This window comes from Pseudonaja textilis, chromosome 1 (assembly GCF_049901715.1).
Source record: "Pseudonaja textilis isolate UNSWEBS1 chromosome 1, rPseTex1.2, whole genome shotgun sequence".
In the NCBI taxonomy this organism is placed as follows: domain Eukaryota; kingdom Metazoa; phylum Chordata; class Lepidosauria; order Squamata; family Elapidae; genus Pseudonaja; species Pseudonaja textilis.
The window spans coordinates 229,893,225-229,951,877 of record NC_141990.1 but is presented as its reverse complement, the minus strand read 5'-3'; the positions used below and the strand labels follow the sequence as shown (position 1 = coordinate 229,951,877).

Genomic DNA, 58,653 nt, shown 5'->3' with positions numbered 1-58,653 from the left:
GTGACTTTTACCCTTCATGACTCACTGCTTGGATGTTTCTGAACAAGAAAAATCTTCATTCTTATCAAGAGGTGTGTATTTCTCTTGTATAGCTACTACAGAGATCATAAGAGTTTTTGTTGTCAAACTTTTCTTCACAATAAATAAAAGTATTATTACTTCACTTTTCCCAATTCTAATTTGCAACACACAACTGCACTTCAGAATTAGAACACTACCATAGCAACATGCTGTCTAATAATTGTTTTGAAAGTAAGTTGGCATTAACTGAACTATTAACTTGCACAAGAAGGTAGGTGAAAGGTATTGAAATTGCCCTATGTACTTCCTTGGCCGCTTACGTTAATAGGTTTATCTGCATGTTTGCTAATATACCAGAGCTGCCCTTTGTCCTTTAATGTGATTAAAAGGTCACACCACAGCTATTGCATGTTGAATCTATCCAGTGGATCAAAGAGTTAAATCAGAATGGCAACACATTCATAGATACTTGGATAAAAATGTTGGACAGGTTAATAATGAAAAAGTTATGCGGATTAATTATTTCAGATGTTTAAAATCTTGCATTTATATAGAGCTGAGGCCATAATTATATTTTGTTAATGTTACATTATGCTTTTCATATAGAATGTCCTTAGTTCTTGGATTAGTGTTTTTTATTTCAAAATTTCTGATAACAAGACTGGAACCAGGAACGGTTCGTTCTGATCAAATCTGGTGGGATAAAACTGTACATGCTCACAGAGATGGCATGTGCTCAAGCTGGGTTTTTGGTGAATGTGTTGGGTGAAATGAAGAACTATATGGGAAGATGCTTTCTGGTAGAAGCCATCACCATTTCATACTCTGAAATTCCTCTGCATCATAGTTCAGCAGTTTTTCCCCCCAGAAAGAAACATTATTATATGATGGCACACAACGATACCCCCTCTTTAGAGTAAAATAAAAAGCTGACATTTCATAAATTCCTGAAATTATGCCATTTTTGCTGAACTTTATTTTTGCACATTTTTATTTAAATAATGTACTCATAAGATTTCGTGTGAAAATAGAAAGTTATCTAAGAGCTACAGAAATTGGGCAATGCTTAATTTGCTAAATCAAACATTCAGTTTTATGAGATTTGGCAGTTTTAGGTTTGGTTATTTACATTTCTTATTTAATCATGGGAATTCAGATGCCACCATGTTCTATATTTTGTGAGATGTACAAGTTCCTGCACTCTTTAAGAAAAGATCTCTAGGAAGCTTAATCCAAGGCTAGACTACTGCTTTATTGCTAATGCCATAGTAGAACCAGGATTGGAGTGGCCATCTTCCAAAAGAAACGATATTGCTTTTTTCAGCAAAATTATTAAGAACAGTGAAGCTGGAGGGAACCAAGATATCACCAAGGAGATTAAAAAAATGGTAAGAAATCACTTCTGCATGAGTTTTCTCCAGGCAGCTATTGGCCCGCCAGTGGCCCACAGAGCTAGTGGCAGACTCGGACAGTGAGGAGAGTGGGGAGGAACATGGGCCAGTCTTGAAGACTGGAGAAAGATCTGATGAATGCTCTGCATCAGAGGCAGAGATAGGACCAGGGCCATCCCAAAGTTACTAGCTGCCTTTGGAGTTGGAGATCAGTGGGGCAGAAGAACAGCTGGAGCCTGTTCCCAATGTGCGCGTGTGCAGAGCTGCCAGGAGAAGGGAACAGTTAAGGAACAAAGGTTGACTCAGGAGTAAAGGCACAGGTGGACAGTGAATGGCCCCTCCCATTGGGAATAAAGAGGAGTGAAAGTGGGGGGATGTTTGGAGGAGGCAATTAGTTTAATTAGTGTGAAGATTTGTTCATGATTCTCAGAGACTCCTTGCCAAGTATTTTCTTGTACAGTGTTGCACTTGGAAGCGATTGGCGTGGCATCTTTCCAAGCCTGATAAGATCTGTGGTTGTAATTCACCCTTGAAAGACTGTTTGCCGGGGCTTTGCTGGATGTGAATGATAGGAATTCACATTAGCCTAATAAAAATGGGTTTTGTCGGGACAATGAGTCTGTTTTGTGATTTTGTGAAGCCTAGGTCAGAACAGCTATACAGGACTGGAAAATGAACATAACTAAAAGATCCTGAATAGATCTGGCAAATACCCTAAAGTACTCAGTATAGATATTTTCCACACTGTGGTCTCTTTGCTACCTAAATTATAGCATTTTCATGATGTTCTCTGCCCCTTTCTAGAACAGGATAGGTCTTCCTCCAGCTGGACAATGCAGGACTGTTAAAAATGGAAGTTAGCAGGCTTCCCATTCTTGTCTTGTTCTTCTTTCATGTTTTCAAGTAAAAAAAAAAGTAAAGAACAAAACTTCTATCCAGCTACACAGGGATAGCAAAACTACGATAGCAAGAAAGCAGGGAATATAGCAAGTCCAACTATGTCTTTGTTTCAAAAAGGGAAATAAAGTCCAAGGCACCAACTGGTGAGATGAGATGAGAGTTCGGGGGTGGGGGGGGGAGAACTTCCCTTAGCAATTAAAGAGGAAAGCCAGCCATTCTCTCTTTCTGGCTCTGGCAGCAGGAGCTGAGCTGATTAAATTTCTGAAGTTAATCAGCTCAGTGTATGAAGACTTAGACCTTCTATGATATCATGAAGAGGTAACAAGGGCAGAGCCAAACTGACCTTGTGTATGAAAGGATATGAACAGCATTGTTGAAAATTTGTAATGGCTGCTATCTAGTTGCAGGGGTGGGATTCTACCAGTTCGCACCTATTCGCTAGAACTGGTTAACATTCTAAGCAGTTCAGAGAACCGGTTGTTAGAAGAAATTACTGGCCTAATCCTGTAAGGAAGGCAGGAAGGAAACATTCTGGTGTTGTTTACAGAAACTGCCTCTCTGTTAAACCTTATTACATTCTTGGCAGGACTATACTTCCTGTCTCAGGAACGTCTCTGGAGTTTTTTTCCCCTCCTTTACTGGTACTTTGCTTGTGTGGAGTGACCATTCAAAGTTACAATGGCACTGAAAAAAGTGGCCTATGACCATTTTTCACACTTAAAACTATTGCAGCATCCCCACAGTCATGAGAGGCCAAGCAAGGAGATGTGTGCCTTGATGTGAGTGATATTGAGTTGGCCACACCCAGCCAATAACATGACCACCAAGCCATGTCCACCTAGTCACATGACCACCAAGCCACGGCTACCACCTAAGCCACGGCCACAGAACCATTTGTTAAAAAATTTGAATCCCACCCCTGTCTAGTTGGTCATGGTTTTCAGCAGCCAAGGAAAGAAAACCAGAACTGGAGAAGTTCCACTATGTTGATTGCTCATTCCTACAGTCAGCTTATTTTAAAGTTTGTCCCAATAAAGGCAGGATACCATATTTTCATCAAGCAGAGGCAAAGGCCATTAATATTTGTCTTTTGCTCAGCTGAAGATTGCAGCATTTATTTCTCAGTTACTTTCTACAGTTATGGTTTGAGTATAGCTAGCCTGAAATGTTCAACTGCAACTTCCAAGTCCCATAGTTTTGCCTGCTTTGCTTCACAAGGAAGCACAGCAAGAATTAGTATCTCAGGAGATGGACTGACATATTGCTTGTATAAAAACACAGTTCCACCATATGGTTCAGGTCATACTCTACATAAAACTAATTTGCTAATGTTTACTTTTTAAAAAGCAACTTCCTTCTCTTCTAGCACTTATCTGCTCTCTTTTCTCTCTCCTGGCAAAAAGGAGGAAGAACCAGGCTTCTATGCAGGCTATTACTTTCTATTTCCCCATCCTTTCATATGTTCAATCAGCCTCAGACTGAGGCCACTAGAATGATATGATAAAGTTAATTTCTGTCCAAGGAAACTATGCTTGTGCCTATGTGCCAGGTTGTTTTTTTTTTTAATAGTGACAGTCTATACCAATATTTGCTAAGTTGAATGTCTAATATTTACTATTTGGGGCCCAATAAATATGGCATATCTAGCAAAAACCAATTCATTTATGCTATTAGTTTCTCAGTCCATGGGCTTCAAGCTCCTTCTCCCTCCCAAATCTCATCCCTCCCATCATAAGTGATGAAACTGTGCTTACAATACAATGTATAATGTCTGAAGCGGGTTCTACTTCTGGCCACAATGGACCTTCCCTAAAGGAGAAGATTGAGTGGTTGAAACCAAGTCCCTTGGAATTGGTATTTAGAAATTTACTTTGCTAGGAATAATTTCAAATGCCACCTTCCAGGAAAGAGAACTTCTCTTCTTAGTGCTTGGAAGTACTGTAGCTTCTTCTTGACAGCTAGAAAAAAGTTGGGGAGTGGTATGTGGATTTAGGTGACAGTTAGGTGACATAATTTAACCGCAGGAGGGAGCCTGGCTCAAGAAAAAAATCTGACACATAAGGCCAATCCTATTACACTGTATTAAACCCAGGCCAGTTTGAACAGAAATAGTTATGTGGAAAATCCAGCTGAGCAATCCATGCCATTATGTGATGCGTGATTTTTTTTTCATGCAAATTATGTATTGGCATTCTTGTTTGCATTGTATGTTAGTATAAGCAGAGAGCTATTAAAATGTAATCTATATAATATACAAATTTCTCCACCCCACAAATTTATGTCACGTGCAACTAGAAATCTATAATGTTGATCCTGTGTGGTATAGGAAGCAGATCTTCATTCTGAGACTGGGATTGTTGACCTCCAGCCAGTGAGCTGCTTATTTAGATATATACTTATCAGCCCTAAGTTTCATATGGAATATTCTGATTGTAAATTGGAGTTCTTCCCCCACCATCATGTTTCAGAAGTCTTTTCATACAATACACTAAACCATAAACCAGCCACCTATATTTTAGCCTAGTATGCTACGTGAACTGTGGTCTTATGTTAAATACAAGGTTTCCTGTGTTTTCCAAATCCAGAAAATCGGGTTATCTGAATAAGTAATATCTTAAAAGTAGAAAAGTATTACAAAAAGGAGCCTTTCTTCAGTTACCTCTTTGCCCATTTGATTTTTCCTGTAGTTAACCTTTTCAAAACTTCCCTGCAAGTGTCAATTTTTTGCATGTTAAACTTGACTTAACCACCTGGACGTGATTACTGAGTAAATATAACATGCTGAAGATGGATCCTGACAAGCATAAAACCTAGCCACTCTAGAGCCAATGTCCACTATATGAAAATATAATTAACTGCTTGTTCAACGTTATTGCTAAGTACCTGGACCAACTGATGTTTCAATATTGCAATTTAAGTGGCAAATAAATTGCATTATGAGAGTCACACACCAATGCACGCTGTGCTTAGGGAACTATGTTAATAGCAGATCAACATCTGTGCACCTAATTGTGTATATTGCTTGGGATATCAGCTGCCTGGTTAGAAATATTGTGAAGAGAAAGAACATGCCTGCTGCCTCCAAAAGGAAAACTCTTTGGTTCTGTTGAAAAAAGTTGGAATCCAAGAATGAGCTCTGTTTGAAGACCAAGGATGGATGCGCAGGGAAACAAGGGGAATGGGAAAGCTTTTTGCTTTACCTCTAGTCTGTGATCTCAGGGCCCATCTTTTATACAAGTTGATCATGTTGGATTGATTCGATTGAATTCAGCGGAGCTTACTGTCAGGTAAAGGAATATAGAATTTTTTCCTATAATATATTTGGCATTTAAATATCCTATGGCAAAAATATTAAGCACCTTTTTTGAACAAAAAAGAATACTGGCAGCTAATTGCTTTGGTTTACTATTTTCCACAGCTGCTGGCTACTTAACAAACACAATACTTGTAGTAAATGGCAAGACATTTCTAAAAAAAAAACCCCAGATTAAATCTATTTCCTTTCTTTCCTCTTCTATTACACAGGGGTAGCTGCTTAGGGACTCAGCACTCTAATCACTCAAGAGATTTGATCAAAGTGGTGACAAGTGAAGTACCCTTCTCACTTGTTCAGGACAGCTGTAGCTAATATTACATCCAAATTCTATCAGCCACTTGTGTTCTTGCCAAGTTTTAACCAGGGAATAAATCCGCTGAGGATTTAATTTGTACACATTCACACAGATGCCTCTGTGCATGCATGTATTATGGGGAGGGAGGGCAAAAAACCCTCACCTTAAGACCACAAATAAAACAGAATAATTGAAACAATAGGAGATACTTTGCTGTTCAAATAATGATCATTATGGTGTTCCCCATTTCCACTGTGAAACTAATTTTACTTTCATACTAGTGACAGTTTGTATTTTATCAGTGTTTTGGGAACAGTGTTCTGTACTTCTATAGTGGGAGATTACTAGGAATTGTGCTCTAAAGCTTCTAGCATCTCAAGAGGTTTCTCACTCTAGCTAATAGTAAAACTCTCCCTGTTTTAACAAATATGCAGTCCAAATCTATGCTTATTTATTTATGTTAATATTTTTGAACTGCTTTTTTATCCAATAGAGTCTTCAAAGCAAAATGTAGTTTTAAAAACAATGAAAATAAGAACAGCACAATATACCTCTGAACTCCAATAGAGAATATTCATAGCTTAGACATGAACTGTAGACATAAAACAGGCTGCACAAAAAACAAAAAGGCTGGAACAGATGGCCTCCAGCAATCACATAAATAGGGATTAACATCAGATAAACAATCAGGCAGAAAACAATACCCTAATCAGGGAACTACCGAAGGAGAAAATCATAGCTCTACCAAAACTCGCCAGGCAAACTATTTCATATTAACCTACACGCACTAATGTTATCTAGTTGGGCAATGAAATGTCTGCAAGCAAACAACCAAGCTCAGGCAACATCAAAACTATCTCTAAAATTTTTGGGAAGATGATGAACCCAAAAATGAATATTAGTAGTCAGCATTCCCAAGGCAGTCTCTTATTATCCCTTCTAAGATTATGTTAAATAGCTCAACCCTTTTCAATCAGCAAATCCAGAAAGCCCCATTTTGTTGTTGTTTCTTCATTTTCACCATATCCATTGAAAGTCTTCAGTCTTTTATTTTAAAAAATTGTTATTTTATCCCTCACCAAGCAGGTCAGTTTTGCCATTTCTGCAAATTTTGTCAACAATACATTTCTCCATTGTAGGTGTTTCATCAACATTGTGCATATAATAGTGTTGCTACACTTACTATATAGAAATCCAGTCTTCTTTGAATCTTTTCTAACTGTTATCCATAAGTTCCAATAACAAAGTTCTGGTTTCATCTGAATATGAATATTGGTTGCCACTTTTTAAATTATTGGTATCATATTTATTTGTATCCAATATCTTTTTGTTTTTCCACAACCCCACCATGCATGGTGAAATGTTCCTTCATGAATTTCACACTTCCACCATTGAGTAGAAGTACCTTTATGCGGTTAGATAATTTTTGCTGGTGTCATGTACCAGCGGTACCTTTCGTTTGAATTACTTCAATGTGCACTACATGGGGCTGCCCTTGAAGAGCATTCAAAAGCTTCAACTGGTGCAGAATTTCCTACACGGATAGTAAGATGTGTTAGATATTCTACCTGTGTAGGAAATGACCCATGTAACACCATGGTTTTGTGAACTGCATTGGTTGCCACTGTGTTTTTGAGTCCAATTCATAGTGCTGGTTACTACCTTTAAAGCCCTTCGTGGCTTGGGGCCAGGTTATCTTAATGGAGCATCATCTCCTAGTCATTTCTACACATCCAATTCAATCAGGCAGGTTGAGCATGTTGTGGCGGGAACCAGGAGACATTCTCTGCTATAGCCCTGCTCACTGGAATATTATTCTTCAGATATCAGGATGACCCTGAACCTGTTGGCCTTTTGCAAGACTGTAAAGACATGGATTTATGCCCAGGCCTGGGGCCCCAAGTGTGCTAAAGGTCCTTTTTTTCTGGATATACTAACATCCATAGAAACAGTTTCACTTGGTGCCATATATATTTATTTTGTACCGTTTTGATTATTTTGTTTTCAGTTGTGTTTTATGATGTGTGCCACCCATGTGTGGGTGGCTATTGAAATCAAATAAATATATTTTTATAAAAGTTGTCTCTTAAATTATAACATAATGTGAATTTCAGTCTTTTTGATCACATTCTTCTCCATTGATCCATCCGTATAGTATAATCAAAATTCTTTTTTTTTTTTGAAAATTTTATTTGGGTTTTCACAAAAACAAAATACAAATAAAACATCTTTTTTTGAAAAAAGCATGGTCCCAGGTTATCACTTCTTCATACAGACACAAAATTCAATTTCATGCTCATTTTTATATTCTATTCCATATCTTATTACCATTTTATATTTTCTACATAGTTTTTCCCTCTTTTAATTTTCTCAACTTTGTTTTAATTATCTCATCTCAATTCAAATCATTATATTTATACTTTTGTCTGTCCTGTTTCAATTTCACATTATCTTTTCTTAGTAACCAAATTTTTCCCTGTAGTTACCAATTAGAGCATGACACCTTTATATCCTTTAATTTTATCCATTCAAATTCTTATTTAAGCTTCAATGTATACCTTTAAGATTATATCATTCAATATAATACATAACTTCAAATCGAGTTCTGCTTGGTACATTCTTAAAATAGAGACTATATTCTTAAAAGAAATTATATATATATATATATATATATATATATATATATATATATATATATATATATATATATATATATATATTCTTAAGTTTTTGGTACTTACATGTATGGCATTCAGCTTTGTTCGGGTATTTTCCCATGTCATTGTAGTTGTGCTTTTAAAGTTGTAGCAACATTTCGGCAGAATCTCATCTGCCATCATCAGGCTTCTACCCTCAAGTCCTTCAAGGGTTACCCAAAAGCATGCTTTTTCTGTGCTGCTATACTCTGACCTGAACCCAGAATGAAGAGGATCCAAATAATCACCCTTTTGAATTCCACTTGAATTGTGTGAAAATTATCTAGCATTTTCAGTACAGAGTGATTTTGCTGGAAAAAAAAAATCTTGTGCACCTGTGGGATTCTCAGTCCTACTTGCTGTCAATGGCTTTTTTTCTTATTTCATGATGAGCATTGATTTTAATGCCCTACTTGCAAATGGCCTTAAAATTCTTAATTGAAACTTCAGCAGTAACAATTTAGTGGATATGTAAACATATTTGCAGAATTTATTTGTTAACTTTTTGCTCCCTTTGCTGCCCTTATTGATAAGTATAGCTTACATAAGTAGAGGTCCTAATCAAAAATGGATGCATGCTTTTTTTCCTGTTTCAAAAGAAAAATCTAGATCCCTTGATTCTTCAGTATGTCTGTAGCTGAAGGATTTAAGTAATTGACGTCTTCAGATTTGAAGCCCTTTCTTGTTATCATAATTGTCTGCCTGTTGAAGTGGACCTGAATTTCCAACCATCTGTCATGTGGGAGAAGCTGGAGACACAGAGCCTCATTTGTATCGGATTTGGTTTGTTTTTTCATCTAGACCAAGGGTGTCTACCTCGATTTCATTGAGTGCCGCCTACGGTTGTGTTTGACCTCAGAGGGCCAGGGTGGGCACGGTCAACTTGATGTCACTCGTGTTGGGGGTGCCTGTGGTGGCCCAAGCGCTCTGCCAGCAAAAACGGGCTCTCAAGCTCAGATGTCAACTCATAAAATATTTCTCTGGTCTTTTGGAGTTGTCAGCAGAAAGGGAGGGGAGAGCAGAGCAGTGCAAAACCGAAACTACATTCCATTCATGTTTTCATAGATAGTTTGTAGGCGACCAAAGTTTCTGCCACACAAAATTCTAACTGGAGAGTATGATTGATGACTCTTGGCTATGGATGTGTCCCATTGGAGAATATGAATTATGATACACCCAGGGGGTGGGGGGAAACCAGGGTCAAGGGTGATAATGAATGATTTGTCTCAGAATCGGCTACACCCAGGCAGTGCTGGCATGTATACTCCTAATAAATCCTCTTTAAGCTTTGAAAATCTAGCTAGAGACTCATGATTTAAATGGGGGTAACTACCGGAGCCATAACATCCAGTTTGGCTGTGATGGCCTCCTGCAACCCTCTGCCAGTTAATATGTAGCTTAGGAGGGTCGTGGGTAGCCCTCCCATGCTCCATTTTCATTGGCAGAGGCACTGCAGGCCAGCCCTTCAATATTTCCAGGGCAGCCATGCAGGCCAGATCTAAGTGCCCTGTGGGCCGGATCTGGCCCCCAGGCCTTTAGTTTGATCTAGACCTCTTGTTAGTTCGTAACTTCATTGAATGTCTTCATTAAAAAGTGGAAATAAATAGATGCCACAAACAAATAATCCGTGAAAATTTGGAAAGTAAAATATCTGGGTGCAATGTACAGAGTTGGGGAGGAATTAGATGAACATATGAGTCATTCTTGAAAAGCTTCCTCTAAAAAGCAGCTCATATAACTTTTACGGAACTGTCCTATATTTAACGCTCTTGAGATGAAGCAGTTAGACGTTTGCTGGAATTCATTGCACAACATGCCTGCTCCCCTCAGCTGAACAGAGGTAGTGGATCACATCTTCAATCTGCCATATTAGAGAAAGATAGATTAGAAAACATTGAGTGAGTTGATTGTCTTGATGGGAGATCCAAATCCAGAAGACCTCAAAACTATTTTCTTGAAAGAAAACAGAATATAAATGTCAAATGTTTTCCAATTACAAATGGATATTTATCAAGTCATTTATACTTCTTATGTCTTTAATTGTGATGCAGATGAACGTTGATAAATACATTCCCTTCAGGCAGTTTACGGTTATATGAAAAAGAGTTTGCAGTATTTCTGGAAAGGATTTTCATTCATGTTTTTTTAAAAAAATCTACTATGAGCTAGCTAATATACAGACAGCATTGCCATCTACTGGACATAGAGTAATAACAGAGTAATATAATGGTTTCCCATAATCACAGCTGGATAGGAAAGTATTTTGAAACTAAAATATAGGATTTCAATTTGTTATTAGTTCCACACTGGTGTAACTATGAACATTCTAATACATTAGAATAACTTTACTATAGAAGCATTAGTTGAATATTACTTCCAAGAAGACAATTGGGATGTGATAAAACTAATATATAATATATAAAGCTATATAATATAGTTATAATATTAAAAATTAAAAGGGAAACCTAACATTTTAGAACACCAATGGCAAGGATTTTAAAAGACCAGTTTCAGTTTAGCAGCTTAAGAAGAAACCATACTTAATGAGAAATAAAACAGGTGACTATTTTTACAGCCTGCTCAATTGAAAGCAAAGTCCATTCATGTGTAAGGGCCTACTTTCATCTAAAGGAGACTTTGTTAATATACAACCTTAAATTGTATCCTTCCCATTTACAATTATCACGAGTTTTGGAGCCAGGAGAATTATTCTAACAAGTCTGAGCAATTTTATCATTTTGCACATTGAGCTTTCCAAGTAATTTTTACAATTCCATCTCCTTGCAGTCAGGAAAACTCTACAGCAAAATCATGGAAAAAGGAATATTATAAGACAGGTAATTAAAATGAAACAACATACAGATAACAGATAACAGTTAATCAGAGTTGGAAGGTACCTTGAAGGTCCCCCCCCCGCCCAAGTGGGAGACCCTACACCAGTTCTGACAAATGGCAGTCCAATCTCTTCTTGAAGGTCTCAAGTGATGGTGCTCCCACAACTTCTGAGGGCAAGCTGTTCCATTGGTTGATTGTTCTCACTGTCAGAAAGTTTCTCCTTATTTCCAGGTTAAGTCTCTCCTTGTTTAGTTTCCATCCATTATTTCTTGTCTGGCCTACAGGCGCTTTAGAAAATAGCTTGACCCCTTCCCATACCATATGGTGTGCTGTATTGTGGAACAATACTATAATACTATATGTAATATGATAATAGGCTTCAATTGTATTTTACCCATTCATGTTGGATAGGTTTTAGCTGTAGTTGTGATCAACATCAAACAGTATCTCATAGGGCAGGTCTGAAAAGTAGATGAGACAGAAGAACAAAAAGAAACCTTTGGATCAGTGAAGCAGCCACACAATTACATTGAGATTCAAGATAGGGATTCCAACAATATAGTGGATCCTAATGAATAGGAAGGTTATCAACCCTTGAAGTAATCCAGAAGAAGCATGAATACTAACTCTGTCTTTGTTGTAAGGTTACATTAACAGAATCTTCCAAATCTGAAAGCATTCCTTCCTTCTTTTACTTTCCAGAAAACTAGGCAGGGTCTCCTCTGAGATGCTTCCCACCTGACTTTTGCTTCTAGGGGCTGAGATATCTTCTGCATTATGGCTGACTAGGCTATGACTTTTCCTCCTGTCTCCCAAGGCGACTCCCAAATACTATTATTACAAAACTGGAGAGTAAAGACCTAAGACTGCCTCATTGTCTCTTCCTAGGCTCACTTGCAAGGCATTTTCTCTTGCCCACCTTCATCCCTTCTGATTTCTACCATTCCCCTCCCTCCCCCCCCTCCCCATTTATTTGTGAATGCTTTTCCCACTGGAAGAGCATCAGATTCAAGCTGAAAGCCTGGCTGTTTCTTCTTCATTCTTGAGATGCTTGGAAGTTTCCAGAGGTATCTCTTGACTACCGATTTAATTTATATCTCTACTATAAATATGTAGAGTCTTTCCTACATTTGAATTTTACCAACAATTCCAGGAAGTAGACCAAGCAAAGTGATCACCAATGGTCCCAAATAGCAGAGAGCTTCATGTTGGCTTTGTGACCAGCTAGGATGCAAAATCAGATGAGCTATTTCTACTTTATTGAAAAACTACATTGACAGAATCGCACCAATATGAAAATAAAATTCTTCCCTAACACCTTTATAGCTTGAGGAACTTAGGAGGTTCTCTTCTGAGCTTCTTGCTCCACCTACTACTCAGCTATAGACTATACTGTCTTTTAGAATTCTTTATTGGCCAAATGTGATTTGGACACACAAGGAATTTGTCTTGGTGCATAAGCTCTCAGTATACATAAAAGAAAAGATATATTTTATTTGACAGAATCTCTTCACTCTACCTTCCAGGGTTTTTCTTAGGTACTATTGCAGATCATGGTTTCACATGTTATGGTCTACTCTGATTCCTAAGAGTTAGAAGCTGACAGACTGGATGCATCAAAACAGTCTCGGAAGCCAGCCAGTAATCTACTAGTTGCGGCTAACTTGGCAGAGAAATAAGCAAGAATATATGAGGGCAGACTTAGTTGATGAAGAATCACATCCTGGCAGGGTACCAAGAAGGTTCAAAGAACAGAGTAAAGGTGATTTGTCCAGCAACTCAAAAAGCAAGCAGGATAATTCCCTTTTCTAAACCTCTTCTACAGTCTACTCCTACTTAGGAGCAGCTGTCAGAACCTTCAATTCATACCTACGGTTATTGCTTTTTAGATTGTTAGCTTTACCTTTGTGTAGGGGACATAGGGAATGGCCTTGAAGGATAGGAGAGGCAAAACTGCTACTAAGGCAAACAATCTATCTTGAAAAAACTTCTCACACAGGCCCCTCCCTAATTTGCATAAAGTGAGGGAGGGGGAAAATCTAGCTGTAGACTAGATTACCTAGTGCTACATCCCAGTTGTTTATTTCCCCTTTATTTCTCCTACTGAATGTGCATGGCTATGCAGCCAGGCAATCTGTTGACCCCTGTAGTTGCTGGAAGTGCTGTGGCATGTTTGCTGAGGACAAATAGGACTTGGAACCTTATTCTTCCCGACCAAAACCACATGGCCATGGCCATACCATAGCCATTTTATAAGATAGCCCTATAGCCACCACCCCTCAGTTTGGTTAGATTAGTATGAGGCCACTTTTATAGATGGTCCTGGGCTATGAGTCCTAATCCATCATTGAAATAGCAGCCAACATTATTTTTTTAAGGTTCCAACATTTATATTTTAAAATAATTTCATTTTTATTTTTTTAAAAATTGTCCACATTACAGCGTATTGTGACATGAAAGGTAAAACCTTTTATTTAAGATTGTTACAGCTTGACCTCAGATTCCATCAGAGTGGCGCACAGACTTCCACTTTTTCTGCTACAGCGAGCATTTCGTGACGGCTGTGAAGTGTTCAATGGACCTTGCTCTTCGGCAAACAAAACTGAATTGGTGGTGACACATTTATCCTTGGTGTAATATGCTTGACTCTTCCACATTTACAGAAGGAACAGTTTTGATCCATGAAAGCTGAAAAGTGTGATGTTGACCAAGATTTAAAAAACAAGCTGGAGTTTTGTACCTGTAAGCTAGAAACATGTTTTGCTAAGATATCCATTCAAAAAGAAGAAATAACTTGTGGTCTTATTTTGAATGAAATCAGATAGACTTCGGGGAAATGTTCAAATTTCCCAATGTGTTTTTAAATGTTGGGAATAGGAACACTGAGTATCACATCACAGCTGCTTACATCAGAAACCATAATTGAGTAAAGATTATTCAAGTGGCAACTAAAATCTCAAGAGAAAAAAAAACTGGTTATCATTTTAAAAAGCTACCAGGATTAGTGGGTAGAATAATTTGTCCAAAATATTAAAAACCTCCAAATATAGCAAAACATAAATTTAATTTTAAATAGATACTGAATTTTATCTTAGAATTCTAGAATAGAATTAATAGATTGATAGATTAATTTAGAATTAATCAAGGACAGTTAATCTTAAATATGTATTATCTTTGTAACATAAAAAAATTCCAAAGATGAACATTATCCTTAACTAGATTATTCAAAAGTAATTAATAAGTGATTTAGAGATCCCACTTCTGCCAGAAGGTTGCTTGTCGAGGTCACAAAAGAGGTCTGTTCCCATAAGACTCCCATAAGGCTCTCAGAATGCCTTCTTCATTCTCCTAGTATTTGTTATGCAAAGTCAAAGAGTATGTAAGAGCCATTACAGAATCCTCGGAAATCAGAAAAAAGGAGAAAGAAACCTAAAGCAATTCTGCCTTAATTTAGTTAAGAGAGCTTTGACATCAGCTTTGGCTAGCTTTTAAGATTTTGTTATAATACCCTAATATGTAATGTATAATATAATACATTACAAAATTCCAAGTTCCTCTTGTCTGCAGAACTTGCCCTTTCTGGAATGTAAGACAGCATTAAGGAAATGGCAAACTTTCATGCCTTGAAACTTTTATTTTTAGTTGAATTGATTTTGATTTAGTGGCATAATTTTTAATTTTTTCTTGGTTTGAATTATCTTTATTTTTTCATTCTAACATTTGTGTTTAAATTGTAAGTTGCATTGAGTAAGGATGTTTATCTAGCCAATTTGGTACTGTTCGTGAGACATTTTTCATTCTCTTCCCAAGTGATGTAATGCATAGCCTTTCAGACAACTTGAACCATATACCATCGATATGACTTCTGTTTGTGGCAAGGGGATGCCTTGGAATGGAAGGCCAGTGCATCATGCAAATTGGAGAAATCACATTTCCATTAGGCAGGAAAAGAGCTTCTTGGAGTTAAGTATGAGATGGTGTGGGGAAAGAATAGGAACTGAAGCTGATCTTCTGTTCTTGAGGTGGAGGAAGAGAAGGACAGGAGGGTGTTCACTATTCTAATTAGAGGGTGTGTGTGTGTGTGTGTGTATTTGCATGCATGCATACTTAGTCACATTACGAATGGGACTTGTGGAAGAGAAGCTGAACTAGTTATTGCAGAGGACTGTTCTCTAATTTAAGTAATATCTTGTGACTTTAAATGTTACATCAGCAGAAAGATGGGATATACTTTCAATAATTAAATAACCTCTGATCCTAACATTCAATGATAAATTGTAAGACCAGTATTCTCTTATCAAATGCAGCACTTTTCTACCATTCCTATCAACAATTCGCTGACAGATTCACCTTAAAACAGCCTGGAGGTTTCTAAGTATAAATATTTACCAATTATTCCAATTGGATATAAGGCATGGGCATGGGGAAAGGTAATCTTACCTAAAAATCAGTTATCTGAATTCATCACTTTTTTTAAAAAAAAGCAAGCTTCTTGGACATTCTAGCAAGAGTAGAAAAAAACAGACCCTTCTGTTGTTATTTCTGCCATCCCACATGATACGGCAAGATGGGCATGGTCCAAGTCCCTTCTATCAAACAGCGTCATCTGCTGAGATCCTGGTAGCATGGCTTCTCTGTCATGGTGCCTGCCCTATGGAACTGCCCACCTCTTTACCTCCTGTTACAAATCTTTGAGCTGGTACACCAATGGATTATAGCTTGACCTTTTTGAACAGAGTCCTGCATATATCCATACAAAAATCTGCTTTATTCTCAAATAGGTCTTTTACCAAAAGCAATCAAAAGAAAAGGCTTCCCATTCCACTTGGTCTTCTTGCATGACAGAGCTTGAGAATTGTTGCTTATTTTGCATATCAGTACAAGCAACTGGGAAACATGCCATTTATATTTATAGGAGGTACACGAAGATTCTGGCAAAAATTCATCCCAGTCTGCAGAGTAAAAGCTTTATTTATTTTGAGAATAGGGTTGTTTAATTTTTGGCTTAACATAATGTCATATAAACTGAAGAGCTGTGCAGTATTGCATATAATTTAATGCTTCTAGGTGAACATTTTGTTAGCAAGCACAATGGAGCGTCAGACTTCTACTGAACTGAGCAGGATTTGACAGAGTTCAGTTCCCACACAAATTATTTTGAGAAACATTCAGGGGCAAGGAAAGGTAAATTAGAGACGATAGGAATCCTTTTGTTCTGCTCAGTTCAGAATAGTTCTGCAAAAACTTCTTTTTTTTACTTATGTCATCCATTAGATACTTTGGAGTCAATGTCAGAATTCAGATTGGAATTCAGTATAAATCAAATGTATAGCTGTTGCTCCATCTCATTGTGCATAAATACATGTCATTCGTGATATATCCTAGGCAGAGTCTTGTCTTGCTATGACAGTTCCTTTGCTTGACCTTCCTCCCCATGTTTGCTTCTGCCTCAGGCATACTATCAGTAGCGCATCTTTGGGGGCCCTCTCACTGATGCTTTGGGTTTTGTCCAGGACGGTGGCTTTAACACTCACCAAATCAGAGGTGGTATTCAACAAGTTCTAGCCAGTTCTGGAGAACCGGTAGCGAAATTTTAAGTAGTTCGGAGAACCAGCAAATACCACTTCTGACTGGCCCCACCCCTATCTATTCTCTACCTCCCGAGTCCCAGCTGATTGGCTGGGTCTTCTTTGGTTGCCCTGTACAGGAGAACTGAGCTGGAAAGCAGGTTAGTGGGGTGGGGAGGGAATGGAGATTTTACAATGTCCTTCCCCTGCCACACTCACCAAACCACACCCACAGAATCAGTAGTAAAATTTTTTGAATCCCACCAGTTAAGCTTCACTTTCTGCAGCCAGCCAAACTCCTGGGTTACAGAACTTAGTAGGGTGGGGAGAGAATGGGATTTTGCAGTAACCTTCCCCCAGGAGTGGGGAGGGAATGGAGATTTTATAATATCCTTCCCCTGCCACACCCACCAAGCCATGCCCACCAAGCCATGCCCAAAGAACTGGTACTACATTTTTTTGAATCCCACCACTGCACCAAACCGCATCTGCCCTCTTTCAAATAGGTCTATAGTCTCTCGGTATTGGCCTCTGAACTCTGAACAGCTACGGCAAGAAGTTGAGAAGAATAACATAATAGGCACTTTTTTCAGATACTGACTTTTCTAAGCTGTTGGCATAAACGTGGGTTATAAATGATTAACTTGGAACAAATGCTCACCAAAAGAAGAAGAAAAATATTTCACTATTTTAAAGTATTGAAATAAGATATAGTCTGTTTGCAAGAAACACATATTTGGGGAAGGTATATAAAGTATTTGATTTGCAAAAATGTAAGTAATTAATTTATTTCAGCAGGAATAAAAAAGAGAAATTGAGTTGTTTTGCATAGAAACACCCAATTATATTCAGAACTAATACTGAATGATGATTATAGTAAATATGTGGGAGTGGAAGCTACTTTGCATGGGGCCTAGTATAATTATTTGATATGACATCCTGTCACAAATTAGGCAGTCATGCAAAGTATGGTATGTAATTAGATGCTGCAGTGGAATTACTGAAATGTACAAATGAGTATAGAGATCAAAGGTTCCTTTAATAACAGCAAAAGTTTAAAAGATGATCCAAAATATAAATTTCACGTTTCTAAGTTCCTTAATGATGTGATGAATGAAACAATTGTGCAATTAAAGGAGTTTAGGAGCAGATATGGAATTATATTTGATATCAATTCATTAACAAACAAGAAAAATAATGCAAAATTGTGTCTTCACACCATAAGACAGAATTGATTCTGTCAGACTGATGACTGTAATACAGTTTCTTTAAAATATATATATATAGCTTCAGAATATCTTCAATATATGTCTGTCTGTCATCTATCATCTATCTGTCTGTCTGTCTAGTAGTTTGCATTCTTCTTATTGTGCAGTAACAATTGTGTCTGATGGAGGTCATTTTCAAAATTGAAAATGTAATTTGTGCTAAATAGCTGACTACATAATGATCCCAAGTGAAAACACAGCTGGAAAAAAATAGATTAGATTTTACTGAGGATTTCTCATATAAAAAGGAAAAGTTTCATTTCAGTAAACTATAGTCATAATGTTCGCTTACGAAATCAAATAAATCCAGGCATTTTTCATCCTTCACTATAACTCTAACTACACTTTCTATGCTCTAAACTCCTGGGATTTTGTCTTCAGGAAACCCACTTTGGACTTCATTGCATAGGAAATAAGTATCTGCAATGGAATTGAAAATTCTGCACATCTTCAGTTTACTTACAAGATATGACTAAAATAATAGAAGAAATCCAGAAAGGGTAACTAAATAAGGGCTGTTTTAAAAGTCCTTCTCCACTTGATGTCACTACAATCCAGCATTCAATTGCAAGACAACCAGCATCATGGGAAGAAATAAAGTTTGATGAAGGATAACTTGAAAAAGACATAATGTCCCAGTTGAAACCACAAAACCTCTCAAACCAAACTTTTTGCAGTTAAATGGTGGTAGAACTGTTACTCTGACTAAATTAAATTTTGTGCACAGTGAGCTGTCTTTTATTTTTATATATATATATATCTTCATATTCTTAAGTTTTCGCGGGTACTTACATGTATGGCATTCGGCTTTGTTCGGATATTTTCCCATGTCATAGTAGTTGTGCTTTTAAAGTTGTAGCAACGTTTCAGCAGAATTTCATCTGCCATCATCAGGCTTCTGTATTGTGTTCGTCGACATGGGAAAATACCTGAACAAAGCTGAATACTACATATATATATTTATTTATGGATTACATTATGGAATAACAGAATTGGAAGAGACATTGGAGGTCCTCTAGTCCAACCCCCTGCTGAACTAGTAAATCCTCTACCATTCCAGACAAATGGCTGTCCAGTTTCTTCTTAAAGGACTCCAATGATGGAGCATTCACAGCTTCTGGAAACGAGTCATTCCACTGATTAATTGTTCTAATTGTCAGGAAATTTCTCTTTAGTTCTAGGTTGCTACTCTCCTTGATTAATTTCCATCCATTGTTTCTTGTCTTGCCCTCAGGTGCTTTGGAGAATAATTTGAGTCTCTCTTCTTTGTAGCTGTGATGACCCAGGGTGGGATACAAAACAAACACAATCACAGAAAATAAGTGATGCCCCTTTTATTCCTTCATTTTGCTTCCAAGCTCTGAATATCTTTGACAGAAGACAAAAAAATTCCCGCACAGTTACATGAAGAAGGAAGAAAACAACACAACCCAGGCAAGATAAGGGCTGGAGGATGTCCACAGATAACACATACTTGTAAGGACGCCAAACTCAGAGAGGAACTATAAATTAGAGATATTTACACGCTTTGTTTCCAGTATTCGCCAGTACACACGTCCATACTCTTATTCAGTTGTTACAGCTGCAGCCCATGAAAAGGATCAAGGCTCTCTCCTCCCAAGTAGACCACATCTCTCCCTTATCCTCTTCTCCCTGCGTGCCTAGGATGGGCCTGGGTCCTCCTCTGACTGCCCAGCTGGCCTCTGCCCTTCCCCAGCCTCCTCCACAACCTCCGGAGCCACACTTCCACTCCCTGTCGGCTGTTCCTCCTTTCCCTCAGAGTCAGTCTCCACCAGGGGCATGACAGTGGCAACCTGTGAGATAGCGGAACACTGCCATCGCCCCTAGTCCTTCTTTTCACTAAACTAGACATACCCAGTTCCAGCAACCGTTCTTTATATGTTTTAGCCTCCAGTCCCCTAATCATCTTTGTTGCTCTTCTCTGCATGCTTTCTAGAGTCTCAACAACATTTTTATATTGTGGCAACCAAAACTGGATGCAGTATTCCAAGTGTGGTCTTACCAAGGCATTATAAAGTAGCATTAACACTTCACATGATCTTGATTCTATCCCTCTGTTAATGCAGCCTAGATCTGTGTTTGATTTTTTTGGTAGCTGCACTATACCACTGGCTCATATTTAAGCGATTGTCCACTAGGCCTCCAAGATCCCTCTCACAGTTACTACTATTAACTTTTATTTTATTTTTATTTGTCAATTGCTTACAAGATAATAGGTATAAGTAAAAACATAGTTATGAATACATGGATACATATAAGAAAAATAAAAAATATATAAAAGAAACAATAGGACAGGGACGGTAGGCATGTTGGTGCGCTTATGCACGTCCCCTACAGACCTTCTAGGAAAGGGGTGAGGTCAATAGAAGACAGTCTAAGGTTAAAGTTTTTGGGGTTTGGGGAAAAAAACACAGTCAGGTAGAGTATTCCAGACATTGACCACTCTGTTGCTGAAGTCGTATTTCCTGTAATCAACTGACTTATATGTTGACCCCATTGGCTTTAAATTAGTCATGGAGGCAAATAGGAAGGCAACGTAGAGGTCTAAGGGAATGGCCTTGAGGGAAAGGAGGAAGTGCTTCTACCAAGACAACGATCAGATGAAAGGGGCCCAAGTCCAGGGCAAGAACGAGTAAATGTTTCAGACCAGCCCCTCCCTATTTCACATGAAGATTAAGGAAGAGGGAGAAACACATTCGGACTTGCAAGATTCTATTATTATAGTTTTACAATAAAAGTAGTATTGTCCTCTGTGGCTTTGGTTTCCTAACCCTAACCCTAGTCTGATCTACCTTGATGGCTGACAATGCTGAAGACAAAATGAGAACATTTCCCACAGTAGGTTCTTGCAGTGATATATTTCATACCTACATTTGTCACCCAACTGGAGAGCAAGTATCCTGGACAATTTGGGGAGCTTTACCACTATCTTTTCTATTTAAACATTCTAAAATTTATCATTTCAACTGCTTTCAATGTGCTATCAGCTACCGAAAGGGTGGCTGATTTTCTGTATTACCTGTGTTGCAGATTTTAATGCGATGCCTCATTTTTTACTCTGTGGTCACAGTATACACATTGCCTTAAGGTATTATCGAAGAATTAATTTTACAAATGGAGAGTAGTTAGTTGTTGTGTATGTATTTATATGTGTATCTGGGTTTTAAGATGGTATTTGGTCATAGCGGCTTTAAAGGGTCTGTTCTGTGAATTTGGCTTGGAAATGTTGGTAAGAATGTTGGCTGGTAGACACAAATGAGTGCTTGGAGTGGTCCTCGATCTAGTGGCTGTACAGTATTGGCTTGGATGGACCCAGATCTGTAACCCAGGAGTTTGGCTGGCTGCAGAAAGTGAAGTTTAACTGGTGGGATTCAAAATTTTTTACTACTGGTTCTGTGGGCGTGGCTTGGTAGGTGTGGCATGGCTTGGTGGGTGTGGTATGGGAAGGACACTGCAAAATCTCCATTCCCACCCCACTTCAGGGGAAGGATACTGCAAAATCTCCATTCCATCCCCACCCCACTAACCTGCTTTCCAGCTCCATTCTCCTGTGCAGGGCAACAAAAGAAGACCCAGCTGATCAGCTGGGACTTGGGAGGCAGAGAATAGATGGGGGCAGGGCCAGTCAGAGGTGGTATTCCGAACTACTCAAAATTTCCACTACCGATTCTCCAGAACTGGTCAGAACCTGATGAATACCACCTCTGGCTTAGGAGAGAACTGGGAGAATTTAATTGTCATTGGCATAGGAACACTGAAAACATCTGATTACTAAATTATCTCATCTGGCAGGTATGGTGACAACAATAGTAAATAAAGCAATTGACTCATCTCTGCTGTTTGGTGGAGCTGCAGCTTCCTTTAAAGGTAAGGTGGGTTACTATTATTGGCAATGACAAATCTAAAAGCTAGGATACCTGATGAAGGAGATCTCAGGAGGTTTGAAGCTTCACTGCAGGAAAGCTGGAGCTCACAGTAATGGTGGAACTGAGAGGAGCTGCAGATTTTACCACCATCTGCACTATGACTTTGATGCTGGCACCCAGGGGAGACATTGGAACCAGTAATGTTCCTAGACGCTCAGAAGCTTCATTTAATCCAAAAGGCAGCAGCCCAGTTGCTCTTGTCATCATGAGCCTATCACATTTATGCTCTGGGCTCTGCAGAAGCTTCATTCACAAAGCTTAAAATAATTTTTGGTTCAATTAATTTTTAAACTAGGTCAGATAAACAAGAAAAGTTCAGCATTCTTTATTAACCAGTTTTCTTTTAGTATAATAATTAAACAGCTTAAAAAGCTCATGGGACTTTGTTTTTGTATATATAACTGTAGCAAGATTATTACATGCTCAAAAATGGAAAGGTTCAGCCCTACTCACAATGGAGGAATGGCTGAAGATGATGGAATTTGCAGAGGTGGCTAAATAGTCTTTTTTGATAATAGAAAATAAAACATCTACATTTACTGCTGACTGGAAACCCCTTATAGGCTTTCTGCATGAAACACCTAACCTTTTGATTTGTGGTTCTGATAATTAGAAAATATTAGGTAATAGAAAAAGGAGAGCTTTTTGTAACCATAAAGAGATATTTTTGTATTTGCTACAGAAGAAAATTGGAAGCTTCTTTCTATAACTTTTTTCTTTTTGTACCTTTGTCCTTTCTTTTCTTTTCTTTCCTTACTTTTTAATGGTTTTTGATAGTTTTTTAATCTTCTTTCTAAAATTTGTAATAAAATGTATATAAAAATAACCTGTAAAATAAGGGTGGATTGTTAAAATGAAAAATTATTTGCCTGCTTATACACAGTCTAACAAACTATAAACATTTCAGAAAGGTTGACTCCTAGCCAATTTATAGCAGTCCAGTACCACAGAAAAGTTTAGGTTCCTCTTATTTTACTACCCTATTTTTTTAAAAATAAAGATCAAATTCATTTCCTGACCGTTAGGGATAGTGGGAAGTAATGTGGTTTGGCATAACAATGATCATGCATAATTTCCCCCAATTAACAGGATGCTTCAAATGTCTCTTAGACAATGAAAACCAGCACCTGGGGTTTCAAAATACAAAGTGATAGTAACATAGACAGAGGTTTCTCTATTATTTTTTAAAGCTTAAATGATAGGAATGAAACCATTTCCTTTAAGAAGTATTTTAATATAGATACTTTTTGGAAAATTGCATCTCTGGTTGGTAGCTTCAAGAAACTTACAGTTAGCCACATAAGTCCTGTCAGCAGTTCTTCTGTGCAGCATGGATAAATGTCCCGAAATCTGAGAAATTCCAGAGTCTAGGAAATCTTAATAAAAACAGCCACGTCCACAAGAGGCACTGAATAATTCCTAAGGAAGGTTCCCCCATCAAACATCTGGGCAGTGTTGGTATCCATCCATTTCTGACCTTCTCTAGGTAGGTAGATATCCCTCTGGAATTGCCCTTGTTCTGTTACTGGGGCAACCAGAACCTGCATTTAACAAAGATAATCTCATGAATATTATCTGAGAGACAAAATGTATATAAATATAGTTGGTCTTAACACAGAAGATATGAAGCTCACTTGAAACTTGTCCACCAATACTTGATCAGACCAGCTCTAGGCATATCACAAAATTGCCCAGACAGACACACTTTAAAACAGTAAGAGACATTTTTATCCTACGCCTGTAATTCCAATTTTTTACTTTATGTATAAAATATTTAAGACTTATAATTGCAATGTAGTCATTTCTATTATGCGATGATATATATTGACTATATAATATGGGAATTTCTCTTTTGTCTAAAGTTTCAAGGAAAGGAGTCCAGAGGGAGACAAAAAACCTGCTCTGCTTATTTTTAATATTTAACAACCAGATGATTTAAAGAATTAGAGCAAAAATATTTACTTAAAGGTTTGTCATTGATTTTTAAATCAACACTGCAAATTTAAGTAGGTATTATTATACACCACAGTGCTACAGATGCTTATCAAATCCAAAATAATAAAGAAGATATAGGATCTAGGCAGCAAAAATTCAATAGGTAAGGTAACTCTAAGGTAAAGATTTTCTTAACTGGAATAAAGAGAACACTGGAGATCCTGCCATGTAGCAGTATTACAGCAAAAGATACTAAAGATCAATGTTTTGTTGCCTCGATACAACAGCAATTATTTTTTTAGATGAATCTTAATCAACAAATAAAAATGCTTCAACATTTAATTAGATATTGGCTGTACTTGAACTTTAACTAAAAAAGTAATTAAAGCACTAATTATTCTCTCATCTCTTCCCAGATTCCTGTTAATGCTAATTAATGATATGACATAGCACACAATTATCTTAATCATGTTGACAAACAAAGTTTGAAATAGTTGGGATTATTAGGGTCCAAAATACCTCATAGAAATATACGTTGTAAACAAGAGAGCTGTGCATTGCTTTGGCTTTGATTCAGAAAGGCATTTTAGAGTGTGAAGTGGTGTGAATACAGCACTGGCTTACAATTCCTTAAAGTAGTTTTGGCTTTCCATGTGTCACGAGGAAATTGCAGAGGACAGCCATGCAAATCAGTGAAATGACATAGTTGCTTTAAAGATTAGCAGACAAAGTGCTAGGCTCACACTCCAAGACAATTTTTGGAATCAAATCTGAATAGCTTTCAACACTATTTAGATCACAAAGGAGCAACCACATCATTCACTTCTCTTGTGCTGATCCTTAACCTGCAGCATAAGGGTGCTATTAAATGGTTGTATCCTTCTCTTTATTGTGTGCAAGGCAAGTTAAGGAATGGGATGGGTGGATTCTATCATCATAGTTTTGCTTGCTTTCTACCAAATGTCACCTGGCCATGACAAAGCATCCATCAGTCACTCTCTTAATTGGGATGGAAATGAGATAGGAAGAAACAGTTTTGATGGACTAGTAGATTTGGTCATCTCTCAAAGTTTCTCCAAGCTTTGCACAAGGGATTTTTAGGATTGGGAGAAGAGTTAGCTGAAGGAAAGGACATGACAATCTACCGACTGGGTCTCCAATCCTATGGAGCTTATCCGTTCAGTTACAGGGTATGTCAAAAGCCTGTTCTTTACTCACAGTTCTTTGCAACACTGTGCAATGAAACAGCAAAGATCCTACTTCAGTGAAAGCTACTTTTAAACATAACAGTAGTATTCTTTTGAACAAGTGCTAAAGCCATATACAGGCTTTCATCTTTGGAACATGAGTTTAGCTCTCTTTCAGAAGTCCAACTATCAGGTGGAGCAAAAGGATGCCGAGTGATACTTTATTATGAAACAGTCTATCATAAACCAAGAGGAGAGTGATCATTTTTCCTGCAGTTTTCTAACAGAAGGCATATGAGAAAAAGAAGAGAGGAACAAGAGCATTGAAACCGGAAAGGTGCGTTAAATCCTGTACTTGTATCTGTCTACAGTTAAAGGACTCCACCTACAGTGAGGGAACACCATGTAAGTTCCCATCCATATCTTGTATACCAAAGCTCCATTTCCATCTGTAAAACTTTAGGTAATCGTTTTCCTGATGCATTCCAAATTCTTCCATGAAACAATGTTGCTGAGCTGTTTTGTGCCTGTGGAAAATGTCACATCATTCACAATCGTTCTAGTGCATCCTCTATCCAATGATAGAAATCCAGTGGTATAAAATGGGGAGGTGGAAAGGGACTGCATAGGAAGGAAATTTTTCACTTTCATTTTTTATTTTGTGCTACTCTAGAAAAAACTTGAGTAGAATGGTATTTGATGTGGCCAATAAAGTGAACTCAGAATAAAGACTTTGCAGCAAATAAACACATATTTAATTCATAACGTTCAGACAGAAGGAAATGAGAATGATTAATCCCAACAACCTCCAGCCCAATTTCTAGAAGATCAGCTCTGTTCCTTCCTTGCTTTGGCTTAAGGAAGTGACATTAGAATTACCCATGAAGACTGAGAGAGAAAAAGTTAAATTTTACAATGCTTCCCTTCAAGGAAAAATGGATGAGCTGATTACTCTAAGGCTATCCATTATGTGGAGCTATCCAGTGGTGGGATTCAAATTTTTTTACTACTGGTTTTGTGGGCGTGGCTTGGTGGACGTGGCAGGGGAAGGATACTATAAAGTCTCCATCCCCTCCCCACTCCTGGAGGAAGGATACTGTAAAATCTCCCTTCCTCCACACCCCACTAACCTGCTTCCCAGCTCCGTTCTCCTGTGCAGGGCAACAAAAAAAGACCCAACCTATCAGCTGCGACTCCGGAGGTAGAGAATAGATGGGGGCGGGGCCAGTCAGAGGTGGTATTTGCCGGTTCTCCAAACTACTCAAAATTTCCACTACTGGTTCTCCAGAACTGATCAGAACCTGCTGAATACCACCTCTGGAGCTATCTTTATCTGAAAACTGCAGCTGATGCAGAACGTACTGGCCAGATTGTAGAACAGAGCTCTTAGCTGTTTCTGTGAAAGCAATTTGCACCGGCTGCTAATTGGTCCCTAAAGCACATGAAGACCTGAACAACTTGGGGACTGGAATATTGGTAGACCATCTTTGCTGTTACAGACATGGGTGATCGTTATAGCCATCTAAATCTAGCTGCATGTGCCAACTTTGGCAGAAAACCATTTTGCATTTTCTCATGAACAGCTTTCTTTCTGGTGGTACATTTGGCATTGTATTCTGTAAGTCATTTTTAAAGACCTATTGTATACTTCTTTAGCCAAGCTATTGGCTGCATGGATGTTGGATAATGTTTCCTCTCCCCCACCAACTTTGTAGTAAAAAACCTGTATTGTGTACCTTATATATATATATACAGGTACTTCATAAATCTATTTGTGAATTGCTTAGAAAAGCATTTGATTTGAGGCAGTATAGAAATATTTTAGATCTAATATATGGCTAATATATCACTTACAAAAAAATTCTAAATCTCTATCATGCCTTTCTTAAATTATGTTGCTTAAAAGAACATCAAACCTATTCTTCTATTTATTTTTTACTTTCTTTTCCAGCTTTCCTTTTCTATTATGTTTTAAAATGAAGCAAGCACAGTATTCTATGCACACTGTTCAAGCAAGCCATGCTCGTAATTGTGACAGCTTTTCAAAAGGCCTTTAAAGAAATAATCCTTTTCTCCCTCCCTTTAACAAATAGCCCCAAGCATGTAATACACACTGGTTGACTTCCATTGACTCATTGACATTCTAGTAGACTAATTCCCAAAGGTTGATGAAAGAGAACTATCATTGCAGAAGCCTTCAGGTTTTTTTTCTTCAACTGTGTGCCTTCCCAATGTGTCTGTGTCACTGTATTTGATGGTCGTCATCAGCACTAGCTGGAATTTTGATGGGAGTGACCATCAGGTTAGGGAATGGTGGATAATATTTTGTCAATGTCAGTCTTAATAAATACCTTTTTGCTGATGTGCTGTACAATATTTTTTTTAAAAAAAACAAGTTTTATTGATTTTACAAACAAACAAACAAGACAAAACATCATTAAACATTAAAAACATAAAACCTCTTTCCATTGTAGATCCTTACAAGGCAGGTAACATATTGCTTTATATCACATACTTATAATTTATCCCATTTCCATATAAACACGTAAATTCCCTTTACCAAATTCCACATTGTTTCTCTTTAATCATTATTCAATCATATTTCCTTTCTGATTTATCTGCTATCCAGTCATCAACTTTATATTTCCCTCTGGCTTGTTTATAATTATTCTCATCTAGTCTTCTTCCGAGATTTTATTATTTAATTCTTAATTAAACACACACACATAAAACACAGACATAAAAACATAAAACTTTCTTCTAGAAAGTAACTTGGCCCCAGATTACCTCTTTTTGTATGGACTCAGTTGTATTCATGCTTTTCTTATATACCATTACCCATCTTATTTACCATTCTATATCTATTATATAACTCCTCTCCACTTCTGCCTCATCTTAATTCTGTTTTATATATTTAATCTTGCTTTTTTAAAAAAATATTTTTATATCTTTTGTCCATTTCTCCATTTACATCTGTCTCATTTCCAATTTAAGAAAGAATAGTTTCCCTGGAATCACTAATCGGAGTATGATGCCTTTCTATCATTCCCCTAAGTTAAAATTTAAAATAACACCTAAATCCCAATCAGATTCTGCTTAGTACATTCTACTATTTCAAAAACCAATACTACAATAATAAATCCATAACAATCAACACATTAATCCATTAAACTCTATATTCAAACTAATATTTTAAACATTCCCTTTAGTATTTTATTAAAACTTATTATCATTCATTATTAAACCTTTTAAAGTTATACCTTGATATTTTAGCCTTTTATTAGATCTTAAAAAGTTCTGGTTATCTACTTATAATACAAATACCACTATTACAATACTCATGTGTACTTTGCAGAATCCCCCTTTTTTAAAAAAAACCCATATATTACCCATTATCCCTGAAAAAATTTCCTTATCTCCATCTTGTCTTATATCTTTGTAACTTTTTCCCCCTTTTCCCTTTCCTTCTTAGCCTGCCTAAACTTTTTACCCCCTCCTCTCAAAACCTCTGCCTTCTTAATTTCCCCTTTCTGCATTCCTCTTTCCTTTTGCTTTCTAGCATTCTGTTGTTTTTGCATCTTCTTTTTCTCTTTCATAAATATTTTTTTATTTCTTAAGTCCTTCCTTTTCGCTCCTCTCTTTCTCCTTTCTTTCTTAGTCACACCATTTAGTTCATTAAAAATGGCTTCTTCTTCCTCGGTTTCTTCCAGCTGTTGTTTAATTTGCTGACACATAGCAAGCGCCATATCTAGGAAACAAAGGGCTTCTCCCATAACATCTTTGCCTTCTTTCTTTGTTTTTAGATATTGTTTTTTTAGTTCATCAAGAGATAGAGCCATTTTAAAGTTTCTTCTTCTCTTTCTGTATCCTCTTCTTAAACCAATCAGTTATTTCCAAGCTTAAAACAGTTCCCAAAAGTCCCAAAGTCCCACAGTCAACAAACAGTCCAGGCAGAGTAGAAGCTTCTTCTTTTTACAGTTTCTCTTCTAGGGGTGAAGTCAAATTAGGGAAGGAAAATTCTCTTTATCTTCAAGGCATCTCCTCCAGCAAAGTCTTAGAGTAAAAATTTGTTTTCCCAAGCCTCTCCCTTCCCACTTATAACAAAGGAGTTTAGGTTTTACCTTCTACCAAAAGGCTGGTTTCCCTTGTCCATTTGTTAATTCCATAGGGGAGGGAGAGTAACTTCCCTTTTCGTCACTTTTCTTCGCAGCTGAAAACATCAATCGGGAACAATAGCTTCCAAGTCATTACTTTCCCAGGTGTTAAATATATCCTTAAGGTCCCAGTTCGACCAAGAAAAAACTTTATTTAAAAAGAAAAGAAAACTCCTTCTCCCTCCTGCGCATTCTTTATCCAATTGCCGGCTTCTTTATGGTGGCCATAAAAAGACCACCGCTGGAACCGTCTTGAGAAAAGGGGATTATTGCCGGCTGGGGGGGGGGTTGCGATGCCCCTCACCCCCGTCCGGATCCCCCCTATCTTCAGCTGCCCCAACAGGGGAGCCTTAGCCTCCAAATCCGTCAGGATCGGAGGCACCAAGGCGGCTAGCACAGCAGGAATCGCAGAGAAGGCGAATCCCTGCTGTCAGCAAAGCCGACAACCGGAAGTGTCGGTGCTGTACAATATTTTTAAAAGTATTTTCCGATATTGTGATGCACTCAGAGTTTTTTCTCCCCTAAACTAGAGAGATTTCTAAAAGCCTTAGGGAGCTGACATTTTCAGGTATTCTAATACGCCTGTAAAAAAATGTCAATCAGCCCTTCGGAGCTGGCCTAAAATATGCTAGGAAAGAACCCATGTCTTACCTCCTCGCCTATGAGAAATTGGTCATCAATGGTAAAGGCAGCTGGCTCAGTGGGGCTGAGCCACCAGGTGGGTCGAAAAATTGGATCCCTCCTAGATAACCATTCCTTGCTGTATTTTTCAATGAGTGGAACCACAAAATTCTGGTGTCTCTGAATATAGTACCTGGTGAGGTTCAACACCTGTAAGAAAGGGAGGACAATAGTTTTTTAAAAAAAATACAAATCAAAACAAAAGGTTGTTTTAAAATATGTCTTAATGAGTAGTAGAGGCAACAAACATTATTTGCAAACATTACCTCACTGAGTAGATATAGAATTAGCCAGAAAACATGAACTTCTTGGTATTTCATCAGTTTATTCAGCTTCTCAACATATTTAGTCACTGATGGAAATTTCCTCCCTGAACTGAATGTGGTCAGACTTTACATCGTCACCAGTGGCAGCAGCAACTGCACATGCCCCCTGAAATATAATCTAATAAGACACTTCTAGAGAAAAAAATGGTAGGAAAGCAACTTGTGTAAAGTCAGCTGGAAGCCTAGAATCCTGAAAAGAGGTTAAGGAAAGGGAAAGAGGGAGGGAAGGGAAGGGAGGAGAGGAGAGGAGAGGGGGGAAAAAAAGGAAGGGCTTCCAGAAGTTTTTAAAAAGGAGCAAGATGGGAAATAATTGCAGTGGGGAAGAATTCCAAATGTGGGAGGTAGGTAGCAACACACAGCCAATCATCAGAAGAAAATGTTAAAGACTAAGAGGAATGAGGCCCCCACGGAGAGATTCCACCTCTGATAGGAATGGAACATCACCCCCTGTATCCCTAGCAATGCTGTAAAGCTTCTGGAAATCTAGGCTAATATGATGACAATAGCAATAGACTTATATACTGCCCCATAGTGATTTAGAGCACTCTCTGAGTGGTTTTCAATGTTAGCATTATTTGCATATTGCCCCCAACAATCTGGGTACTTGTTTTACTGACCTCGGAAGGATGGAAGATGAAGCCCCATCTGGATCAAACTCCAGACTATTAGACTTAACTACTGTGCTACCAGGGCTAAGGACTTTCCAGCATTTCCTGTAGAGGATTGCGGCAGGGATTTCCCATTGGTGGCCATTTTTACCTTGCTGGCATCCTGTCGCATTGCCCTCCCTTATTTTTCATAATTGCATTGCTATCCTTCTGATACAATCTCCAGTTAAGGCCTTTTAAGCCTGCTTTTTTTACTCTTGATTTGAAAAGAGGCACAGTGAGTAAAACAAGGAACAGGGAAAGGTGCCAGTTAGCTGCCTTTTTAGTGCCCCTCCATGGCCAGTTGAAGGGAGTCCTGGCCAAGGCAACGAGGGGAAAGTGAGAGCAATTGCCAAGTGTTACACAAAATTGCTGCTAATGATTTGGATTACAAAGCTGGCGGGCACATGAAAAGGCACGAGGAGAAGGCTACTAATAGCTAAATTGAAAGGAAGAAGTAATGCAAAAGGAACTGAGTGGGTAAGAGGGACAAAGAAGAGACAAAGTAAAGGAGGAAGAAGAGAAGGAAGAGGATTTTGAATTGGCTAGGAGAGAGAAGAAGCCCATGAATGGCATTGTGGACATGGCAAACCAGGTTTTGGCTAAATTTAATTCTAAAGCATGCAGCTTAAAATGAAAGGTTGGAAGCACAGTAAAATATCATTATGAATTGATGAGGGAGGAAAGTAAACATTAATTGGAGTAATAATACATTGAGAAAATGAAAAGGCAAATGTTTGCAATATTAAGAAGGAAAGTATCACAAGAACATGTACTAGAATCTGAGGACAAAAAGAGGCTTTCTGTAAAGGCATAAACACCCAGTCTCACAAGAAAATAGAATGAATTGTTGTGAAAAGGAAAATAGAAATAAAGAGAAACATGAAATTGATTGTTTGAGAGAGCCTTCAGAGATTTCTGTTGTGTCTTATCTGCATGAGATCTCAAGCTTTAACAACTAAAAAGGACAAGCACATCTTTTTCAGAGGAACTTGAAAGGAAGCAAATAATCAGCCTGGGAAGAGGTTTCTTTGATTTTAGTGCCGTTAGAAAACAAAAATAGTTCACTGAAGTTTACCTACCCAATCACTACAACAGATCCATGGTGGAGTCCTGAAAGACATGACTGGAAGGAAGGTGATGATTTGGAGCCATCTAATATATAGCTCTTCATCAGTTAGAAATTCTGCTGAAAATGTTCCACCTTTACAAAACACACAGAAAACAAAATTAGCAGCCTATACGAAATGTGAGATAAACCTTTAGTATTCAACTTTAATTTTGGATTCAGTAAATGAGTAATCTCTACAGTGAGTTGATAATATAATTCAAGTCATTGTAAAATCACTTCTCTGTTCTCTTGATAACCAGGACAGTATTAAAACATAGCATAATCAATATCGTATCCCAGATCTACCCAGTGTTGAGTTTCTGTGCTTTTACTGTCTCAATCCCTTGTCTGCTAGTGCAGAAACCAGGGAAAGGGAGTATGGGATTGGGGGTGGGGAGGAGAATTGCTGTTAAAATCAACATTATTTTTTTACAAAAGTGAAGATCACAAATAATAAAGGAACTAAAACCAAGGAAGGGCTGATCCTACGTACATTTTGCCACTGATTAAATTTGAACAGAGCAAGTGTTTTAAAGTATGTCAGAAAATTGTATAATGATTGTAGTGGAAAATAACATTTCTGACTATCTGATTCTTCAGACAAAGCAATATAATTGGCCTGGTAGGTTTAGATTATGAAAAATTAAACTGATACACATTTCCAGCTGGAACAGTACGATACTAATATAAATAGCTGAATTTCAGACAAATGACCAGATAATTTCCTGTTAAAAGAAGGGAAATCTTTCATCCTCTGTCAAATACATTCACATTCATTTTTCAAGCAGCATTGCTCTTATATAACAATAGTAATAAAAAATAGACAAAACCATAAGAGTCGAAATAATTAAATGTTTCATATTTCTGGGCCTTTTATTTCTTTCTTTTTGTTAAACATATTTCTATTAACACAAATTTATTGCATCTGGATCTCTTAAAGACCAGTCCAACTCAACAGTTGTTATTTTCACCTAAGCTACTACAATTAAAGTACCATTGAGAGTCTGTTCTAACAGTACCTAACTCTTCATCAGTCCCACATTTCTAATATCAAGACAATGGGTTGTTAGTTAGTTAGTAAGTTAGTTAGTTTATTTATTTCCCATATTTTTGAACCACCTATCTCCCTCAAAGAGGGCCTCTAGGCCATGTACAATAAAATATAAACATAGTAAAAAATTAAATGTTAGAATTAATTGTTCTTAGAAGGGCAAGAATAATTAAACCCTCTTAAAATTAATTAAATTCGCAGGGAATCAACTAGTCTCATAACTGCCTGCTCCTTTAGGCTTCACAAGTGAGGCTGCAGAAGGGAAGAGCAGGAGAATTGGGGGCCTGTCTCACCTCTGGGGAGAATATTTTTTTTTGGGGGGGGGGGAAACACAGGGAAGGCTCTCCTCCTAGATCCTACCAAGCAGAGTTCTTTAATTGTGACAGTCTGCAATGTATCTTCCCTGCCTGACCGGGTGGAATAGGCTGAAGTAACAGGACCAAGCAGGTTCTGTAGATAGCCTGGCTTTTATGAAAAATGAAGGAATGTTTTACAACACAAGGAAACTTGTTATGCAAAATTGAACTATATCTGCAAGTAAGTTATTGCATGTCTCAAAGCAATACATTATACATATTCTGGGAATGGCCTACAAGAAAGCAAAATGCATAAGACAAACTGGACAGAAACATTTGAGCCGGCACAAGCCAGAAACTCCTGCTTTCTACTTCGGTCAGGCAAATGTAGGTGATAATATGAGGATTTACATTGGCCAAGAGCCCCTGGAAGACAACAACATCATTTCCCACCCTCCAGAAATGTTTGGTGGCTCATATTCAGGACAAGGCCATCTGGCAAAATAGGACACATCCTTAGTATGATATACACATTTACTTCCTCTAGGTTGTAAATAGGGGTGGGATTCAACATTTTTAACAACCGGTTCTGTGGGCATGGCTTAGGTGGTGGGCGTGGTTTGGTGGTCATGTGACTGGTTGGACATGGCTTGGTGGTCACGTTATTGGCTTGGTGTGGCCAACTCAATATCACACACATCGAGGCACGCATCTCCTCGCCTGGCCTCTCATGACTGTGGGGATGTTGCAACAGTCGCAAGTGTGAAAAATGGGACATGGCTTGGTGGTCATGTTATTGGCTTGGTGTGGCCAACTCAATATCACTCACATCGAGGCAAGCATCTCCTCCCCTGGCCTCTCATGACTGTGGGGATGCTGCAACAGTCGCAAGTGTGAAAAATGGTCATAAGTCACTTTTTTCAGTGCCATTGTAACTTTAAATGGTCACTCCACACAAGCAAAGTACCAGCAAAGGAAGGGAAAAAAACTCCAGAGAAGTTCCTGAGACAGGAAGTATAGTCCTGCCAAGAATGTAATAAGGGTTAACAGAGAGGCAGTTTCTGTAAGCAACACCAGAATGTTTCCTTCCTGCCTTCCTTACAGGATTAGGCCAGTAATTTCTTCTAACAACCAGTTCTCCAAACTGCTTAGAATGTTAACAACCGGTTCTATCGAATAGGTGTGAACTGGTAGAATCCCACCCATGGCTTAAGGCATAACAACAGTATGTCAAACTAGTTGTTTATTCAATGAAGCGTGTTTTTAAAAGGCAATGCTTATCACAGCATGATTGTTGCAGATTATGAGAACAGAGTTTAAAGCAGCCTATTCCAACACTCAGAGACGACCTTGAAATTACAGAAACTGCTTTTATTTTAGGCAATCTGAAATCACTTCAGGCTTTTAGTTAACTTCGTATGAATGTCGCTTAGGCCAAATTATTTTGTAGTACAACTATTTGCACACAATCTGCCCCATTCAATTCCACCTTCAACAGGATGCCTTTCCCCAGGCTTGTGATGGATGCATTTGACATGAAGAGTTAGCTCTGCTTATTCGGTAACAGATTCCTCATTGTTCCTGAGGATGGTTGCCTTTCTTCTTTCAGTTTAGAAAAGGGCTTCAATCTCTTTGCCCGGCTTTTAAGGGGTTGCCTTTTTTCCTGCTGCATTCAATTATTTTAAGACTAAATGTTGAATGCTGCCTGAAGCCATAAAATGAAAGTCAGTAGACTAAAAGAAATAAAGTTGATGACATATCCATGGAATTGAAAAATACCATGTTTCTTGTCCTCCACAAGTACAGAAGATAAGTGATGACATTTTGGAAATGCCCAATAGCTTTATTTTAGATTTTGCAGATGGCCAGAAAGCTTCTTGGCATAACTTGAGCTAAATGGTACAAACTGATGTCTAACGAAGAACAGCCACAAGTATCTGGGAATTTTCATTCATAATCACAAATCTGAAACAAAGTTTCATATCTTATCAAAGGAAACTGTCTTTTAATCAGGTCATTTGTCAACATAACACATTATTAAACTGATTGGTTTTATATCTTCAGTTTCCAGATCAAAACAATTTTAGCTCTACCTGGAGTCTGAAGGCATTAAACCTGGGAAACTTTCACAAAGAAAACATAGTATGTCTTTGAGCTCTTGAAGAGATGTAATCCATGCTGTGAATCAGCTGCAAAACCAAAAATCCCTGTGCTTTCATCAATTAGAATGAATGAAGCCAAGATTAAATGCATATGGATTTCCTACTTATATCCTTCAATTGTTTTTACTAGTACGCAGACTAATGCCTGATAACTGAAATCAAATACTCCAGTGTGGCGGCAAAATTGGATATTGATGTCAGTTTGTGTGCATTTGTTTTCCAATAGGAATCTTAAAAGCTGCCTTTTATTGTCAGACCAGTAATCCATCTATTTTTTTATCTTTCATTTATTTATATTTTGTGAAAAGCTTACAAGACAATAGAAATAAGAAAAAAATGTAAGTTTAAATATAAGAAATAGGAACTAATATTTGGGGACAATATGACAGGGACAGTAGGCACGATTGTGCACTTATGCCCGCCCCTTATAGACCTCTTAGGAATGGGGTGAAGTCAATAGAGGTTAGTTTGAGGGTAAAGGAGTGGGGGTTTGAGCAGGTGACAACAGAATCAGTTAGTGAGTTCCAGACATCTAGGTATACAAATTGACCGGCAGTGAGTTCCAAAAAGGATTCCCTCCCCTGAATATTACATAGAAAAGGCAGCACTGGATTTGTAACTTTCTGTTTATAAATATGTTATACTGGAAAGTTATTGCCTGATTTTTCATTTATATCTGTATTAGCCTTTTAAAACAGCTTTTGAAAGAAGCAGACTATATAATAATAATACCTATTGCATCTGGAATGAAAAAATTATAACCAAGAAGACTATAATGAAGCACAGATGGGATAACCCCTTTCAAACCAGTGTAACTCCAGTCAGATTGTCGTGGATTCATTTGGAAAAAGAGTGGCAGGTGGCTGGATCTGTAAGCAATACAAATAATTAGATGGTAAGCATGGAATTACACAAATGCCCAGTAAGTTCTTACTGGAAATACCAAATGCTGCATCAAAATTACAAAAAGTCAAATGGACCTTGAACATGAAATCAGATCCTGCTTTTAATGTATCACTCCTAACTTTCCAAATAGAAAGGCTAGGCCAGGATAGATGATTGCACACAGGGCTCTGGGATCTGCTATTCACTAGAATACAGCGAATGGAGGGGGACAGTGGCTAGTTGAAGTTTCCTTTCTAGAATCCCTTTAGAAAATGAACTTGGTCAAAGGAAGGCCAGGGGATAAATATTTTCCAACATGCAGTTCAGACTCATGTGAAGCTCTTTTAAGACATTTGGGGGATTAAAAGACAAGAATTTCACCATTCAAAAAGAATGGAAAGCAGCCATTCAAAAAGTTCAGGTTAAGGCCTGAACTCAAAAACACTAACTGGAATTTCTATTGTTCAGGTTTATCCCAATGAAATGATAGCTCTAATTGCTAAGGTTATTAGAATTAATGTCAGGGTCATTGACTTGCATGTGTAGAAAACTCCTTTTAACAGAAAAGAATGAAAAAGAATGGGACGAAAACACTTGCTTATGTGGCACAGAGGTGAGGAGGGTTGCTTGCAAATGCATGGAGTTAGGAGATGTTTGAGAGATATTCATGCAGGGTTTTGGGAGGTCTAGAATTTTGGTGGAAGGGCCCTTTCCTAGAGCATAAAAACCTCTTGAGTAGGAAGACAAAGGAAGGGTCCTTATTGAGATTGTGATCAAAGCAATCTGCTCAAATCATCTAGTTTCTGGCATAAGATGCTAGATCACCATGGAGTTTCCCATTAGCAGGCACTCGTATTAGTGCTAAGGGACTAAGGGTCATGACACATCGGCATTCTTTCATTCTTCTGCTTAAAATGAGGTGAACTACCAAATGATGTTGTAGTGCCCTACAATAACCAATACTTTATGTACTTATTGTGAAGTGGGGATAATGATCAAGGCAGGGATAGGATGCTAACTTTGCCTTCCTTTTTGAGGGTTTGAGAAGGAAAATATAGCTGTGTGTAAGTGTCCTAAGAAAATAAACCCAGCATATTGGAATAGGATGATAACTTTGAGTCCCGTGGGCATGTCTACCTTGCTTCTAAGCTAAAATAAAACATGTCTGCATTTCACAGCTGAAATAGAGATCTTTTTTTAGATGGAATTGATTGTTATTTCAATAGCAGCAGAATTTATGGAAGCTCAAGTCACACTGTACACATTCAAAGAAAGGCACTCATAAATTGAGTCCATGATGAAGGGGTGTTGGCAAATGAGATCTACTTGCAATATGCAGTACAGAATCCTTCCTTTTTCTTATTGTAGGTTATTAGAGAAAAGGATATATTGTAGAAGGAATCACAATCCAACCCTTGAACCCATCTTGATCCCTATGTGCACTTTCAGCAACTTGGGATGTATGCTATGCCCCTTCCAAAGGAATAAGCTTTCTCCATCGTAGTGCTTTTAACATGGAATGTAAACCGTGAATCCCATCCTTTTACTGCTCCAATGGTTGTCATCATCTTGGTACCCTTGGCATCCCTTGTATGTTTTGGGAGATAAGATGGAACTCTTTGTCATTTCCAAAAATGCTGGAAAGACCATTTATTCCATGATATACTGCTCTTTCATTGCAGAAAATTAATGGGAAAATAGTCCCATAGTAAATATGCACGATAAGCCTTTCCACTAGTAACTGATTGGGAAAAACATTGTTATAGAAAGCAGATGGAGGACTTCAGGGCTAGTCAGCACTTTCCTTAATTCTTTGTTGAACTTTGTCTGAAAAATAAACTAACCCAATGTTCTTAATCCCATGTTGAACCTAAAAACAGGAAGAAGGGAGAAAAAATATATCTTTGACGACAGCCACTTTCCCCAAATTAGTGCTCTCTGCAGTGTATGTATTTGAGGTCATTTCCCACAATTCCCATAGTTTTCAGACAGACAACATAATTGGAAATGCAGGAGGGAGATCTAATTTGGGGAGGTGATTGCAGAGAACTCTAAACCAAAGAAGTACAGCATTAGCAAGTACTGTCTAACTCCAAGAACTTTATTTTTAAAAAATAAAGGCTTTGAAGAGTCACCTTGCAGCAAGACGGGCGACAAATTTAATAAATAAATAAAAGATTGGAAGACAGGTCTGCCTAAGGACAAGGTATAGTGTGATATTGTTTTCTTGAAACTAACCTTGTAGCACCAGTAATTATTGATGAATTTCCCAACATTGTTGCTATTGAGGCCAAAATACGAATGTACTTATCCCCTCTGAGTTCTGCAGGAGGTGAGATTGCTTGTTCCATAAATAAGTTGCCTTCACTACCTTCAAAAATCACATACTTTGCTCCCAGTTGTTGCTTCAGGAGCTTCACCTGGTCCAAGTACCAGAGCACTGCAGCCTGGCTGGTTACATTCAGACAGGCTGAAAACTGGCCTTTCCATTTGGTGAGGAGCGGCACCTGTAACAGAAAGGTGGGCATAAGAAAGCTGTAGCAGAATTGGAAACTAATTCTTATAAATGGATTAGCCTACTAAATTCATCTGCTAAACTGGAGGACGAAAAGGCTCAGCTTCGATTGTATAATATTAGACTTATAGAATTTATGTATGATCTGCAAGTAGGCAAACTGGGTGAATAGAGGGGAAAAACATAATGAAGAAAAGTCAATAGATGAAAGGGGAATGAATGTGGGGTAACACAACTGGTTTGCCAAGACAGAAAAGGTATAGTGAATAGTGTTCACTATGCAAATTTTAACTTTCTTTTCCCGTATCTTATCTCAGGCCTGTTATTTCTTTGGCTTATGATTTCTTATTTTTTTTCTGCACACTGTGTACACTGAAAGGAAATTGCATGGTAGGTGTTTACTTATTTAACAGCATTTTCGTACTGCTCCAATATAAAACATTCTGGGTCATCGCACAACATGCTCATCTGCGTACACTACGTGTAAAATATTTCCATGCCAAAGTTTCCACTTCTTAATCTTTCACAAGGTTATGCTTTACCCTTTGAAGCATAACTGTGATCTTTTCAGGCAACCCCAGAATGCTGGATGCATGCTGAGGTCACGGCAGTCTAATCAGCGCTCGCTTTCTACTTGATCAGGAGAAGACTATCGCCCAATGAATGTCTCACCCCCTGACTTCCCACATATTCCAGAGCAACAAAGGTCACTTACAGGAGGAAACACAACACAGGTAGTCCTCAACTTAAGACCACAATGGAGCCCAAAATTTCTGTGACTAAGTGAGATCGTTGTTAACTAAGTTTTGACCTATTTTTGCAACCTTTCTTGCCCCAGTTATTAAGTGAATTGCTGCAGTTGTTAAGTTATAACATGGTAGTTTGGTGAACCTGGCTTCCCCATCGGCTTTGCTTGTTAGAAGTTTTTTAAAAAAACCCAACAACAATCACATGACCTCAGGACTCTGCATCCGTCATAAATATGAGTCAGTCGCCAAGCATCTGGATTTTGATCTGTGGGAATGCTGCAGTGGTCATGAAGTGTGAAAAACGGTCAGAAGTCCCTTTTTTCAGTGCTGTTGTGACTTCAAACAGTCACTAAATGAACTTGTTGTAAGTCAAGGACTACCTGTAGATGTTTAGGGTCTCCCCAAGGTAATCCAGTATTTTGCAAAAGCAACAAAAAAGAGTGGTTTAATCACAGACCCAAATCAGAAGTGCATGACTATAGGGATACTGTAATATAAGTGCAAGGACTGATCATAAATCACTTTTTTCAATGCCATCCTAAGTTCAAACAGTCACTCAATAAATGAGCATAAGTTGAAGATTATTACCCGTAATATGTTTCTTTCCTTCTGACATTTGCTAACTCTAAAAAAGCATTAGAAGTGTCTGCAACTTGGATTGGGGATCTTGCATATCACTCCATCCTGATTAAGCCATAATGTGCCTATGTCCATGCAAGTAGATGACAACAACTTCGGGGAAAAAATGATATAGAGGGAGCCTGAGCAGGGTTAAATGCCTCCATCCTGCCTTAATACCCAAATCCCAACAAGAGGAGAGTCCATCCGAATCAGTTGGAGTGTGGCATAATTTTTAGGACAAAACAATCACTCCAATCACTCACCTCTATTTTATACAAATTTTGCCTTTCATTTTCCTTTAAAATAAACCAAGCGGCCAAATAATCCTATGATACAAATGACCACTAAATGCAGTGGGCCAAGTAAAAGAGGCAGCATTAGCAAATTGTACCGCATAGTCACCGGATTCAGAATGGCGGCTCAACCAAAATTCTTCTTTCCCTTCTTGCAGGGACCTTTGGAAAATTGGTGAGTTGATGCTTGTATAAGGGGAGAGAGTGATCAAAATTTTTTGTGGTTTCATACAGAAGTAGTTCATGATAAATCTCAGTGAATGCAGCCTTTTTCTTCTTAGCTGGGGTAAATAGATGGGGTCCTGCAAGGGAGTGAGAAGAGAGAACACAATGAGACTGTACCTTTGTTGCAGAGGTCAAGAACTACAGTATGCTGTAAGACTAATTGCTTATTATGTAAACCACTGCTTATTAAAGAAAGCTCCAGCTGAGCACCTAAATTAGCCGAGAGAGATTTTCCAGTTTCCTCCTTGGTACTTTGGCATCAAAAGAGAAACCCAAGGAATAGCACAAAAGGGATATTGTGTATAGCATGGTAGAAAAAACTTGAATAAACTCTTGGGTGGTTGTAGTTGAGGGAGCTGAGCAAGCTTAGATGATTTTCTGGTTATCAGATCATAACTTTCAACAATGCTGTAGTACTGAATGCTTCTGTCTTGGATGTCACTGGGTGAATCTGGTCAGGGCCTAGATAATAGAAGCCTCAGAAGCTGCTTGTCAGATTTATAATAATATTTAATAATAGCATCCATGTCTTGTTCAAATGTTTTAACAGTGTAGATTAGAAGGTTTGAAAGTATAGCTCAGGGAGTAAAAAACAGTATGCCCAAGTCTGGTGCTGTCCTTCTCCCCAACCCTCTCTTCCTGTTAAAACCATACAATTATAGCTAACAAATATACCAATCGCTATTAAATACTGTCATAACGAAATACCCGTGGCTCAAAACAAGATTTGTTGACCAAGCATTTGAACAATGATATTCTGAACTATTATTTAATGCAGAATATTAGAATTAAGAATTGTTGAGGAATGAACTTTGTGGATGATAACTTGGATTTGCTACACATACCATATTTTGAAGTAGCATTGTAGACTCTTCACTGAGAGCAATTATGCCCTCTTCAAGATTATGTGTTTGAAGCTTATTGTAGAAAGACCTCAGTCCTCGCTCCATTTGAGCAACAGAAGCAGCTATACCATAATATCTCCAGACTGGCAACCTATTAAAAAGAAAAGTCTTGCTTGATTTAGCAATAGATTTTCCTGGATCACAGATTTTGTTATGATAAAAATAAAACATAGTTTACATAATTGGGCTATACCAACAGAGAATTTCCATTATATATATATAATGTCAGAAATATATATAGAAAAGAAATAGGAAATTTATATTTGGTCAAACTGAATAAAAGAAATCCAACATGTGGACTCAAACCTTTGTAATTAGTGAATTGTCATGTTAGACCTCTTCTCACTCTGTCAATTATGTTCAGTCAGTGTCTGACAAATGAAAATAAGTGAAGAAGCCTTGGGTCCCAATGAGGAAAGTTTTGTAGGCAGGCCACACTTAATCTTGTTGTCCGAGGTGAGGGTCACAGTCGGTAGGGTGATTATGAGATGGATCGATGTCAGGCGCAAAAGATCAGATCCATCCAATTAAATTGATGTATTGTTACTAATGCCTAAGCATAGGATTATCGTTATTTAACGATAAGCACCTGCTAGGAGTTAATGGATTTTGGGGTGGTTGGACTTAGTTCGCTTGTGGTTATGTTGAGATTCTAGGTTGATCCCTCTTTTAATTCCATCCCCAGATTCTGCCACTCCTTCCCCTAGAGTCGATATTTATACATATAGGCACAGGACTTTTTGTTACTGTTTCCTACGTTTGATAATCCTAGGTCCTCATTTCTTATGTTTTTCAACTATTTTACATTTCAGTATTTTTGTACCCCACTCAAAAAGGCAGCAAAACATGTACCTCCATCTTTGGGAGCCACAATCTGATTTTCAGTCTGATTTAGGATCAAGCTGTAGGCTTGTGACTTTTTCTCCCAGTCTAGAGTCCTTTTAATATGTAAGGACAACAATTCCCAGATCTTGGCATTAAATAACTGCTTGAGATATCATCCACTTTACAATTTTTACCTAAGTATGTCTGTATCTGGCAATCTTCGTTGTTGTCTGGGAAGTCGACTTCTCACCAGTTCCTGATGAGCAGATGTGATGTTTTGACTCACACACACAGTGTACTGCAGGGAAGCCAAGTCTGGGCCAGGAATATTTTCAAGGCAAAAATGTCTATTTCTCTCCACTGAGAGAGAGATTGGTGTATCTGAAACCATCATCACGGTTACTCCTTCAATGATAATACACAGAAAAGCATTATTCATGAATCATTAAATACTTTTTCAGTATATTTTTTCTTTGTGTAACATAAAGGTTCCAAAGTGGTTTGCAATTGCTTTCTTCTAACATGTTTTTTTTTTCAGATTCCCAGTATAGTCAGCCAAGATGGATTAAGTGCTAGCATCCGCTGAGGCAATTTTTGATGGACTCTGTCGGAAATAAGGTTGAAGATGTTGATTTTTCAAGGTCATTTTTTAGTTAGTATCTTAATATGTCAACCCAACCTAGTGCTCTACAGATGTATTGGATTACAGCTCCTTTATGTCTATCCTTGTAAATGGGAATTCGAATACAATACAGTACTATAGGCCTTTATGTATGAGTGTGTATGCTATATGTATAATGTCACACAAGCCTCACATGGATTTTATTTTTGTTGCACATAGGTGAGATTGCAGAAACATTCTGTTGTTTACAGATGGAGTATGTATAAGAGATATAATTATTCCATAGTCCACAAACATTGATGGAAACTCCAAATAATTAGATATTTCTTTTAATCAATAGTATCTCCAAGCCAAACACCATACGAGAGAGGCGTTCCCTGATATTCAGACTTGTTGACCCTGGCAATAAATCATCTTCACAGTATGAAGCTTAGTTCTGAACTGTGGCAAACCTTTAGAAGGAAGCATTTTTCCTTGATCTGCTAAACTGGGACATGCCAGAGACAGAACGGTACCAGAAATCCAGAGATACAGCAATACTTAAAACATTAAACATGCTTTACAATGTAAAGTGTGGCAACTGTTTTTAATCCTGTCATGCTGTTTATGCTCCTTAAGATGGAAAGGAAAGGTGAAATAAATCCTCTTTATTGCAAGGCAGAAAGACTCAGCAGAAAAGGGGAAAGGAAGATATTAAGAAAGAGAGGGATATAAACTGGAATGAGAAAAGATATAGGGAAAAGAGGGGGAGGAGAAGCAGTAAGAAACAGGCATGTGAAAGAAAGAAATGGAGAACTAGTAAAATGCTGAAAAGAAATTGTTTTTTCAGAGATAATGGTTGATGAATTAAAAAGGGGATTCTGCAGGGTGACAAGGGGTAATAAATATTTCTGCAATTAAAAATATTTAGAAAATAGGGTAATATAGATACTGATAACTCTTATTAAAGGGGGGGGGAAATATGCTGTGGAATCCAATTGAAAAGATGTAATGATTAATGGTTTATCAGGAATTAAGATGAGGGAATAAAGGTATATTCTAATCATTAAGGTGTCTCACTCAAAATAGTAAAAGAGGAGAAACCTATACTTGTTCTTTTTTCTTTTTCTGTGTGTGTGTTAAAATTTGTATTCATTTAGAATTCATAAAAAGAAATGTGTAATGGAAAGGGAATATGACAGACTAAAGAACCAGCTAAATTAATAAGTTTAATATAGATTATTAAAAGCAAGGAGAGACATTTGCAACTTCATTATTACTACTATTAGGCAAATATATATTGTTTATTTTTATTTTTAAAATAAATATTAAGGATTATATTTGAAATAATTGAAATGAAATAAAAAGATGTTTAGATTGAGATTAATGAAAGAATTTAGAATTAAACTTTATTATTATTATTAGGCAAACACATATTGTTTATCTTTATCTTTAAAAACAAATATTAAAGGATTATATTTGAAATAATTGAAATGAAACAAAAAGATGTTTCGATTGAGATTAATGAAAGAGGCTAGAATTAATGTGTTTGTTTCTCTCCTTACTGAAAATTTGGAATGGAAAAGGTAATAATAGAATTAAGTATGCATATATCAATGTATAATTGCTGTCATATTTGTATGTAAAGGTGATGACCTGAAAATATGTTGTCCACTAAAAAGAGATTTTTGTTTTTAATGTGAAAAGCTGAATAAAGTTTGTTAAAAAAAATAGAATAGAATAGAATAGAATTCCTTATTGGCCAAGTGTGGCTGGACACACAAGGAATTTATCTTGGTGCAAATGCTCTCAATATACATAAAAGAAAAGATACATTCGTCAAGAACCATAAGGTACAACACTTAATGATAATTATAGGGTACAATAAGCAATCAAATCATACTAGGAAACAGTCAATATAAATCGTAAGGGACTGGAAAGATGTACATGCACATTCATTCATTCATGCATTCATTCCAATTTATATACAGGTAGTCTTTGATTTATGACCACAATCGAGCCCAAAATTCTATTACTAAGCAAGACATTTGCTTGTCAGAAGATCATAAAAGGGGATCACATGGGACACTACAACTGTCATAAATACATGCCAGTTGCCAAGTATCTAACTGGATCATATGACCATGGGGATGCTGTAACAGTCATAAGTGTGAAAGACAATCATAACAATGGCATTTTTTAAAGTGCCATTGTAACTTCGAATGGTCACTAAACAAATGGTTGTAAGTTGAGGACTACCTTACCCACATTCCCAAGACTGTGGGTAAGTTACAAATTAGAGGTACAATTGTAGAGTTGTAATTGCAGGAATGTTCCAATCTAGGATGGCAAACCTCAGATAAAGAATGTTTCCAAGCAAATACAACTCAGGCAAACAAAGTCACTAATCTAAAGAAGGATTAGAGAGAGGAAGTAAACATATGTTAGACTTTAACTAGAGATAATTAATTGTATGGATTACTGTACTAAACAGTAACCAAAGTTAAGCAGTAACCAAAGTTAACCAATGATGGAGGATAACTAAAATATATATATAAATGGAAGACTATACTCCAATAAAGATCATCATAATTCAGTTGTTCATGATCAAACAACTCGACTGCCTCGACATTACAACATATAATATGATAAAATATCATCTGATAAAAAGGCAACATCCAAGTACCAACGATCAATCAGATAACTGCAGATACTGTATGTTACCAAACACCAGGTGAAATGCTATCACTTTGACAGCTCTATGGAAAGCCAATATTTTGGGGTATGTGATGTGTTTCATGGGGTAAGTCTTCTACATCAACTGTTTTGGAGAAGGACTGTCTCTGGTCCCATGCCTCTTCAATCTCTTGTAAGGTTTACATCCTAAGCAGTAGTGGGCTGCAACTGGTTTAACAACCGATTTGGTGAACGCATGCACAGTGTTCAAAATACAGCCATTTGAAGCTCAACTGCTTACCTTCTAGGGCAGCCCCAGTAAGTAGAACAGCTGAGGCATGGAAATCAGCTGTGCCATGCAAGTCAACTGAGCCAGAAAGACAGAAATATAGGAGAGGATAGGGGTGGGGGCAGGTGGTGGTCGGAACTACCAACCGGCAGCAGCCCACCACTGATCCTAAGCAATCCCTTTCTTCTGGACAGCATAGGCTGGGCAAATTCCCTCTGTTTCTTAAGGTAAGAACTCTTTTGAATTGAGCTTGATTCTTAGAAGCTAATTCTGAGAGTGCCTTCCCAGCACATTCTCAGAGTTATCTCAACACATCTGGAAGTCCCCATATTGGCGAAGACAGCCTAGTCTCATGCATTTTCACAAAAGCAGAATGGACAGTAGTACATACCCTTGTGCATAATGCACAGATTATGTTATTTAAAAAGTAGCAAATTACTCTCAGTTCTGAGTAATGGGGAGGCCAATACTTTATTTATTTATTTATTTATTTATTTTGTCAAGCAATTATAAGATAATAGGTATAAGTATAAGCATGGTTATGAATACATGAAATGGATACATATAAGAAAAAAAATAAACAATAGGACAGGGACAGTAGGCACGTTGGTGCACTTATGCATGCCCCCTACAGACCTCTTAGGAAAGGGGTGAGGTCAGTAGTAGACAGTTTAAGTTTTTGGGGTTTGGGGAAGAATCCACAGAGTTAGGTAGAGTATTCCAGACATTGACCGCTCTGTTGCTGAAGTCGTATTTCCTGCTATCAAGTTTGGTGCGATTAACCTTGAGTTTGTATCTATTGTGTGCTCTTGTATTGTTATGGTTGAAGCTGAAGTATTCATTGACAGGTAGGACATTGCGATGTATGATTTTATATACTATACTTAGATCAGACCAAAGGTGGTGTAGTTCTAGGTTGTCTAGGTCTAGAATTTCAAGTCTGGTGGCATAAAGTATTCTGCAACGAGTAGAGGAGTGGAGAACTCTTCTTGTAAAATATTTCTAGACTTTCTCAACTGTATTAATATCAGATACATAATGCAGGTTCCAGACTGATGAGCTGTATTCTGAAGTATTGGTCTAGCAAATGTTTTGTATGCTCTAGTTAGTAGTGTGATATTACCGGAGAAAAAGCTACACAGGATTAGCTTAACAACTCTTAACTACTTAAGTTAAATAGATGCTGTTAAGTTTGAGCAATGAGAGGCTGAACCAGAGCATGAGTGCAACAGTACTTTATTTTACAAATAAAGGGCTGACCGTGCTTGCCAAGCCTGGAACTGGCTCGCAGCAATCAGCAACCAGTTGGACCCCGCAGCCTGCTTTTATAGCTGGCTGCTGGGGAGAACCAACCAATGGGAATGGGGGAATATCGCCCACACAAAGTGAGTGGACCTGAGTGAGAACTCCTTGAGTCCTCAGGACATAACACCCCTTCCCCCAGATGCGAACACGCATAGTCCTTGAGGTAGACGGGGGTTTGTGTTGGCGCCGGAGCGGCGCAACTCGGGAACATTGTCTGTCTGTTCGGTATCAGTCTGTGACGGTTGAGCTGGCATAGTGTCGCCAACACTCTCTCTGGACTGGACATCCTCGGAAACCACCGGGTTGGTTTCTGGGGTCGAGCTCTCGTGGGTTGGATCAGGTTGGTCAACTCTCTGGGCGCTGTTGTCCGAGTTTGGGCTGACCGGAACGACCGCTGGCGCAGACTGGTCGCTGGGTGCGGTGTGGCTGGGCGGCGGATGAGACGGTTCCCCTTCGACTGGAGACTCTGGATTCTTGTTTGCGAGGTTGCTGAGGCGCCTTCTGAGTTGGTCTATGTGTCTCCTCCAGACGCGACCATCCTCCAGCCTGACTCTATACGATCTCGGCCCGGTGACGGCGATGACCTCGCCCGGAATCCAAAGTGGGTCCCCAGCGAAATTCCTTGCGAATACCGGCTCCTGTAACATAAAATGTCTAACCCCGAAGTGGAAGCGAGGGGAGAGTCAGGGCAGTATTGTGGGTGCAGTCTATCTAATACAGTCCTCAGGCGCCGGCCCATCAGAAGTTCCGCTGGGGACTTATTGGTGACTGCACAGGGGTTGAGTGCTGGTTCATCAGGAACCGTGAGAGTTTGTGGTGCCAGTCATCTCTGCCAAACCTAGCGAGGGCCTCTTTGGTGGTCCTGACGGCCCTTTCAGCCAACCCATTACTCTCGCAGGGTGAAATGGGGCTGTGAAAATGTGGCGAATGCCTAGGTTGGCTGCAAAACGGCTGAATTCTACTGATGCGAACTGTGGGCCATTATCGGAGACCAAGGAGTCGGGTAGTCCATGTGTAACGAACAGGCGCGTTAACACGTTGGTGATTGCTAGTGTGGTGGTCGTGGATAGCTGTGCCACGTCTATCCATTTGGAATAAGCGTCCACGACCACTAGGAACATCTTTCCATGCACGGGCCGGCCAGATCGATATGGATTCTAGACCAAGGGCGCTGGCGCTCTCCCATCTGGTAGGGGTGGCGATGGGGGAGCAGGACGGGATTCCTGGCAAATGCTGCAGGAACTTACCCAATTGACAATGTCCTCGTCTGAGACCCGGCCACCACACGTAGCTGCGTGCCAACGCCTTCATTCTCACAATGCCGGGTGTCCCTCGTGCAACGCCTCCAGGACTCGGGTACGCAGTGAGGTCGGAATGACCACTCGAGTGCCCCACAGTAGACAACCCTGCAAACTGGACAGATCCTGCATGCGAGTCTTAAAGGGTGCGAATTTGTTATCAACATTGCCTCCCGGCCACCCCCTCCTCACCCAGTCGAGCACCTGGGCGGCGTTTGGTCTGCCTTGGTTTTGGCGGCGATGTCAAGGGCGGTGATGGGCAGGTCCAACTGGGTGATTTCAAAAATGGCATTGACAGGAGCTGGGTCTTCAGCCGGAGCGGGTAAGGGGCAGCGACTGAGCGCGTCAGCGTGGGATAGAGTTTTGCCCGGGCGGTGGATAAGTTTGTATGAGTAGGCCGCTAGGAAAAGTGTCCACCTTGTCATCCGAGGGAGAGGACTTGAGGTGTCTGTTTGTCGCCGGCCAGTAGGCCCAGGAGGGGCTTATGGTCGGTGACCAGTTCAAGAAGTGGCCAAAAGGAATTCGTGAAACTTTTTCACGGCTGCAACAGCTGCTAGGGCTTCCTTGTCTATTTGGCTGTAATTTCGCTCCGTGGCCGAGAGCGTCCTGGAGAAAAAGGCGATGGGGGCCTCGGCGCCATTGGCGAGTCGGTGACTAAGGACCGCCCCAATTCCAAAGGGGATGCGTCTGCTGCCAGTACTAAAGGAAGGTTGGGGTCGAATTGGATGAGCACTGCCTCTGACGTAAGTAGTGATTTGACGGCGTTAAACGCCTGGTCTTCTTTGTGCCCCCAGTGCCACGGTGACTTTTTGTCTAGTAATCTGTGTAGGGGTTCGGCTACTGAGGCTTTATGGGGCAAGAAGGATGCATAAAAGTTTAGGAGCCCCAAGAAAGCTTGTAGCTCCATTTTGGAGGTCGGTGTGGGAGCTTCGTGGATCGCCCTAACCTTGGACTCCAGGGGGTGAATGCCAGAGGCGTCAATTTTATAACCCAGAAAGTCCACCTGTCTAATGGCAATGGCGCATTTTTCTTTTTTTAACTTGAGGCCATGCTGTCTGAACCTCTCTAACACTGCTCGCACTCTCTGGAAGAGTTGGGGTCTGTCCCTGGCCGAGACCAAGATGTTGTCGAAGTAGGGTACTACACCAGGGAGGCCCTGTAAAATCCGCTCCATGAGGGACTGAAAAATACCCGGGGCAACACTTACGCCAAATTGGAGACGCTTGCATCGGAAGGCACCCCTGTGAGTGATGATGGTCTGAAGTTCCGCTGTTTGGTTATCAACAGGGAACTGTTGATATGCTTGAGACATGTCCAATTTAGCAAAAATACTGCCCGGTTCGAATGTGTGCAATAAGTGCTGAATGACGGGCACAGGGTAGGCGCTAACTTGTAAATATTTATTGATTGTTGTCTTGTAGTCCGAGCAAATTCTCAGGCTACCATCTTTTTTGAGGGGTGTGACAATGGGCGTCTCCCACTTGGCGAAATCTGTTGGCTCAATGACCCCTTGTTTTAGTAGTTTATCCAATTCAGCGTCTAGTTTTGGTCGAATAGCAAATGGAACTCTACGTGGTTTTAATCTGATTGGGACTGCCTGGGGTCAACGGTGAACGAGATGGGGTTCCATTATAACACCCCAGCTCCTCGCTGAACACATCTGCGTAGTCAGCGAATAAGGAGTCAGTGTCTGAGGTTGAGACAGCATGGACTCCTGTTAACCCTAGGCCGAGGTGGGGAAACCAATCGAGCCCCAATAAGGTGGGTAGATTGCCGTTAACTACCACTAGAGGTAGGTGGCCTTTAAAAGCTCTAAAACTGACAAAGAACTTGCCTCTGCCGATCACGGGAATGGCCTTCCCTGGTAGTCCTTCAGACCGAACTGGCATCTCTGAAGCCGGGTAGTAGATAGGCTGGGGTGGAGTCTCTTGAGGGTGTTCCACGAGATTATTGAGAGCGCTGACCCTGTGTCAACCTCCATGTGGCACGGTTTACCTTCTAGGGAAACGGAGAGAGAAATTTTACTAACAGTGTGGCCAGTACGCCTGGCAAGGCGGTGCGTGCGACAGTTTAATACTTGCCTCTGTGGCCCCGAGTGCGAGGACGGGGTCTGTGTGCAGCGCTTTGGGGGCTTGGCAGACTCTCGCAATGTGCCCCCTCTTATGGCAGTTGTTGCAAACGGCTCCTTTAAACTTGCAGATGGCCCTTTGATGTGATCCCCCACAGGCTAGGCACAGCGTGATGTGCTTGGGTGGACCGGTGTATTCTTGTTTGGCCCCTACCTGCGACCGTCTGTCATTGGTGAGGCGATGGACATCGTTCTCATCGTTGTGGGCTTCCTCTGCTTCCACCTCTTCGGAATGGACTGGGAACGATGCTAGCTTGGCACTTGGGCCCTGAATTTCGGTGGCTGAGTTTGTTGCTAGCTCGGCTGCTAGGGCCTCCTCTACGCGCTGCTGCAAGGTTGAGGTCTTTTTAGCTAGCAGTCGCCTCTGTAGGTTGAGATCCTTGACCCCACAAACTAATTGATCGAGGAGCATGTCCTCCAGGTATGTTCCAAACCCGCAGTGCAGGGCTGCTGTTCTGAGGGCGGCCATATATTGATTGATGGTCTCCTTACTTGATTGCTTCCTCATACGGGAACGTGAACCTCCTGGCGATTTGTGAAGGCCTGGGAGCGTAGTGGTTAGTGAGGATCTCAAGCAACTCGGACCACGGAACGTTTTTTAATTCTCTCGGCGCTACGAGTGCTGCGGCGGTATCGTAAACGGTGGCTCCGCAGTAGATTAGGAAATAGGATTTTTCCGATGCTCTCCCGCATCCGCCAGGCCGGACCGCATCAATGTAATGATTGAAACGGTTCTTATACGATTCCCACTTCTCTTCGTCTGGTTTAAACGCTGGGAATACTGGGTTGGAACTCATGGTGCTGGAACGGCTGGGCTACCTGCGGAAAAAATCTCTCTGGGACTACGAGCGCTCGTGAGTTACTAGTGATATCAGCTCTGGAGAGGTTTTTTGCTAACCTCTCTTTCTCTCTCTGGGTTACCACGTTGGCTGCTAACCGTTGGAGGTGTCTAGATTCGCGCCAAAAAAAGTGGGCGTTAGTGACTCTCTACAGCGCTGTGCTGTGATTCCTACTGGCTCGAAATTCAAATGACACCCGTTTGAATTTCGCGCCAAATGCAGAGCGGCTGCAGCTCGCAGCGCTTCACTTTCCCCGTAGCGGGGCTAACAAGCGGCTACAGACGCTTCTAACTTTTTGACTCAGACCGCTTTCTCTGGCTGCGGATCTGCGTTTGCTCTTTTTGATCGCTCGTTTTGTTAGCTGACCGCTCTCTCTGGCTGCGGATCGGTGGCTAGTGACTCAGCGGTTGCAAGGTGCATCTGGTAGCCATCCCATCCTCGTCGCCAGTGTTAAGTTTGAGCAATGAGAGGCTGAACCAGAGCATGAGTGCAACAGTACTTTATTTTACAAATAAAGGGCTGACCGTGCTTACCAAGCCTGGAACTGGCTCGCAGCAATCAGCAACCAGTTGGACCCCGCAGCCTGCTTTTATAGCTGGCTGCTGGGGAGAACCAACCAATGGGAATGGGGGAATATCGCCCACACAAAGTGAGTGTACCTGAGTGAGAACTCCTTGAGTCCTCAGGACATAACAGATGCCCTTCACCTCTTAGTCTTTCAGGACCATAACAAGACATCCCAGTTAATGAAGCAGTAACATTTCCTCCTACTAATAAAAGTGAACAGTGGCAGCCAATGCTGGACAAGCTGTTTTAGCATTGGAGTCAGAAGACCTTACAAATATTTCTGTCCTCTTTCTCTTAATCAGTTAGGACAACAAAGTAATTATCCAAAAATTTGTGGTAGTACACTTTGCCCAATGTCCTCAAGGCTTTTTTAAATCTAAGTTTTCAAAGCCGTGTGTGCTGTTGTATTTAGACACCACAATTTAGGAAATCAAATAAGAAAAGGAAACTTACCAGTGGATCCCAAAAAATATCTTTCTAAGACAGAGCCATAAGCATTTGGGCTTTTACTAAGGTTACTGATAGTGAACGGTTGGGACTTGATGTTCACACTATTCAGAGGCCAATGCTGACTACTGACACTGGCTCCTCCATACCAGGAGATGTTTACCATGGAAAAGCAATCCTGTAAAGCAAAAGACAAGATTAAAAAAAATGAAATCTTGTGCGTAGGTGAATGAAGAGATTTTTTTAGACACAATCAGCTTCTGATTCTGGCTAGTTTTAATAGAACGAACATATCTCCAAAGATATGAGGACAGCTTTTTAAACAAGGTCATATACATTGGAGGAGAAGATCTTCTTTCCTGAAGCCTTTACTTGGTGAGGCCACAAGAAGAACGAATAAAGAGCTGGGACAAGTACATAAAAGCGAAGATACTCCTTGATGTTTTAGCTCAAGCCATCATGTACTTTAAAAATCAATACCAAAATACTAAATTCAGCTCAGAAATTGGACAGTGATCATTGCAGTTGATGATACCCCTTTTGCCTGAATGGATGCTGGTTCATTTTTTCAGAACAAGCCTAGATAAGCAAATTAGTCAAGTACTTCCCATAGGGACATTCCAAACCGACTCTCCGAGTGGTTCCGGGTAGCCATAAAAGTCGACAGGGCATTACATGCTAATGACATGAGAAAGTCGCTGGAAACCAAAGAGAGAGATCAGCCAGACCAGAGACCACCCAAGTAACGCTGACATGTTCATAGCATGATGTGATCATACTGTTTGTTCTCAGTTACAACTTTGCAGCTTTATTTTGAAAGCCCCACATACCACAAATTACAGTTACTCAATCAAGAGGTTACTAGAAAATGTATAATTGACACTATAGTATAGGAAGTCTTTGTCTTACAAACTTTTGTTTAGTGATTGTTCAAAATCATAACACTAATGAAAAGAGTGACTGTTTTTGACACTTACAACCATTGCAGTAGCCTCACGGTCACATGATCAAAATTTGGATGCTTGGCAATTGGCATGTATTTTTTGCATGCCATGCAGCTGCAGTGTCTCAGGTCATGTGATCACCTTTTGTGACCATTTGACGAACAATGGGGAAGCCAAATTACTAGCTTAGCAAGTGCAGTAACTTGTGGGAAGAAAGGTCGTAAAATGGGGCAAAACTCCATTCTGTTGCTTAGTGACGGAAATTTGGGCTCAGTTGTGGTTGTGAGCCAAGGACTACCTGTGTCTTTGTCCAGAAGAAATGCAGCATGCTATAAAGGATGCTTCAAATCACCAAAATCAAAGTTGAGAAGAGCCACCTCTTTCAACCCTAAATCAGAAGAATCCCTAAATTATGGGAGCAATTTTTCAAGGGTGCAAATGTTTCCAGAAAAGATTGAACCCTACTGAGTTGGGCAATATGTCCATCTTGTCTGATATGAACTTCAATGTATTAGCCTTTATCCAATCTTTTATCAAACTCTCTCCATTCACTATAAAAATAAGTATATTTACTGTATAAACCAAAACACATAATTTTTATCAAAATAAATTCTAGAGCATCCTTAGAATTAGGTGGAAAAATTAGAATCCTATTCTGTAAGGGAAGAATATCTTTGTGAAATTAGAGGATAGATTTTTTTTTTACCATATTTGCTTTCAGTAAATGTCAATGTATTTTTATTTTCCTGTGGCTCCCATTATGGAAAGGTCTTCGTAAAACTGAAATCCAGTTATGAATGATCTCATTGAAAATATCCTTTCTGACTTTTTTTTAAATGTCTATAATTAACAAGATTCTTTAGAATAGCATTTTTAAAATTAATATGTTGTTCTTATGCAGGGTCAAAAGTTTTGCTATTACAAATTGAGAATGATAGAGAACTCCAAAGGAAATGAGGCTGCTGAAGGCAATGGTATATATGTCAATGTAAGCCAATTAAAATATAATGTGACATGATTAATCCATCCTGTACTCATATTATTAACAAAGATTTACTCTGTTGCCATAAAAAAAAAACAGGCAGTGTATAATAATAAGTACCTTGAAGCGATAATTCCTGTATTTACTGCTTATTATGAGAATTATAATCTTTCACTTGAAAAGCCACTTTCTCTGGATGTAACAAGATGGCTGTTAGGATTTATTTACAGCACTGAAAGTTCAAATCCTATATTAGAATTACTTCTGGATTGATAGAGGCTTCTTCCTGAATCCTCTGCTCCCTTTAATGAAGGTCATTAAAACTAGTACTAGAGTACAATCTCTAGCTTATCTGGCATACAGAAATGCTGCTAGCTGACATAGTTTCTTACAGAACACTGCCACTTGTTAGGCTTTTTGTTTGCCTATTATCCACAAAGTACTTTACTGTATATAAGGTAGCAGGATGTGAAGAATGGGTTTACCTGAGCAGATTCCATCATCAAACCAATCCATAGTCATTATAATATTAGTAGAAGCTTTCCTGCATTTGCAACCACCTATATAATTATAATGAACATAAATAATCTGAATAGTGCCGTCAGCTCCAAATTTGCTTATAACTGACACAACTCCAAACCTACTAATAAATTTGACAAAAGACTGGTGTTGCCTTATCTTAGTGGTTCCTCACTAATAACCTTAGTGATTGACTTAGTGCTTCCTCAGAATAAAATGGGTCCACTATACTGAGTTAAACACCTCTATGAATCACTCATGCTCAACAATGGTATTCTAAAAAGTGTCATCCCATCAAGTCCAGCAGTTCATTCTCACAATCACAGTGGCCAACCAATTGCACAAAGAGTCTCACTATTTTCCCAGCATATGGCCTTCACTATTAGCTAGGCTATTAGCCATTGTTCCCCGTGACTTCCATGAGGGTTGTTTTATAACTGTACCATTTCTAAATGCTATTCAAATAGCTTAGGCCAGGGGAATCAAACTCGCATTGTCACAGCATCATCACATGACATATCATGACTTTTTCCCCTTTGCTAAACTGGGAGTGGGTATGGCCAGAGTGTGACACATCTGGCCTGTGGGCCGCAAATTTGACAGCCCTGGTTTAGGCTGTTACAAAATTATTAAAATTGCTCAAATCAGTCTCAAACATATTTTAAGTTGGGATCCAAAGGGCTGGAAGATGGAAAGCTGGCTAGCTGGAAGTCCCCTGAGACTGTTCTGGGACTGTGGACTTTAATTCTGGGAGTTGAAGTCTACATATCTTAAAGTTGCCATGTTTGGAGACCCCTGGCAGAAGATATAACAAGACCTTTTAGAATTTGTGTATGGTCTCTCATCTTCCAAGTCACCAAGATATGATTCTGAAAAGATTTGGCTTTATTTTTGCTACAGTTGGTGGACATCTAAAAAAACCCAACTATGATTCACTGTGATGGGTGGAACTTAACCTAGCATAATCCTCATGCCTAAAATGGAGTAAATTTATTCAACTGTTTATATTATTTCTGTTATGGTTTGTTCCTCCTTTTTTCTGTCTTTCCATAATTTTGAAATGGAAAAGCATTTCTCACATGAACAACATACATTTTGAATTTATTTTCCAGAAATGCCTAACATATTAGTAAATCCCAAATGAGGCAATTTTTTGAAGCTGTGAAACTATGGTAATTCAGGTGCCTCTGTATTTCACTATTTTCCATGTTATTTCCTTTTCCTCCTTTTTCTGTGCAAGTGTAGAGAAGAAAGAAAAGGACAAAAGCTCTACATGATGCCTTTTGATTGACAGTGTATACAAAGAAACTGGAAAGGGAGCAAAAAAAGAGATCAATTGTTAATTACAAAACACATTTTCATTAAATTTCCTTAATTAACATTGTGTTCCCATTGTCCTTAATTTCAAATATAAAAACTGTTGGGCTGCAATATTCATTTTGCAAGATCTCAATTATTATGTTTGTTTGGAAGGAGAGCTAATTTCTCATTGTAGACTATTTCCAATTATGTGTGCCCATACGTGCATCTGAAAACACATCTTTTCCAGCTTTGCATGTGCAAAAAAGCAGCACAGTTCTTACATTTTGGTTCTGATAGAGAGACATCTGCTAGTTTTGAAATTTCTTTAATCTAAAGTCTTCACACATAGACAAGATAAATATAGCAAAGAAGAGTTCTGCTGTCATTTGGACATTTAGTTTTGGTGGCCACTCATCTTACTTAAGTTGTTATTTTTGACACATTATTTTTGTACATTTACATATTTGATGGGTTTATTGTAGCATCTTCTCAACAATTAAGCTGTGCAAGATAGCTTGGATTCAGGAATTTCATACTGTTGGAGATGAAATCCTCTTAATCCAAGGAAAGAGGCAACAGAATTTGCCTTGTTGACATACTTCGTGGTACTTTCCAGAGTCATTTCGGTATTTCCAGCCTTTGGAGAAGCTGAAAGAGTCTTTTGGATAGCCATGGCTGGTGCCTGCACAATAACCACTTTTTTGGGGGGGGGGGGTGGGGAGGTATTCCAAAAACTAGAGGAGAATACATGGAAGCTCAGTTAGCAAATGGAAAGGAAATAAAGTAACTGCCTTTTTCTTAAAAGTGAAGGAACCACATTCCTTCAAAAAAAGCTCTGAGAGAATGCTTTGCTTGAAGCTTCATTGAATAAACGCATCTCCCATTAACCCACAATGCTGCACTGAAACCTCTTTTGGATTTAATTATAGTATAATTGTCATTTTTAATTTCATGAGTGCCAGTTTTATATTCTCCATTCCCTCCTGCATCTTGAGATTTTCGTAGTATGTACACAGAAGAATCCCTCTCTTCAGATTTTTCTAAATAGCTTTGTATGCTGGGAAGGTACAAATAGAGATTTTCTATATTCTCAATAAAAACTAAGATCAATGCAGCAACTGTTTGCTACTGTAGTCACCAATCTGACCTCAGAGCTGGTCAAATGTATATTCTTTCTTCACATCATTACTATCTTGACATCACACAGCTGAATTTGCCTTGTTATAAAGTTATGTAGAAAATACAATAGAAATAAAATAAATGAAAGCTATAATTAGTTACCTTTACTTTCAGCTGGCAGTGAAGGGGAGTCCAGTTGATGTTGTAACACTCACTGTTGGGAGAAGGATTGGAGTCCAGGAAGACCTTCAGTTTGACTATACCTTCCCAGGTGTAACAGAATTCAGACTGATTCTGCCAACATATGTTCTTTATGAAAGGCATCTCCATATCTGGGAAGCTTCCCATGTGAATCTTTAGCAAGATTCTTTCTTCTTTCAGAGTCTGAAGGATGAGACTGTGATCTTTTCGATCCCAAATCAGACCACTGGTACTACTTCTCAGGATCCAGTTTGTGGTTGGCTGATCCACTACTTGCCAATAAATAATCCCAAAGGTCATCAGAAGGAAGAATGCTACCCCAAAGCAGGCAATCACACCTTTCCAGGTTTCATTCATTTCCTTTAGCCCAGAATCCCACATCACCTCTGGAATTGCACTGGGGTTGTTCCTAGGATGATTGTAAGGCATTGTTTTAATCAGCAAAAAAAAAAAAAAAGACAGAAGGAGTAAAAGGAAGAGGAGGAGATCTGGCAAGGGATTTCAGGGCCCCAAGCTTTCTGTTATTGAATTTTGCAGGAAATTCTGTTCTCTCTCCCAGCTCCACCCTTCATACCCTGGCTGTCTATCAATAATTCCACACCATTGGTACCCAGGAAGGGAAAAAACAAAAA

General features: G+C 39.0%; 1 protein-coding gene and 1 long non-coding RNA gene across 2 annotated transcripts; one reads left to right on the top strand and one right to left on the bottom strand.

Annotated features, from left to right (window-relative positions):
• Positions 1–19,671: 19,671 nt before the first annotated feature.
• LOC148128079 (uncharacterized) lies at positions 19,672–54,886 on the top strand. Its single transcript, XR_015740874.1, has 3 exons — positions 19,672–19,765; positions 22,103–22,177; positions 54,800–54,886. It is a non-coding gene; the product is annotated as an uncharacterized LOC148128079 (long non-coding RNA).
• LOC113440372 (SITS-binding protein-like) lies at positions 23,459–58,450 on the bottom strand. The gene is made up of 10 exons (XM_026706753.2): positions 57,983–58,450; positions 52,961–53,132; positions 42,999–43,209; positions 41,920–42,070; positions 40,948–41,151; positions 38,910–39,178; positions 36,519–36,655; positions 32,249–32,370; positions 30,164–30,343; positions 23,459–23,777 (listed from the first exon to the last, which is right to left on the bottom strand). Exons 1-10 carry the CDS (start codon positions 58,448–58,450, stop codon positions 23,604–23,606), a joined length of 2,088 nt encoding a protein of 695 aa, XP_026562538.1. The 3' UTR covers positions 23,459–23,603.
• Positions 58,451–58,653: the final 203 nt, after the last annotated feature.

Excerpts from the sequence above, each read along its gene's own strand:
- LOC113440372 (XM_026706753.2), bottom strand. The coding sequence starts at position 58,450 with ATGCCTTACAATCATCCTAGGAACAACCCCAGTGCAATTCCAGAGGTG. Across the intron at positions 32,371-36,518 it reads TTTCATTCCAGATGCAATAG|GTGGAACATTTTCAGCAGAA; the intron begins GTATTATTATTA and ends TGTTTTGTAAAG. Across the intron at positions 30,344-32,248 it reads GGATCTGTTGTAGTGATTGG|GTGTTGAACCTCACCAGGTA; the intron begins GTAGGTAAACTT and ends CCTTTCTTACAG.